This window comes from Patiria miniata, unplaced genomic scaffold (assembly GCF_015706575.1).
Source record: "Patiria miniata isolate m_02_andy unplaced genomic scaffold, ASM1570657v1 HiC_scaffold_7, whole genome shotgun sequence".
Taxonomy (NCBI): domain Eukaryota; kingdom Metazoa; phylum Echinodermata; class Asteroidea; order Valvatida; family Asterinidae; genus Patiria; species Patiria miniata.
This window is the reverse complement of record NW_024037074.1, coordinates 31,717,684-31,789,772: the sequence shown is the minus strand read 5'-3', so window position 1 is coordinate 31,789,772 and position 72,089 is coordinate 31,717,684. Positions and strand designations below refer to the sequence as shown.

Below are 72,089 nucleotides of genomic sequence, written 5' to 3'. Positions count from 1 at the left end.
CTATTTCAAGAGCAAAGTATTTCCAAATCAATCAATGGAGTGTCTACTCATTTTTATGACAGGTGTGGTAAGGGACGGCTGTAAGGGGAGAAGGGAGGCCGTTTTGGACTTTGGAAATACTTTCCTTCTTCGACACATCGACACATTGTCGCATTGTCACATCATCAAAATCGCCAAATATTGTCACACCGTCAAGATCATCATAACACATCGTCCAGCGTCAGAAAAAGAAGAAGAAGAAGAAACGCTCAGAAGAAAAGAAGAATACTTTACATAGACTTTAGGGATCAATCAAGAAAAGTCTGACTATTTCAAGAGCAAAGTATTTCCAAATCAATCAATGGAGTGTCTACTCATTTTTATGACAGGTGTGGTAAGGGACGGCTGTAAGGGGAGAAGGGAGGCCGTTTTGGACTTTGGAAATACTTTCCTTCTTCGACACATCGACACATTGTCGCATTGTCACATCATCAAAATCGCCAAATATTGTCACACCGTCAAGATCATCATCACACATCGTCCAGCGTCAGAAAAAGAAGAAGAAGAAGAAACGTCAGAAGAAAAGAAGAATACTTTACATAGACTTTAGGGATCAATCAAGAAAAGTCTGACTATTTCAAGAGCAAAGTATTTCCAAATCAATCAATGGAGTGTCTACTCATTTTTATGACAGGTGTGGTAAGGGACGGCTGTAAGGGGAGAAGGGAGGCCGTTTTGGACTTTGGAAATACTTTCCTTCTTCGACACATCGACACATTGTCGCATTGTCATCATCAAAATCGCCAAATATTGTCACACCGTCAAGATCATCACACATCGTCCAGCGTCAGAAAAAGAAGAAGAAGAAGAAGAAACGCTCAAAGAAAAGAAGAATACTTTACATAGACTTTAGGGATCAATCAAGAAAAGTCTGACTATTTCAAGAGCAAAGTATTTCCAAATCAATCAATGGAGTGTCTACTCATTTTTATGACAGGTGTGGTAAGGGACGGCTGTAAGGGGAGAAGGGAGGCCGTTTTGGACTTTGGAAATACTTTCCTTCTTCGACACATCGACACATTGTCGCATTGTCACATCATCAAAATCGCCAAATATTGTCACACCGTCAAGATCATCATCACACATCGTCCAGCGTCAGAAAAAGAAGAAGAAGAAGAAACGCTCAGAAGAAAAGAAGAATACTTTACATAGACTTTAGGGATCAATCAAGAAAAGTCTGACTATTTCAAGAGCAAAGTATTTCCAAATCAATCAATGGAGTGTCTACTCATTTTTATGACAGGTGTGGGAAGGGACGGCTGTAAGGGGAGAAGGGAGGCCGTTTTGGACTTTGGAAATACTTTCCTTCTTCGACACATCGACACATTGTCGCATTGTCAGATCATCAAAATCGCCAAATATTGTCACACCGTCAAGATCATCATCACACATCGTCCAGCGTCAGAAAAAGAAGAAGAAGAAGAAACGCTCAGAAGAAAAGAAGAATACTTTACATAGACTTTAGGGATCAATCAAGAAAAGTCTGACTATTTCAAGAGCAAAGTATTTCCAAATCAATCAATGGAGTGTCTACTCATTTTTATGACAGGTGTGGTAAGGGACGGCTGTAAGGGGAGAAGGGAGGCCGTTTTGGACTTTGGAAATACTTTCCTTCTTCGACACATCGACACATTGTCGCATTGTCACATCATCAAAATCGCCAAATATTGTCACACCGTCAAGATCATCATCACACATCGTCCAGCGTCAGAAAAAGAAGAAGAAGAAGAAACGTCAGAAGAAAAGAAGAATACTTTACATAGACTTTAGGGATCAATCAAGAAAAGTCTGACTATTTCAAGAGCAAAGTATTTCCAAATCAATCAATGGAGTGTCTACTCATTTTTATGACAGGTGTGGTAAGGGACGGCTGTAAGGGGAGAAGGGAGGCCGTTTTGGACTTTGGAAATACTTTCCTTCTTCGACACATCGACACATTGTCGCATTGTCACATCATCAAAATCGCCAAATATTGTCACACCGTCAAGATCATCATCACACATCGTCCAGCGTCAGAAAAAGAAGAAGAAGAAGAAACGCTCAGAAGAAAAGAAGAATACTTTACATAGACTTTAGGGATCAATCAAGAAAAGTCTGACTATTTCAAGAGCAAAGTATTTCCAAATCAATCAATGGAGTGTCTACTCATTTTTATGACAGGTGTGGGAAGGGACGGCTGTAAGGGGAGAAGGGAGGCCGTTTTGGACTTTGGAAATACTTTCCTTCTTCGACACATCGACACATTGTCGCATTGTCACATCATCAAAATCGCCAAATATTGTCACACCGTCAAGATCATCATCACACATCGTCCAGCGTCAGAAAAAGAAGAAGAAGAAGAAACGCTCAGAAGAAAAGAAGAATACTTTACATAGACTTTAGGGATCAATCAAGAAAAGTCTGACTATTTCAAGAGCAAAGTATTTCCAAATCAATCAATGGAGTGTCTACTCATTTTTATGACAGGTGTGGTAAGGGACGGCTGTAAGGGGAGAAGGGAGGCCGTTTTGGACTTTGGAAATACTTTCCTTCTTCGACACATCGACACATTGTCGCATTGTCACATCATCAAAATCGCCAAATATTGTCACACCGTCAAGATCATCATCACACATCGTCCAGCGTCAGAAAAAGAAGAAGAAGAAGAAACGCTCAGAAGAAAAGAAGAATACTTTACATAGACTTTAGGGATCAATCAAGAAAAGTCTGACTATTTCAAGAGCAAAGTATTTCCAAATCAATCAATGGAGTGTCTACTCATTTTTATGACAGGTGTGGTAAGGGACGGCTGTAAGGGGAGAAGGGAGGCCGTTTTGGACTTTGGAAATACTTTCCTTCTTCGACACATCGACACATTGTCGCATTGTCACATCATCAAAATCGCCAAATATTGTCACACCGTCAAGATCATCATCACACATCGTCCAGCGTCAGAAAAAGAAGAAGAAGAAGAAGAAACGCTCAGAAGAAAAGAAGAATACTTTACATAGACTTTAGGGATCAATCAAGAAAAGTCTGACTATTTCAAGAGCAAAGTATTTCCAAATCAATCAATGGAGTGTCTACTCATTTTTATGACAGGTGTGGTAAGGGACGGCTGTAAGGGGAGAAGGGAGGCCGTTTTGGACTTTGGAAATACTTTCCTTCTTCGACACATCGACACATTGTCGCATTGTCATCATCAAAATCGCCAAATATTGTCACACCGTCAAGATCATCACACATCGTCCAGCGTCAGAAAAAGAAGAAGAAGAAGAAACGCTCAGAAGAAAAGAAGAATACTTTACATAGACTTTAGGGATCAATCAAGAAAAGTCTGACTATTTCAAGAGCAAAGTATTTCCAAATCAATCAATGGAGTGTCTACTCATTTTTATGACAGGTGTGGTAAGGGACGGCTGTAAGGGGAGAAGGGAGGCCGTTTTGGACTTTGGAAATACTTTCCTTCTTCGACACATCGACACATTGTCGCATTGTCACATCATCAAAATCGCCAAATATTGTCACACCGTCAAGATCATCATCACACATCGTCCAGCGTCAGAAAAAGAAGAAGAAGAAGAAACGCTGAGAAGAAAAGAAGAATACTTTACATAGACTTTAGGGATCAATCAAGACAAGTCTGACTATTGCAAGAGCAAAGTATTTCCAAATCAATCAATGGAGTGTCTACTCATTTTTATGACAAGTGTGGGAAGGGACGGCTGTAAGGGGAGAAGGGAGGCCGTTTTGGACTTTGGAAATACTTTCCTTCTTCGACACATCGACACATTGTCGCATTGTCAGATCATCAAAATCGCCAAATATTGTCACACCGTCAAGATCATCATCACACATCGTCCAGCGTCAGAAAAAGAAAAAGAAGAAGAAACGCTCAGAAGAAAAGAAGAATACTTTACATAGACTTTAGGGATCAATCAAGAAAAGTCTGACTATTTCAAGAGCAAAGTATTTCCAAATCAATCAATGGAGTGTCTACTCATTTTTATGACAGGTGTGGTAAGGGACGGCTGTAAGGGGAGAAGGGAGGCCGTTTTGGACTTTGGAAATACTTTCCTTCTTCGACACATCGACACATTGTCGCATTGTCACATCATCAAAATCGCCAAATATTGTCACACCGTCAAGATCATCATCACACATCGTCCAGCGTCAGAAAAAGAAGAAGAAGAAGAAACGTCAGAAGAAAAGAAGAATACTTTACATAGACTTTAGGGATCAATCAAGAAAAGTCTGACTATTTCAAGAGCAAAGTATTTCCAAATCAATCAATGGAGTGTCTACTCATTTTTATGACAGGTGTGGTAAGGGACGGCTGTAAGGGGAGAAGGGAGGCCGTTTTGGACTTTGGAAATACTTTCCTTCTTCGACACATCGACACATTGTCGCATTGTCACATCATCAAAATCGCCAAATATTGTCACACCGTCAAGATCATCATCACACATCGTCCAGCGTCAGAAAAAGAAGAAGAAGAAGAAACGTCAGAAGAAAAGAAGAATACTTTACATAGACTTTAGGGATCAATCAAGAAAAGTCTGACTATTTCAAGAGCAAAGTATTTCCAAATCAATCAATGGAGTGTCTACTCATTTTTATGACAGGTGTGGTAAGGGACGGCTGTAAGGGGAGAAGGGAGGCCGTTTTGGACTTTGGAAATACTTTCCTTCTTCGACACATCGACACATTGTCGCATTGTCAGATCATCAAAATCGCCAAATATTGTCACACCGTCAAGATCATCATCACACATCGTCCAGCGTCAGAAGAAGAAGAAGAAGAAACGCTCAGAAGAAAAGAAGAATACTTTACATAGACTTTAGGGATCAATCAAGAAAAGTCTGACTATTTCAAGAGCAAAGTATTTCCAAATCAATCAATGGAGTGTCTACTCATTTTTATGACAGGTGTGGTAAGGGACGGCTGTAAGGGGAGAAGGGAGGCCGTTTTGGACTTTGGAAATACTTTCCTTCTTCGACACATCGACACATTGTCGCATTGTCACATCATCAAAATCGCCAAATATTGTCACACCGTCAAGATCATCATCACACATCGTCCAGCGTCAGAAAAAGAAGAAGAAGAAGAAGAAACGCTCAGAAGAAAAGAAGAATACTTTACATAGACTTTAGGGATCAATCAAGAAAAGTCTGACTATTTCAAGAGCAAAGTATTTCCAAATCAATCAATGGAGTGTCTACTCATTTTTATGACAGGTGTGGTAAGGGACGGCTGTAAGGGGAGAAGGGAGGCCGTTTTGGACTTTGGAAATACTTTCCTTCTTCGACACATCGACACATTGTCGCATTGTCATCATCAAAATCGCCAAATATTGTCACACCGTCAAGATCATCACACATCGTCCAGCGTCAGAAAAAGAAGAAGAAGAAGAAACGTCAGCAGAAAAGAAGAATACTTTACATAGACTTTAGGGATCAATCAAGAAAAGTCTGACTATTTCAAGAGCAAAGTATTTCCAAATCAATCAATGGAGTGTCTACTCATTTTTATGACAGGTGTGGTAAGGGACGGCTGTAAGGGGAGAAGGGAGGCCGTTTTGGACTTTGGAAATACTTTCCTTCTTCGACACATCGACACATTGTCGCATTGTCACATCATCAAAATCGCCAAATATTGTCACACCGTCAAGATCATCATCACACATCGTCCAGCGTCAGAAAAAAGAAGAAGAAACGCTCAGAAGAAAAGAAGAATACTTTACATAGACTTTAGGGATCAATCAAGAAAAGTCTGACTATTTCAAGAGCAAAGTATTTCCAAATCAATCAATGGAGTGTCTACTCATTTTTATGACAGGTGTGGTAAGGGACGGCTGTAAGGGGAGAAGGGAGGCCGTTTTGGACTTTGGAAATACTTTCCTTCTTCGACACATCGACACATTGTCGCATTGTCACATCATCAAAATCGCCAAATATTGTCACACCGTCAAGATCATCATCACACATCGTCCAGCGTCAGAAAAAGAAGAAGAAACGCTCAGAAGAAAAGAAGAATACTTTACATAGACTTTAGGGATCAATCAAGAAAAGTCTGACTATTTCAAGAGCAAAGTATTTCCAAATCAATCAATGGAGTGTCTACTCATTTTTATGACAGGTGTGGTAAGGGACGGCTGTAAGGGGAGAAGGGAGGCCGTTTTGGACTTTGGAAATACTTTCCTTCTTCGACACATCGACACATTGTCGCATTGTCACATCATCAAAATCGCCAAATATTGTCACACCGTCAAGATCATCATCACACATCGTCCAGCGTCAGAAAAAGAAGAAGAAGAAACGTCAGCAGAAAAGAAGAATACTTTACATAGACTTTAGGGATCAATCAAGAAAAGTCTGACTATTTCAAGAGCAAAGTATTTCCAAATCAATCAATGGAGTGTCTACTCATTTTTATGACAGGTGTGGTAAGGGACGGCTGTAAGGGGAGAAGGGAGGCCGTTTTGGACTTTGGAAATACTTTCCTTCTTCGACACATCGACACATTGTCGCATTGTCACATCATCAAAATCGCCAAATATTGTCACACCGTCAAGATCATCATCACACATCGTCCAGCGTCAGAAAAAGAAGAAGAAGAAGAAGAAGAAACGCTCAGAAGAAAAGAAGAATACTTTACATAGACTCTAGGGATCAATCAAGAAAAGTCTGACTATTTCAAGAGCAAAGTATTTCCAAATCAATCAATGGAGTGTCTACTCATTTTTATGACAGGTGTGGTAAGGGACGGCTGTAAGGGGAGAAGGGAGGCCGTTTTGGACTTTGGAAATACTTTCCTTCTTCGACACATCGACACATTGTCGCATTGTCACATCATCAAAATCGCCAAATATTGTCACACCGTCAAGATCATCATCACACATCGTCCAGCGTCAGAAAAAGAAGAAGAAGAAGAAACGTCAGCAGAAAAGAAGAATACTTTACATAGACTTTAGGGATCAATCAAGAAAAGTCTGACTATTGCAAGAGCAAAGTATTTCCAAATCAATCAATGGAGTGTCTACTCATTTTTATGACAGGTGTGGTAAGGGACGGCTGTAAGGGGAGAAGGGAGGCCGTTTTGGACTTTGGAAATACTTTCCTTCTTCGACACATCGACACATTGTCGCATTGTCACATCATCAAAATCGCCAAATATTGTCACACCGTCAAGATCATCATCACACATCGTCCAGCGTCAGAAAAAGAAGAGGAAGAAGAAACGCTCAGAAGAAAAGAAGAATACTTTACATAGACTTTAGGGATCAATCAAGAAAAGTCTGACTATTTCAAGAGCAAAGTATTTCCAAATCAATCAATGGAGTGTCTACTCATTTTTATGACAGGTGTGGTAAGGGACGGCTGTAAGGGGAGAAGGGAGGCCGTTTTGGACTTTGGAAATACTTTCCTTCTTCGACACATCGACACATTGTCGCATTGTCACATCATCAAAATCGCCAATATTGTCACACCGTCAAGATCATCATCACACATCGTCCAGCGTCAGAAAAAGAAGAAGAAGAAGAAGAAACGTCAGAAGAAAGGAAGAATACTTTACATAGACTTTAGGGATCAATCAAGAAAAGTCTGACTATTTCAAGAGCAAAGTATTTCCAAATCAATCAATGGAGTGTCTACTCATTTTTATGACAGGTGTGGTAAGGGACGGCTGTAAGGGGAGAAGGGAGGCCGTTTTGGACTTTGGAAATACTTTCCTTCTTCGACACATCGACACATTGTCGCATTGTCACATCATCAAAATCGCCAAATATTGTCACACCGTCAAGATCATCATCACACATCGTCCAGCGTCAGAAAAAGAAGAAGAAGAAAAACGCTCAGAAGAAAAGAAGAATACTTTACATAGACTTTAGGGATCAATCAAGAAAAGTCTGACTATTTCAAGAGCAAAGTATTTCCAAATCAATCAATGGAGTGTCTACTCATTTTTATGACAGGTGTGGTAAGGGACGGCTGTAAGGGAGAAGGGAGGCCGTTTTGGACTTTGGAAATACTTTCCTTCTTCGACACATCGACACATTGTCGCATTGTCACATCATCAAAATCGCCAAATATTGTCACACCGTCAAGATCATCATCACACATCGTCCAGCGTCAGAAAAAGAAGAAGAAGAAGAAACGCTCAGAAGAAAAGAAGAATACTTTACATAGACTTTAGGGATCAATCAAGAAAAGTCTGACTATTTCAAGAGCAAAGTATTTCCAAATCAATCAATGGAGTGTCTACTCATTTTTATGACAGGTGTGGTAAGGGACGGCTGTAAGGGGAGAAGGGAGGCCGTTTTGGACTTTGGAAATACTTTCCTTCTTCGACACATCGACACATTGTCGCATTGTCACATCATCAAAATCGCCAAATATTGTCACACCGTCAAGATCATCATCACACATCGTCCAGCGTCAGAAAAAGAAGAAGAAGAAGAAACGCTCAGAAGAAAAGAAGAATACTTTACATAGACTTTAGGGATCAATCAAGAAAAGTCTGACTATTTCAAGAGCAAAGTATTTCCAAATCAATCAATGGAGTGTCTACTCATTTTTATGACAGGTGTGGTAAGGGACGGCTGTAAGGGGAGAAGGGAGGCCGTTTTGGACTTTGGAAATACTTTCCTTCTTCGACACATCGACACATTGTCGCATTGTCACATCATCAAAATCGCTAAATATTGTCACACCGTCAAGATCATCATCACACATCGTCCAGCGTCAGAAAAAGAAGAAGAAGAAGAAACGTCAGTAGAAAAGAAGAATACTTTACATAGACTTTAGGGATCAATCAAGAAAAGTTTGACTATTTCAAGAGCAAAGTATTTCCAAATCAATCAATGGAGTGTCTACTCATTTTTATGATAGGTGTGGTAAGGGACGGCTGTAAGGGGAGAAGGGAGGCCGTTTTGGACTTTGGAAATACTTTCCTTCTTCGACACATCGACACATTGTCGCATTGTCACATCATCGAAATCGCCAAATATTGTCACACCGTCAAGATCATCATCACACATCGTCCAGCGTCAGAAAAAGAAGAAGAAGAAAAAACGCTCAGAAGAAAAGAAGAATACTTTACATAGACTTTAGGGATCAATCAAGAAAAGTCTGACTATTTCAAGAGCAAAGTATTTCCAAATCAATCAATGGAGTGTCTACTCATTTTTATGACAGGTGTGGTAAGGGACGGCTGTAAGGAAAGATGGGAGGCCGTTTTGGACTTTGGAAATACTTTCCTTCTTCGACACATCGACACATTGTCGCATTGTCACATCATCAAAATCGCCAAATATTGTCACACCGTCAAGATCATCATCACACATCGTTCAGCGTCAGAAAAAGAAGAAGAAGAAGAAACGCTCGGAAGAAAAGAAGAATACTTTACATAGACTTTAGGGATCAATCAAGAAAAGTCTGACTATTTCAAGAGCAAAGTATTTCCAAATCAATCAATGGAGTGTCTACTCATTTTTATGACAGGTGTGGTAAGGGACGGTTGTAAGGGGAGAAGGGAGGCCGTTTTGGACTTTGGAAATACTTTCCTTCTTCGACACATCGACACATTGTCGCATTGTCACATCATCAAAATCGCCAAATATTGTCACACCGTCAAGATCATCATCACACATCGTCCAGCGTCAGAAAAAGAAGAAGAAGAAGAAACGCTCAGAAGAAAAGAAGAATACTTTACATAGACTTTAGGGATCAATCAAAAAAGTCTGACTATTTCAAGAGCAAAGTATTTCCAAATCAATCAATGGAGTGTCTACTCATTTTTATGACAGGTGTGGTAAGGGACGGCTGTAAGGGGAGAAGGGAGGCCGTTTTGGACTTTGGAAATACTTTCCTTCTTCGACACATCGACACATTGTCGCATTGTTACATCATCAAAATCGCCAAATATTGTCACACCGTCAAGATCATCATCACACATCGTCCAGCGTCAGAAAAAGAAGAAGAAGAAGAAGAAACGTCAGTAGAAAAGAAGAATACTTTACATAGACTTTAGGGATCAATCAAGAAAAGTTTGACTATTTCAAGAGCAAAGTATTTCCAAATCAATCAATGGAGTGTCTACTCATTTTTATGACAGGTGTGGTAAGGGACGGCTGTAAGGGGAGAAGGGAGGCCGTTTTGGACTTTGGAAATACTTTCCTTCTTCGACACATCGACACATTGTCGCATTGTCACATCATCAAAATCGCCAAATATTGTCACACCGTCAAGATCATCATCACACATCGTCCAGCGTCAGAAAAAGAAGAAGAGAAGAAACGCTCAGAAGAAAAGAAGAATACTTTACATAGACTTTAGGGATCAATCAGGAAAAGTCTGACTATTTCAAGAGCAAAGTATTTCCAAATCAATCAATGGAGTGTCTACTCATTTTATGACAGGTGTGGTAAGGGACGGCTGTAAGGAAAGATGGGAGGCCGTTTTGGACTTTGGAAATACTTTCCTTCTTCGACACATCGACACATTGTCGCATTGTCACATCATCAAAATCGCCAAATATAGTCACACCGTCAAGATCATCATCACACATCGTTCAGCGTCAGAAAAAGAAGAAGAAGAAGAAACGCTCGGAAGAAAAGAAGAATACTTTACATAGACTTTAGGGATCAATCAAGAAAAGTCTGACTATTTCAAGAGCAAAGTATTTCCAAATCAATCAATGGAGTGTCTACTCATTTTTATGACAGGTGTGGTAAGGGACGGTTGTAAGGGGAGAAGGGAGGCCGTTTTGGACTTTGGAAATACTTTCTTTCTTCGACACATCGACACATTGTCGCATTGTCACATCATCAAAATCGCCAAATATTGTCACACCGTCAAGATCATCATCACACATCGTCCAGCGTCAGAAAAAGAAGAAGAAGAAGAAACGCTCAGAAGAAAAGAAGAATACTTTACATAGACTTTAGGGATCAATCAAGAAAAGTCTGACTATTTCAAGAGCAAAGTATTTCCAAATCAATCAATGGAGTGTCTACTCATTTTTATGACAGGTGTGGTAAGGGACGGCTGTAAGGGGAGAAGGGAGGCCGTTTTGGACTTTGGAAATACTTTCCTTCTTCGACACATCGACACATTGTCGCATTGTCACATCATCAAAATCGCCAAATATTGTCACACCGTCAAGATCATCATCACACATCGTCCAGCGTCAGAAAAAGAAGAAGAAGAAGAAACGCTCAGAAGAAAAGAAGAATACTTTACATAGACTTTAGGGATCAATCAAAAAAAGTCTGACAATTGCAAAGCAAAGTTAACAGATATCCAGACATTCTACCCAAAGATCGATTCATCGTGTCTGTCCGCCCTAGGAAGCTGTACTACTTTGGACATATGGCGAGGGAAAGTGCTGGGAAGTTAAGAGCAACAATCCTAGAAGGCAAAGTGGAGGGCAAAAGATCAAGATGTCGATCCAAAGCAGCCTATGAATCAAGATCGAAGAAAAAGAAGACTACTTTACATAGACTTTAGGGATCAACCAAGAAAAGTCTGACTATTTCAAAAGCAAAGTATTTTCAAATCAATCAATTGATTGTCTACTAATTTCTTTTACTGGTGTGGTAAGGAACGGCTGTAATGGGAGATGGGAGGTCGTTTTGCACTTTGGAAATCTTCACTGAATCCTGTTGTTCACTGAATTTTAATTCGTTACTGTTGAAACAAATGAGAATAGATATTTTCTCCCTGTGTAACTTTTTTTCTCTATATCCTTTCCATCTACGGCACATCGACACATATATCGTTGTCATCATCAAAATCGCCAAGCATGGTCATTGTCAAATCGTCAAACATCATCGTCACATTGTCACGTCTTCACGCCTTGCATCGTCGCAATGTGTAATCGTCACATCGTCAAACATCGATCATCGACACATCGTGATGTCGTCTCATCATAACTTCGTCCCATTGTCAAACATCATAATCGCCAAAGATCATCGCATCGTCACATCTTCGAAAATCGTCTTCACATCGAATGCCTGATCAACCAGCATTTCTATATTATCTGAAGGTGTGGTAAGGGACGGCAGTAAGGGGAGATGGGAGGTAGAAGATAGAAGACGGCGTTGAGGGGCGTTGCCTTACTGGAAAGCGGCTGACCTAACTTGGAAGCGGTGGACCTAACTGGGAAGCAGCGGACCTATATGGGAAGCAGCGGACCTATATGGGAAGCGGTGGACCTAAGTGGGAAGCAGTGGACCTAAATGGGAAGCGGTGGACCTAAGTTGGAAGCGGCGCACCTAACTGGGAAGCCACGGACCTTATTGGGACGCGATAAAACTAACTGGAAAGCGCAAACCTAATTGGGAAATGGCTGGCAGAAATGTGAAGCTGCGGACCAGGTGAGAACTAGAAGATGAAAAAATAAATAGAAAAGGTTAACCGAAGAACAAATAAGAAGAGAAACAACACAGATGACGAGGACCAACGCGTAAGAAGAAAAAGAAGAAAAAATAATAAGAAGAAAAGTAAAGTTGACGTAAACTTTAGGGATCAGTTGAGTCTCTAGTAGTTTTTCTTTTCACCGGTGTGGTAAGGGACGGCTGTAGGGGGAGAAGGGAGGCCGTTCTCTTATTGTTTTTATTGCAAAGCTAACAAAAGAAAGTAAGAAAAAGAACTGAGTAGCAGAAAAAGTTAGAACTAAACCCAGGACAAAATGTGAGAAAAAGATCAGGTATTACACAACGTGAGAGGAAATTCAAAAAGACATACGTTAAAAGTATAAGTTACATAAAGTAGTTTGAAAGGTAATAAGAAGAAGAAATTCGAAGAAGTTTAATACCCCCCGGACTTCCCTCATAATATGAAATTACTAGGGAGGTTTAGATGCGCTGCATGACGTGAACGCGAACGCTAGCGTGAGATAGATTTTTCGCGCTTTTATTTTTACTGCCCCCAAAAATATTTCCTACCCCCATCCCCCGGCGCCGCCACTGATTACGCATCGGTAAGATCAACCTGTAAAGAGAGGAGTGATCGGTCATCGTTGAACGAGGTAAGAATAAATTAATGTTGCATACCCTGTGTTCTAACGAATGTTTAATTTGTATGTTTGGTTTTAACGAAGAAAAAAAACATACTTAGGCCTAATTATTTTGTTCCAATTTGTAACGGCTGCTACCCTGTAAAAAGGGCTGTCATTTCGCGAATAAACAAGAATGATTGGCTGGCAAACAACAGGGCCTATGCTAATCGGCTCCTCTCGCGGGGTGGTTTTTTATATTTGCGAAATTGATATAGCGCCCTCAAGTGGTAAACCTTAGCAACATGGCGGCGCGCAGTGGTCTTGCAGGTGATCGCTCGAAACGTTACGAAAAAATAGAATTTCTCGGTGAAGGACAGGTACTTAGCCATTTTCGTTTGCATGTGTATTGAGAAATTTACAGGAGTGTGTTTCATTAAAAAAATGTTTTCAAGAAATATCGAAAACTTAAATTTTAAGGTAATGTCCGGAAATTGGGCACATCATCATCATGTCATGATCTAGCCCGACTGCGTCTGGCCGTACAGTACTATCGCAAGCTCTGTAGTACGGCCAGACGCCCGATGCTTCCACAGAGACAGAATTTTGTTGGCCGCCGATGTAGCGAGTTTGCTACATCTTTCGATCGCAATTATCTTTTCATCCAGGACACAAATTTCCAAAGTTAAGGTTCGTAGTCGTAGAGCAACTCATACCTTTTCGAAAAAACGTTGTTTGGTCTCAATATTTTCATCCATCTGGCCACAAGACGAAGTTCAGTCATCAGATTCCACAAATATCGTCCCCCATGCGATCCCCCATGCGATTTCAAAATGGCGGCCGTGCTGTAATGTATGCAATATGCAGGCGCGCCCGCGCAAACTCATGAATATGCATAAACAGTCTGTGACGTATGATCTCGTGTTTTTGGACGTACGGCCCCGCCACACGCACGTCCAAAACACGAGGTCATACGTCACAGACTGTTTATGCATATTCATGAGTTTGCGCGGGCGCGCCTGCATATCGCATACATTACAGCGCGGCCGCCATTTTGAAATCGCATGGGGGATCGCATGGGGGACGATATTTGTGGAATCTGATGACTGAAATTCATCTTGTGGCCAGATGGATGAAAATATTGAGACCAAACAACGTTTTTTCGAAAAGGTATGAGTTGCTCTACGACTACGAACCTTAACTGTGGAAATTTGTGTCCTTGATGAAAAGATAATCGCGATCGAAAGATGTAGCAAAATCGCTACATCGGCTACCAACAAAATTCAGTCTCTGTGGAAGCATCGGGCGTCTGGCCGTACTACAGAGCTTGCGATAGTACTGTACGGCCAGACGCAGTCGGGCTAGTCATGATCTAGCTTGAGTAACTCCAGCTGACATGCTCATATTCATTCACATGTAGCGCTGCAGCGCTGGAGGAATAACCTGTTCGTTAGAATGTGGTAGCAAGAGACCCTAAAAAAATGGCCTCTCAAAAATTGTTCATTTTCACCTCTAATATCCCAACCCAGAGTTCATTTACATACCTCATACATTCAGCAGTCATTTACGAAGCCTAATGATCGACTTGAAACGGACCCCAAAAAAAAATGTGAAAAATCTTGATGATTTCGGTGGCTTGTCCGTAAAAAAACGCCAGTTCCAACGGCTGTCGTCCATTTTAATTTGCTAATTATGTAAATGTATGCATCACGTGATGACATCGAAAAAATCTGCGCGCGCGATGTATGTGGGTACCACACCGCTTTCAGGCGCCACAAGTGAGTTCAATTTTCGTCTGGTGCGTTGTCTTGGAGAGCATTCTCGTTGTCTTGCTTTCCGCGACAATGCACCAGACGAAAATTGAACTCACTTGCGGCGCCTGAAAGCGGTGTGGTACCCACATACATCGCGCGCGCAGATTTTTTTCGATGTCATCACGTGATGCATACATTTACATAATTAGCAAATTAAAATGGACGACAGCCGTTGGAACTGGCGTTTTTTTAATGACAAGCCACCGAAATCGTCAAGATTTTTCACATTTTTTGTGTGTGGTCTGTTTCAAGTCGATCATTAGGCTTCGTAAATGACTGCTGAATGTATGAGGTATGTAAATGAACTCTGGGTTGGGATATTAGAGGTGAAAATGAACAATTTTTGAGAGGCCATTTTTTTAGGGTCTCTTGCTACCACATTCTAACGAACAGGTTATTCCTCCAGCGCTACATGTGAATGAATATGAGCATGTCAGCTGGAGTTACTCAAGCTAGTCATGATCATGATCAGCAGAGAAAAACAAAAAATGAGAAAAAGTCTGAGGTTTTTCAAGAGTAAAGCAAAAACGTACAAGTTAGGAGTAACCTTAATAAAGCTCATGATCAATACCTATCCATTATTTTGGATGATTGAGGATCTTCAGTTCAGAAGAACCCAAACATGCCAAAGAAGTTTTGAAAATATGTAAAATCCAAATGTACGGACACTGCTGGTGTTCACCCAAAGAACGCCAGCGAGACAGTGTCTGACATCTTAATTGAAAATTAATCTGAAAGCCAACATCTTAATTCATTTTTTAAGTTGGTCTTTGCGCAGGAGGACACGCCAACTTAGCACAACCCTTCCCAATCCTCAACAGATCTTCCCTGAATGAGCCACTTGAAAAAACATCTGAAGGTATCCAGAAGCTTCTTCATGAATTAAATCCATCAAAGGTGACAGGTCCAGATAATCTACCTAACAGAATTCTCAGAGAATGCAATATGAACTGGCAGTGGCACCATTTCTGACAGCTTCAATCATAATCTCGGCCAATTCCCAGATGATTCATTACTGCCAATGTTTGTTACTCCGGTGTTTAAGACGGGCAGCAAGAACGACCCAAGTAATTATCTCCCCATTTCATGTGTGTTCTGTGCAATGTTTTGGAACACGTCGTCCAGCGTCGTATCATGTTTTACCTTGAACTTCACCAGATACTAACCAACTGCCAACACTGTTTTAGGAAAAATAGAGGCTGTGATACCCAGTTACTCATCACAGTGGATGATTATTTAAAACAATTACACCAGTCGATTGACAAAATTGTTCTGTCCTAAGGCCAGCAGGTATGGCTTGGAGGTGACTTTAGCCTACCCGGCATTAACTGGAGTACTGTGTCATCCATACCAGGAGGTTACAAACCAGGTCTATCACAGGAACTCATCAACATCATCAATGACAAAGAATTTGAACACATGATAATTTCACCTACCAGATTAGACAACATATTGGACTTAGAGCATGAAAGTTTGTTTTATTGGACTTGTTTCTCACCACACATTCTACCCTTGTAGAGAAGACAACAGTGGTGTCTGGCATGAGCGACCATGATACCGTTTATAGTAGTCAACACCAAACCCCGCAAGAACAAACAAAATCAAGGAGAGTTTACTTCTGTAGGACAGCTGATGCTGACAGTTTGAAAGAAGCAGTTACAAAACTTGCAAGTCACATTGTTGGCAATTATGACAACCGTGATTACCCAGCAGACTGACTTCAAAGTGGGCTTGACTGAAGCCATGAATAAGTTCATACCTTCAGGAAGGGTAAACAATCACCATGGATAAACCAGGACATCAAGCGACCGCACAAATGAAAACAACAAGCTTACAACCAGTATAAGAAGACAAAAAGCCTAGAGGACAAAGAGAGATTTCAAACCCTCAGGAAGGAAGTCTCAAAGATGATGAGGAGACAACACAGAAGTTACGTGAAACGATCCTGTGCATCAACATCCAAGAGCTTCTGGAACTTTGTCAAGAGCGTAAAGCAAGACACTGTCGGTATCTGCTCTCTCAGGGGAGACCTGATTTCCGGAAGCACAGAAAAAGCGGGAGTCCTAAATGACCAATTTAGGAAAGTCTTCATCCAGGAGGATATAGACAATATGCCGCCAATGGATAATAATTCTTTTCCATCTATGCCGGAACTCGTCATAAACACACAGGAAGTAGGGAAACAACTTTCCAAACTACTACCCAACAATGACCTACATGTACATGTGCATGCCCACATACTGAAGGAGTACATGTACGCATCTGTACGCATCTGAAATCGCTCCAGTCCTCACCTGCATATTTCAGAGATGGTTAGACTTGGGTATTGTGCCGGAAGATTGGAGAAGAGCTAACATCAGCCCTATCGTCAAAAAAGGAGATTGAATAGCATCCAACTACCAGTCAGTATCGCTGATGTCAATATGCAGCACGGTCCTGAAACGTATTCTGCACTCCAACATATCAGATCATCTTGACCAGTACAACATACTGTGGGAGGAACTGCACAAATTCCGCTGCAAACACTCCTGTGAATCTCAACTCAGACAACACACGATCTGACTCTTGCTCTCGACAACAGAAAACAGACAGACACAGTAATAACGGATTCCGTGATTCAACATTTACAATTGGATTTCGAGCTCCCTATCAGTATGCACACAGAGAGCAGTACTGGAAGGAGAAAGCTCTAGATCTGCCGATGCTATATCTGGGGTATAAATACCCCAAGGCACTGTTCTAGGACCACTTTTGTGTCTCCTATACTGTTAACAATATTCCATCTTGCGTGTCTTTAGAAACCAGACTCTTTGCAGACGATGGCTTACTGTATCGTGAAAGAAACTCACCATCAGATGCTGCCTCGCTTCAAAGTGACCTTGATGCTCTAGCTGTAAGTGGGAAAGTGAGCGGGAAATGAAATTCAACACAGATAAATGCTTCATCATGCACATGACAACCAAGAAAAGCCAGCTCTTCATAAGTATAATATCAATGGGAAGCCTCTCATCCAACAACATCCAACCATCCATACCTAGGACTCATCTGCAGCAGTGATTGCAGCTGGTCATCACACATAAACAAAATCACAACTAGTGCCAAACAGACAACTGGTATCGTCTGGCGGAACTTCAAATCATGCAGCGAAGAAGTAAAATCTCACCTTTACTAGTCTTTGGTTCCTATGCCTGGTCTGTGGGAGGCATTGTACCTCTGAGTTTGGTCTACAAAGCCATATGAGAATTCACGTACCTGGACACGAAGCTTTTGTTCCATTTGAGAATTGTGAAGACGTCATTGTCGATTCGACAGACTACCTCTACTTCGAGTTATAACATGTATATCTGAATAATTATATCATATTTTATTTCCACATTGGGCCATTTTTCATTTCTTAAAATGTATTTTCCTTTTTTCATTTTATTTAACTCATGCATATGACAGAGTTTAAAATCACTCAGCAAGATACTTTTTTTTCAAAATAATTCCATGGTATACATGTTGTTGCTTTAGATTTTTTTTTTTTAAATTGTGATTTGTTTTCTCTCATCCCAGTTTGCAACTGTTTACAAAGCCAGAGATGTTGAAGATGACAACAGAATTGTGGCCGTTAAAAAGGTATGTGGGTGTGCGAAACCCAGCATTGTATTTTGTAATTTTTTTTTTAATCTAATAGGCTTATCTGATAGAACAATAATAAAAAATAATAACAGGTTCTTACAAATGCTTTTTAAACAAGATCAAAGCAGCCCTTTGTAATTTTGTCTTATTTTTGTTGTGCATTGTTCAGCGCATTGGGACTTTATGTAAAATGCGCTTTATAAGCACTGTTTATTATTATTATTATTATTATTACGTTACTTATTACTTCTAGATATTTAGTTCTGATAATAACTAGTAGTCCTGCTTATCAACTTTCGCCAAGTAGTTTATTTTATTTATTCTTATCAGAACTATATATCTTCTGAGCGACAGTACATGTAGTTACCACATGGTGTTACCGCAAACCGAAACTATACTTATACTCCACCATGCAAAACCTACAATCTTAAGTCACGTTATATATTTTGACTGTTGAGATTGTCATGTTGAATTTACCAGCCAGAGAAAGCAGGAAATGCACTCAAAAGTTTGCTGGAAACTAATTCCATGTCAATGTCAAATTTTATTTCCCACTTATTTCATTGACAGATAAAGCTTGGTCATCGAAGTGAGGCAAAGGATGGGGTTAATCGCACTGCGCTCAGGGAAATCAAACTACTGCAGGAGTTGAAACACGAGAACATCATTGGGGTAGAGTGCATGCAAACCTTTACTATTATTTACAAAGTTTATTATAGGTATTTATAAAGCGCACATATCCACCAGGACTGGTGCTCAAGGCGCTACATCATTATTACCCTTCCTCATCGGGTCAATAAAACATACCAAATACCATCTCAGCTCCCTGGGGAGTGTACGGCTCCATGCTGCCATTTTGGCGCAAAGCAGCTACAGTCAATCACAATAACCACCTCTGCCCTCGCAGGTACCCAATTTACTCCTGGGTGGAGAGAAGCAATGAGTGACAAAGTGCCTTGCCCAAGGGCACATGCACCATAACCCCAGGCTGGCCTCGATTGTTTAAGCTTTCATTTTAAAAACGACTTTAGCATCTTTTCTACTTTGGTCAATGTTATTTGCACATTTTATGTTGTTTTGTCATTTTTTTTCTTCAGTTACTGGATGTTTTTGGACACAAGTCTAACATAAGTTTGGTGTTTGATTTTATGGACACGGATTTAGAGGTAAAGACAGTTTATTCAGTAATGTGGTTTTGTAGCCATAGGCTGTGTAGACATGTCCTTCTTCTATGAAAAGCTGTACATGTATATAAATGTAGTGTTTTTCAATTTAATGAAAAAAAATAACTAATAAAGCAGGCAGGATTCAAACCTGTAACCTTAAAGGGTTCATGACATGAATTGTATTTGGTAACACATTTTGTGCAACTTTCTACTCCTCTTAAATGTATGAAAACTATTTTGACATGGCTTTTTGGTAATGTGAAAAGTGCACTTCTTTAAACATTTAGCATCTCGTGGGCTTTTCCCAACAAATGAAATTGCTGTTTCTGTGATCTCATTTCAGTTTTTTTGTTGTTGAAATTGTGGACCCTAAATTCACTTGTTGAAAACATTTGTGAGAAAACTTTGCTCATTGGCCTACTTTCATGTAACGAAAACAACAATGAATCACCAATGAAAGAAAATTTACTACATGCTGTAACAGCAAAATATCAAACATTCTGGCAAATGTTGGTCCTGAAATAGCTGTAACATTGAGTTTTTTTGCCTGAAATGACATCACACTTTTGCTCATGAATATAGAAATTGGCATTAGCATAAAAACCCAAAGACATTGAAGTGCCCTTAAAAATGGCAACGTTGAAATTGAACTTAGGTTAAATTGGACACTAAGGTGCACTTACAAGGACTGCATAATTAACAAACTTACATTGCATGAACCCTTTAAAACATTGTTTTGGAGGATGTAGAGTTATAATGACAACATATTTTCAGGTTTTTATTTCCCGTAACTTGAGAAAATTCAGTTTTGTGTGGACTTTGTGCCAGTAAAAGCAAATGTAAAAGAATCTATACAGCACTGTATGTTATTGCCAAATATTATTGGTCTGAAAAACAAACTGTACATTGTATACAATATGAATGACAAATTACAAAGGTAACTTGGAACAAATGACATTATTTTTGTATGATATCTTAAGTGTTGTGGTTTAAAAAAAAAAAAGATAAACGTGAAATTGTGTTCGCACATCATCATTGTTTCAATGATTGCAGGTCATAATAAAGGACAACAGTTTAGTCTTGAAACCAGGGGATGTTAAAGCCTACATGATCATGACTCTCAAAGGCCTGGAATATCTGCACACCCACTGGATACTGCACAGAGTAAGTTGCACCTCACTAACCCTAACTCCCTAGCATGATTTACTAGGAACCATACCCATACTTGCAAATTCCAAAACCATATGGGAAATTGCACATGCATACTTTTGGCTTTGATTCTGGAGGTGTGCCAACCTAATTCAATTCAATTCAATATAACATTTATTTATATCCAACCATGAACAAAATATAATTCATATGTACATTAACGGAAAATAAATGTAAATGTTGTAGTGGAAAAACAAATAAGTAAAATTGTAAATGACAAAGCAATTAATTAAAAATGTAAAAGACTCAGTTTAGGGGTACTGTACCCATCCTGGTAGATTCCAACAAACCATGCCGTCGGGGTTTGATTTGTTGAGTTCTGTTAGGGTTAAGGATTGTTCCTAGCCAAAAGGGCCTAGAAGGTTAGTGTTTTAATGGCAATTCCCATATTAGTCTGTAGACCATTCCGAGCATGTCAACACTGTACACTCACAGAGGCCCCCTTCAATGGTGAAAGCATTGTGCCAGCTATTGTGCACAGCTATTGTGCACAGCTATTGCCCCATGATGGATTATCTGAGCTATGCGTAGCACAATGCCGTTGCCATTGAAGTTTGGGGGGGGGGGGGGGTTTCAACTGATAATGTAGTAACCAACGGATAATGTATCACCAACCGATAATGTCACACAAATTGACCGATACTGTATCACTAACCGATAATGTAACACAAATTGACCGATAGTGTAGTAAATGTTACTACACTATCGGTCAATATTTGTTACATTATCGGTTAAGACCGATAATGTAACAACAATCGTCTGATAGTGTAGTACATTTTTACTACTCTATCGGTCAATTTCTGTTACATTATTGGTTAGTGATACAGTATCGGTCAATTTGTGTGACATTATCGGTTGGTGATACATTATCCGTTGGTTACTACATTATCAATTGTAACAGGGGGCATGGGGGGGGGGGGTCCTCCGTGATGGAAATGATAAATGTGCCCCAAGTGGAGGGCTTCTGAGTCAGCATTTGAAACTTGGTTTCCAAAACATCGAACAAGTTCTCCAAATATCCATTGTCTGAACTGTTGAAGTTTCTGGTGATTTTCACTCATACAATTATTTCAATACCAAAATTGAATAGTCCTTTCTCTGTTTTTCGTTCAGGACATGAAACCCAACAACTTACTAATAGATACCAATGGAGTTCTCAAGATAGGAGATTTTGGTCTTGCGAAGTTCTATGGCAGCCCTAACAGAGTTTACACACATCAAGTTGTCACAAGGTTGGTATTTCTTATTATTCATTTATATTTTATTTATGATTTTTTTGGTAGAATTTTGCCTCCTTTACACCTTTCACTCAGACCACTTTTCCATTTACTACTTGGCCTAAAAACTTCATTTTTGAAATAGACAAGATATATCGGCCAGATTTTAAAATTTTAAAATTGAGTCAAACACTGCAAATATTGACTCTTGAGAGTCATTTGCAAAAGATTTGTACGAAAATTCTCACCGTAACTTTGTGCAATACCCCACCATGAAGCAATATTCGCTACAACGAAAGACTGTGTACAGCGGCCACATTCAAGTTCAAAACACTGTTTGTACAAAACCAATTGGAACCACTGACGTGCATACACGTCCACCACCGGAGACTCAGGGAAAGCTTGACGATTTAACCCGTCACCTGCCGCTGCGAATATACATTGCCAGATCATGTTAACATGTCCTCCTGCATTAACTGGTTAATAAAAAGTTTTTGAAAGTCTCTATTTTCAGATCTGTTTCACTCTAAATTTTCAAAGAATTGATGACTTTTTAAATCACGATAGATGGTTGGCAAACGTGTTACCAGAATACAACAATAAACTTGGTCAAAAGGACTTCCTTCCCATTTGGTGACCATTGCTCAGTATCATTAAAGCTTATTGGGCTGGGTCATTTTCTTTGTAATAATATTAGCAGAATTAGAAATAATTTTCATATTAAACCTACATTGTAGATTGATATGGTTTATCATCTTAAGATTTTCAGAAAAAAATTTTGATTATCAAAATGGTAGAGAAGATATGTGAAAGAACACAATCTCTATTTCTTGTTTATTAGAATGAGGGTTTAGTTCCATTGAAAAACCAAAAAAATTTGCAAATCTAAACGAAGTACTTATAAAAAACATCTCTACAGTAAGCAGACGTCTGCACTAGTAAACAGGAGGTCATGGGTTGAGTCCCACCGGAGTAGTTTGTGAATTTTTTTCTCACAATCACTCTGGACAACACTGAGTATAAAGTGTTTCTAAAAATACGTTGGTGAAGGGGAAAACCCAATAATATAAATAATCTAGGTGATGGGTTTTCCCTTGCTTAAAAACTCCATAATTTTTTTTACAAATGTTTGAAATATAGGTGGTACAGATGTCCGGAGTTGTTATTCGGAGCCCGTATCTACGGTGTAGGGGTAGACATGTGGGCCTTAGGTTGCATACTGGCTGAGCTGCTGCTGAGGCTACCCTTCCTACCAGGAGAGTCCGATCTGGATCAACTGACCAGAATATTCCAAACACTGGGCACAGTAACTGAAGAACAGTGGCCTGTGAGTTGAAAATTAGGGATTCAATCCAATTCAATTAATTCACATTTATTTCTATTTCACATTTCGTAAAATACAGCTAAATATAGATTAACAATTGGTGTATACTCAAAACAAGTGCACATGTATATTAAATATTCACTTGAAATTAACAAAGTTGAAAATGGAGGCATGTCCCGGTAAGCGGTTGCTTGAGCTGGGGATGCCATACAAAACAAAACAAAAGGACGGACAGCAACAGACAAAAACATTCGGACAAACTAAACATTAATACTCGCCAACCATTTTGTCTTATTTTAATGTTTTTGACAAACACACAAATGAATTCAATATGTCTGTGCCCTACCCCTGGATCCTTTGGTAATTATTCAATATTTGTGGGTAAAGGTAAAAGGGGATGAACCTGTGTTCACAGAAACTGAGTGCCCATCTTTTTTTCAAAGCGATTGGGCCAGACTCCTCCGTGTAATGCTGCTGTGGGGGGATCGCCACACCTCCTACACAGCGAGTCTGTTACCTTCCCAGCATTGAATAATGCTAGTAACCATTTTACACCTGGGTTGAGAGGAGTAATTGAGGTAAAGCACCTTACTCAAGGGCGGGGCTTGAACTCACAATCTCACAAGCATGAATCCTGACCACACATGCCCTATTTGTGGGAGTGAGGAATTGCAAATGCTCTAGTAATGTAATGCATCTCTATACACTTAACTGTAGCAAAATAAAACCTCTATAAGGCCACAAAAAAAAGTCTCCGGTTTCTGGTATGGAGCTTGCCCAAAAAGTGGTGCGGTGACGCGGCTTTTTTTTTTTTTTTTACCTGATTTTTTTGCTTCAAATGTCGGCTGATGACTGCAAATGGTGCCCGACTAAACTTAGTGCAAATATATGGGAGTCCAGAGAGGCCACAGGAGCTTATTCTCGACCATAACCCAATCTAAAAACACGTTAAAATTGTGCAGCAGCAGGATTCCAGTCAAACCAGTGAGTTTGGCGGTTTTGAGACATCATCTTTCATTGAAAAAAAAACTTTTTCATTTTGCCGACGCGCATGGCTACGGCGATGCGCGTGCATACCAGAAACGGGAGACTTTTTTTTTTTTGGCCTAAGTTTAGACAAATTTTTCTCTTCCCCATGCCCATTTCAGCTCACTACATTTTGCTTACATTTTTGCTTTCAGGGAATGACACTTTTGCCTGATTACATAGAATTCAAGAAGTTCCCTGGAACAATGCTCAGCGACATCTTCACCGCTGCCACAGACGATCTTCTTGAACTCATAGCAGCTCTGCTGTGCATAAACCCTATGAAGAGATATACTGCCACTCAGGTAGTATTAACGTGATGCATGATAGCATTTACAAAGGATGAATTGTACAGTGTGATGTACATTCAGACATTGGAGAAATTTTGCATCCGAACCGATACCTGTATGCATACGTTTAGATATCTGTAACTGTTATTGACCATTTCATTATTTCGTATCATGTACACCTCTGCATAGTTACCAATAGAAGCAGTAATCCAAAATGGCAGCCTCCGATGAAAGCCTCTTGTTTGCTACAAATCTTGCTTTGAAGTTGAGACAAAACGATGTGCAGCAATTCATCCTATTTTAATCGAATAAAACATGATTAAATAACTTATCGGAAAAGAGGATGAAAAACGAAAATTTACAAACCGTTTTACGCTGATACCTAGGGCGCTATATATTTATGCCGTGTACACGCGTAGCAGATAGCGAGTTGCATATGACGTCACAAGACTACACAAACTGATGATCCGTTTGCTTGCAAAACATCTCTCAAACATCTCGGTTTAACCTTTGAACTCCTTTAACAATACTCAAGGACTCCCGCAACAATGAAGAAAGAGAGATGAAGCTGGATGTTGGGGGGGGGGGGGGCCTCTGAAAATTTGAAAAAGTTTAGTCTGTCAACAGAAACATTCGGAGTGTTCCATATCTTCATTTGATATGCTGAAGCCAAAATCCGAAGGATTGAGATTGAGTAGGCATTACAGAAGTGTCAATAAGATATAAGCTTCTGAAAATGGGCCAAAATCAATGATGCGTCTCGTGTACATGCGCAATTGGGGTGGGGGGGGGGGGGGAGGGTAGTGTCGGGGCCAATCTTCAAGGGATCATTTTGCAGAAATGACCAAGAGTTAAGACCTGCAAGTTGAAATTTCTTCTTTTTGCTGATAGAGATATGATGTACTTGAATGAACCCATCCATTTAAGTCCTGCCCTATTCTGTTCTGACCAGTCACAGCTGTGATTAATGTCTGACCAAAGTGCACAAGTGTATTATGCGCGCGTAAGTGCAGTCTGGCTTTCAAGAGGCCCACGTGTTGTTGCCAACGTGCGTAGTGGGCAGGGCAGATTTGATCGGCCTATTGTCGCAAAATTTGAGATAATAATAATCAATAGGGTGCTTATGTAGCACTTTATATCAAAGGCATCAAAGTGCTTCATCATTATTACCCCTGTTTGTCAGGCCTTGAGACAAGTTTTTGCAGTAGCTCGAGATCAGCGCATTCTGGCCTCTACCTTCACAGGTACCCATTTATACTCCTGGGTGGAGAGAGGCAATTATAGTAATTGTCTTGCCCAAGAACACAAGCACCATGTTCCCCATCAGGGTTCGAACCCACGTACCACGGCACATGAGTCAAACACCGTAACCATTTGGTGAGCAACCAACCCATTTATTGAGTTGGCACGGAATGACCCGTTTAATATTTCTGATTTTTTTCAGGCATTGAAGATGGAGTATTTCAGCAAAAAGCCTGGCCCAACGGTAGGCCGTGAGTTACCGATGCCCGGGGTACCAGCCGCTGTCCTGAAAGAACAGCAACACACGAGGGCAGCAACCAAGAGGAAACAACCGGATGATTCGGGTAAAAGCTTCGTGTTTTATTTGATCAGTAGACACAATTCAGGCAGTCCAATCCAGGTTTTCCAAAATAAATATTTATTTGTTAAAGGTTGCGGATGCCCAAAACAAACAAAAAATTAATTGAAAAATTGTGAGGAGAGAAAAATTTAATTTGTTGAAGAACACGGTCAGCATGTCTTGAATTTGGACTGTAAATATTTACCGTGAACAATATTTGTGCAATTTGATTAAAAACAACATTTTTCTCACTTGTAGTTTGTTTTTCATTCCTCAGGTCGCTTAGCAAAGAAGCTGGTCTTCTAGTTTTTGTCAATCATATTCCCACCCGACTTGCTTGGTGAGTTCAGAATAACACATTGCCTCCGAAATTTTAAAACCAAGGAGGATCATTTGCATTTTGCAAAAGGACCTGTCGATTCAATAACAGAAACCTTGCTCAAAGTGGAGAAAGAACTGGTATCAAATACCCTGTGAAATTATTCCGCCTGAAATTGTGTTGTTTTAAGAAAACTAACATTGAAGGTGGCATCAAAATAGGGTGCCGGCAGGCACACCTATAATTACTTGCATTAGCAACGGAATCCAGTTCCAAGAATTGTGCATACATTCCTCATAGTGTACAGTAGCCACCAAACTGAAACTTCAACATATATGCACACTACTTAGGATTTTGAGCAATTTGCTACATCAAATGAAAAAGTACACAAAAGCAAATGATCCTACGTACCTATAAGCATGCTAATATTTTAATGACAAAACAGAAATCTGTCATTTAGTTGAACTCCAGTATGATTACTACCAGGAAATTATGTTGTAACACCGAACGGAAAACATAACTGTACTTCTAGGATCAAGGTATGTTGTCGCTGATGTTCTTTTGGGATAGTCTTCAGATGTGTTTTCCTCATTCTGCTGTTCAGTGCTTGCTTTTATGAGCAGTTGAACCTGATGTTTTCACTGATTTGACCCTATCCGCTTCACTCAAATCAAGCAATTTACCGTAATCTCTTCATAATGTAGATACTACAGTTAATTTAAAATATATTTTTGAAGGGGTGGCGAACTCTTACACTTTGTTCACTAGGTAACAATATTACATATATTTATTTTCAGCCAATACATTTGGCTGAAGTACTTCTCAATTATAACTCTGGTAGTTTTCTTCAATATGGAAAAAAAAATGCAAAATGTCACAGGGTTGGGATTTGCATATATCACATTCAACTGTTTGTCACAATCAAAATGCTTTGCAAATACAAAATTACCATCATCATTATGAAAACATTCACAAAAGTCAGACTTGAATTCGTAAGCAAGACTTTTGGTGTTGTAACATTTGTTACGCTATCTTAACAGAGGAGCTGATGTTTAGGCCATACGCCAAACAGAATGTAAACTGGTCACAAACAAATTCTGGCTCTTCATTGTAGCATCATCATCATCATGGCATAAAAGTCCATACTTCATGAGGTGATCATAGGCCATCATGTCACTCAGTGAAATGCCGCTATAACGAATACTGCTATAATGAACGTTTGGCTATAACGAACATCCCCTTGGGTTCCCAAAATAGTAAATTCTCTTGTAATGCACAATCACTATAATGAACGACCACTATAACAATTTTTTTTTGATGGACCCCACCATGTTCATTATAGCAGCGTTTTCACTGTTTTCCAATATATTGCAGTGTCATCTGTGTAAATGTAGTCATAGACCATTTGCATTGCCATTGTACCCTGAGCATGATGGGACCTAATTCTATTAGGTCCCACCCCCTGAGAATGAGCCTGTGACCACAAAGATGGCGGTATACGTGAAGAGGTCTGTGGACACAACTCCATACTGAGCCTGCACAAGCCCTCACTTCCATATGGTTGCAGACCAGTAAATAGACCTCAGTGATAATTACGCCCACGTCCCGAAGTTACATGTGTAAAAAACACTCGCAACTTTTAAAGGTGTTTGTGACACCCATCAAAGTAAAGGTTATTTCATCATCTTTTATTTCCTGTTCAAATTTTTGGGCTTAACCATTGACTTTTGGGAGAAAATTCCGTCCAAAGATGATCACCCCGAAAAGTTGTCCTGTAGCCCATCGCCATTTTGAAAAATGATGCCTACGCTCCATTGCAAAATAGAGCAATTGTAAGGCCCAATTTCACAGAAATACAAGCTCGCAGTCCTGTTCAAGGCTTTCCACCCTTCTTTTTTACAAACCCTCAAGTTCATGGCCCTCAAAATGCTCTATTACTGGAGAATTGGAAGGCATGCAAATCGTGATTTGGCTGGCGTAGACATTTCGGGCCTTTTTATATTACTGGCCTGCACCCTGTGGACACGACTCCCTACTAAGCCTGCACAAGCACTCACTTCCATATAAATGCAATAGCGCCCTCACAGGTTCAAAACTGGGCAGCATGCAGTAAAACAAGTCATCCAGTGTGCTAACTTGGCGATACAATGTGTATGTATGTGACAAGCGCAATCACAAGACAAACGTTAATATAGTGATTGAATTGTGTGTGACAAAAAATTATAGCTTCCAACCAACATATTTTGGCTAGCCATTACCATGGTAACAGAACGGCAGACAATCATTATACCTGACCAGTGACATTCGTAATCACAATTCAGTTTCACCATAATTAATGAGCAGTTTTTTTGGCAACACAGGAGGGTGGCCATGTTGATAATAATGTTATTTTGACAGTAATGTTAACCCAAATGGCTGAAACTGTACTACATTATACATGGTTTAAAACTCTACATAAACATAAAAGAAATTGAGAAATAAATATGAAATAAAACTAACAATGATCTATCCTGTTTTGATTTTGTAGTTAAAGACATTTTGTCTCATTTTATGGTTGATTATTCCAATTTCCTGAATGTCAAATCAGAATCATTCTCTACCATAGACATCTCCAGTATTGCTTCATTTCCTGTTATCATGTTGGTCTTGGGTATTGTTTTGTGCAGAGCTCTAGGAGATGAAGTTGTGCAAAACTTCTGTATTAGTCTCTTGTTTTTGGACATTTCACTTGTAGCATGTTTCCCTTATTCTTTTGCTAGTTCTCTAGTTTTCTTTCCGTTCCTACTTGGACTAAGCATTATATGTTGTGATAATTGAAGCTAGTTAAAGAGGTTGTGGAATGCTCGAAGACATTTCCGTCATTTTTTTGGTATATGTAGCCTAAGGTGTGATGAAATAAAAACGACTATTGTTTCTGTCATGAAATGAGCACAAAGGGTACTTTTGAGAGCTATTTTTCAGGTCCTGTTTCGACCCGAACGTGCAATTTGTATAAAAGTCGTCGTTGCGGGCAACAAACAAAACACAGTAAATCGTGACGTAATAAACAGGACTCGTATATGCTACTCTGCATCGGGAGTCCTGTTTATTACGTCACAATTTACTGTGTTTTGTTTGCTGCCCGCAACGATGACTTATACACAAATTGCACGTTCGGGTCGAAACAGGCATGACAGGACTTGAAAAGCAGCTCTCAAAGGTACCTTTTGTACTCATTTTATGACAGAAACAATAGTCGTTTTTATTTCATCACACATTAGGCTACATATACCCGAAAAATGACGGAAATGACTTTGAGCATTCCACAACCTCTTTAAAAGATTTGAAAACCAAAGAAAAGATGCTTAGTTAGTTTGTCAACTGATCTGGACTCTCTCTGTTCACTGGAATTCTTTTCATGCACTTAGTGTGTACAATTGGCCAAATTTAGCCATCATTGGTATGGGGGGGGGTTGGCCTAGTGATTAGGGTTCGTGACTCATGATCAGAGGGTCAGGGGTTTGAGTCCAGCTGTCGGTCATATGTTGTGTCCTTAGGCAAGCTACTGAACCCCACTTGCCTCTCTCCAACCTGCGATTGACTAACATCCCATCCAGGGGGAGTAGAGATATTCTCAGTCGTTTCATGATACTGAAACTGGATATAAACGCCAGCCTGATGGGCCACATTGGCTCGTGACAGACTTTAGTTACTTTTTATTTGGTGTTGGGGGTAATCCTATACGATAGCACTGCCCGGCTCACAAGTGGCAGTCAGTCTGGTTGTCAGTCAGTGAGTGAGATGGGCACAAAGAGGACACTAGGCTGGCCCTCTGGGACCAGCGAAATTATGTGATAATATCCATGGCATATAAAAATGTAATTTTGAATGGTAAACCTTTTGAAATATCTGGTGACTTTTATTTGTTTATCCCAAGTGTCATGGACTAATTCATTTTTCTTCATAAGTTTTGTTTCTATTGACTTCTCAGTACTCGGGCTTCACACTCAGAGCTTTAAGCTGCTTCTGTTTGTTGTTGACCTTTTGGGGAAATGAGGCAGGAAATCTGTAAAACTGTGTCGTGACTAACCGCTTGAACTTGTATATTTTAAAACTCATGTTCCAGAAATGTAGTCTCACTCTGTGCTCTGAAGTATTTTTCAGTCAACAACCAGAATGTACACAGGGTAGTAGGTTTTTATTGAATTGTATCGATGCGCACATATATATCGTCAGCAAATACTTTCTGGTTACTCTTAACCCTAACCGCCTGGGCCCTTTTGGCCCTAGGCCCTTTTGATTTTGGAGGATTGAGGAAGGTCAGGTTAAAGTGCAAAATATGGAATCGTAGAAATGAGTACCATCCATGGACAATAAACGACTTTATTTATTCTTTTTAAAAGATAAAGAGCATAACCAATACTTGATTTTGATAACGTCTGCCAGACTTCCGCAGCCTCAACTGACCCGGCCAATTGTGGAGGGATCTTCCAATTAAATGACAAAATTGATTTTGGACAAATAGGTTGTCAGAACACTTCCCTTAAAAATAGCACATAAAGCGTAATACTGCCCAAGACAGGCTCACTTTCCAAGCTCAGATGTTAGTTTTTAAGCCTGTAAATGCTATCACCTGTTTCACGTAGGCCAGTGATGAGACCCTTTTAAACAACATCAATTAATCCCCGAGCTGTAATGAGGATTGACTTTAAACCCACGGACTCAGGGAACAGCAAGTTGTGGGAGGCACCCAGTCAATGGACCATTGGAGAAATCTTCAATTTCCTTTTTTGTAGGAGATACGTCCTGCCATTACAGTTTACTGGCACAAGTCATTGACTAATCTCTTCTTAAATGACAGTCTATCAACAGCAGGATAATCATGCACACAGTTGCACTTTGACGGCAGGGCTTGTTGAACTTTTGATGACTTGGAGAAGTGAGCTTGCATTTTTTTGGGTGTAACCTTCAGCAGTTGGCGTTAATAGTATTAGTTGGCAAGGAATGGAAACATTTTGGGCCCAAAAGTCATAGGCTAAAGTTGCTATTTAAAGCACAGCAGAAAGGAGAGCGCAGAGGGGGAAGTAAGAGAGGGAGGGGAGTTTTTCTTTCTGTACCTCTACCCCAGACCTTAAAAAACCCAAACAAACAAACATGTGTACAAGCAACCAATTAAAAAAGACATTTATGTTTACGTCTGTTGTCACTTTGCTGGTTACTTCAGCAATTTTCTAATATCTTTCACAAATTGTATTTGTGAAATTTCCCAGAGTTTCCCAAAAGTTTCACTGAATTTTTCCCCAAGTCTCTTCTGTTGCCAGAAACCACATCTCAAATAATATCTTACTTTAATTATTTTTTCATGCAAGCCATATTTTTTACAGGTGTTGACTGCTTGGAGTTTGATAGACTGACTAGATTCTCAAGGTGTTTCAATTTTTTTTTAATGTCTCAAATACATATATCATGTGAAATGCTCTCAGCCAAGCAAGAAACAGAATCAGTGGGCGATTCATTATAAATATATTTGCTTGAACTGCCAATTTGGTTGCTCATTGAACAGACTCCAAATCTTTCATATGTTTGTGGTCGCCCGTTTTCATCCTCCAAAAATACAGTTTTGTCAAACTGGTGTTTGGAGGTCTTTCCCCTTATCCTACCATCGGAAACCTCCAACATGTCGCTATGTTTCGATTTGGCAGACACAGCCGGAGGGCAGGCTTTCTGTTGTGAATAGTTTGGTCTGGCGCCCAATCTCGTCAAGGATTTCCAAATAAACATCAGTGCAATCACTTTTGGTATCGGCCCTGCCAATCTGCCCCCAGTCCGGAGAGCTAACATTCAGTACACATGTTAACATTCCTGACTTATCTAAATTATGGTGCTCGTTTGATACAGCACCACATTCACAATATACCCTTGAGGTTAGTACATCTATGGGTGGTCAGTTATGTATTTATCATATTCATCATCAAATGTTCAGCGTATTTTTTTTGTCTCTCACACATGGGTCGTTGTCAACAACTCTCAATAATAAAAGGAAATAACATACTGGCTTGACATTGCAAAATGGGTTACTTACAGTTTGAGTAGGATACAAGGATTCCTTATTAAAAAATGTTCTGATTAAAAATTTGCAGAAAACCCTGCAACAAAATATTGTAGTATTGGACCTATTTGAGAATGTGTTAAGGGCTGCAAACCAAGTCTGCATACTGGCCTTGGTAGGGTTGGGGGGGGGGGGGGGGAAGGGGGAGGGGCGAAGTCGAACCCGGGATACAGAAATGGAAGAAAGAAACACTGCTCAGATCATATGCAACCTGGCTCCTGTGTACATGTATATTAACAGATGCTTAATTCACAACTTGGCATTGCTAGAAGGGGGGGGGGGGAGGAGAATTGTGGGGTGTGAAACCCCTCCCTCCCCCCGTTTTTTAGTCGGCATGATCGATGTCTTGTCAGCAAAATTGTGTGTCAGCAAATGTGCCGCAATGAAGAGTGCCATGTATTAACCAATAGTATCCAAGTTCGTTCGTTTGGAATAGCGTCCCCAATAGACGGACGGTGTCCAGTGCCCCCCCCCCCCCCCAACTGTTTTTGTTTTCAGTCACCGGGTGACTGGAAAAAATTTCCTGGCTACCATCCAGGATTAAGGGTCTGTCAGCAAATGTGTTTTCAATCCCCCTATTTAAATCGGTCTTGCGATGCCCCTAATTCATGACAAAGACCAAATATTTTGCAGTTAAATAACTACAAATGCCCTTGGAATCAAACTTTTACCCTAATGTCCTTGAATATTAGTTCATGCAGCAAGATGTACAGACTCTTTAAAAGGTACATGAAAAATTACCAGAGTTATGAACTATTTACAGCAAAGAAGTGTCAACACGTTGACAATAAGATACTCGTGTTCACTGCTGAATTAAATTATAATGACAACTAAAATGGATAATGTGTAAGGTAATTACAAAATGTGTACATTTTCACACATTAGTTCCTCTCATGATTGGATGTGTGTATGATGAGGATGAATGTAATTAGTGTTGTAATTTGCTAAATTGCTTCGTGATGCTGAAAATGATTTTTTATACAAATGGATAAAAGAATTGCAAGCCGTCAGTGTGCTGAAACAGCAGTACATGTAGGGGTTAAGTTATCGTCCACCTTCTTGAAAAATAAACTTCATAGAAAATGTACTAAGGATACTAAACTGCTCAGTGTTCATGTACATTTTGATATTATGTTTTTCTTTACCACAAGTAAAATGAATGATATGAAGTGAAGATATAGCTTTGTACAGTGATCAGCTGCTAAACCTTATCATCTTTGGAAAATGTATTCAAAGGGAGGACATACTTTTCTGTCTAGATGTAAAAAATTTGGCAGTTCCACGGTGTCGGGCATACATTTTGGACAATTCCACAGTGTGCATAGTAAAACCTAAAATCATAAAGTGGATTTAATTATGGTAAAATGTATCAGTAAGGTACACATGTACAATGATTTAAAACAAGAAATTATTCATCCAACTTTTTTGCAGTAGTAAAAAACGGCTTGAATCATAGTGTCGGATGTACTCATACAAACTGATTTTTTTTGTGTACTTAATTAATAAATTTTTCAGTTAAATTTGAACTGTTGAACTTTTGACTATTTTTAGAAATAAAAAAATTCTTCAATAAAATACAAATAATAAGCTTCCAAATGAAATACATTGTACGTGTTTCATTTGTGGCATTTGGAATTTTTGAAGTTGTTTCATTGGGGTTTATAATTCCTTAGAATTGCCCAACTTCAAATTTGCTTTTACGTAGATTAAAGCTTAGGTTTGTTTTGTACAATGATGATTAAAGTGCAGAATTTTTGTTTCAATGCATTGGATCATAGATTGTCCCATGCCCTTGGAGTGTGCCCCCTGTGCCCCCTAAATCTAGGGTCAAGACCCAACCTTGGTCATTTTATTTTATCTTGCTTTTATTGTCTGAGTGTTCTTCGTGATTCCTGTGAGTGGGAATTTTGCATTGCGTGGTCGGCACGCTAATACAAACAGACAGTTTTCACCTGATCACAGCGCAACTTCTAATTGGCTCGGCGTGAGTTTAAGAACGGATAAACATCCCCGACAAAATGGAAGTGACATTGAACCCAATGCCCCCCAAAGTTCAAAGATTCATACCTAGACTGTTGAGGGTTCAAGAGTTCTGCTGCCAGAGAATTTGAATTCCTTGCAGGCTGAAAAGTTAGAAAGTCAATGTCAACCCTGTCATTTGTCGATTGCATGGTTAAGCTATTGGGGTACTTCTAAAGACAACATGTACATGTCTGTTGGATCTGTCAAAAAAAAATCCTGATTTAAGGATTTTTTTGGTCAGGATTTTTTGGGGGGGTCAGGATTTTTTTTTTGGTCAGGATTTTTCCTGATTTCAGAATTGTTTTTGGTCAAGATTTTTTTCTGATTTCAGGATTTCTTTGTCAGGATATTTTGTGATTTCAGGATTTTTGGTGTTTTTTTTTATGATTTCAGCATTTTTTGTCAGGATTTTTCCTGATTTCATTGGGTTTTTGGTCAGGATTTTGCCTGATTTTATGATATTTTGCCAGGATTTTTTTTAAAGAATCGCTTTGGAAAACTGGAATTCCCGAGGTTTTTCTGTAGAGGTATTTTACTAGGTATTTTACAGAGAACTTAAGAATTGGGTATTTTAAAGGCAGATTTATGGCAAATACAAATATTTCATAGATTCTACATTGCTCTGGTGCCGTTGGTGGCCCTCAAACCATCTGGGCATATATGGTTTTTAATTTTCCCCAAATCTCACCCCTGGCATGTCAGCATTTTTTTCCTGATTTTAGGATTTTTTTGGTCATGATTTTTCCTGTTTCATGATTTCTTTGTCAGGATTTTTTCCTGATTTGAGGAAGTTTTTTTGGTAAGGATCTTTCTGGATTTCAGGATATTTGTCAGGATTTTTTTCATATTTCAGGATTTGTGAAGAATTCATTTTGAAAACTGGAATTCTTGATGTTTTACTGCAGAGGTGTTTTGTACCTATTAGTTTATAGAGAGCTAAGAATTTGGTATTTTAAAGGGAACTTTACTTCAAATGCAAGTTTACGTATTCCATAGATGCTATCTTGCTCTGGTGCCCTCACTGGCCCTCAAACCCCTGGGCATATGGATTTTTTTATTTTCCCCCAATATCACCCCTATTATATTTCCCTAAATGCAACTTATAAGTTAGTTTCTTCCTTTTATTCTTCTTTAATTTCCTTTTTTTATTAATATTGCAGATCATCAAGCACTGTCACAACCACACTATGCAATGTTTTATTGGATACACTACATGTACCCTTTTTAATTTCAGCCTGTGTTATGATTTTGGAAACTTACCGATGATCGTGATTATTTGTTTTATCTGGCAACACGCCAGTGCTAGTGCCACTCCCTACATACATGTAGACGTTTACGTGTTATGTCTACACATTGTGGGGCACACTTGCAAGTTTTAACATTAATTGTTGAAGAGGCATTGGGACAACCAATTTTTTGGTTAAATAAAAATTCAGTCCCTTTAAAAATTACAAAATCACAAATTACAGTTTGTTCCAGGCACTTTAGCAAATTCTGGAAGTTTCACAAACAAAATCTATGTCTATGTCTGTCTAGGAACATAAAGGGCTCATTTCGGTTTTTTTTTTAGTTTGTGCTTTTTTGTGGATGTGTAGTCATGTCAAATTTGAGAGTAGCAAAAAGCTGAAATTTTTTTTTTAAATTGTGTACAAACTATATGTGATTTGGGATAGAACAAAAAGAAGAAGAAAGAAATCAGAACAAAAACAAAGGCTTTTCAGCAAAGTTTGCTGTAAAGCCAATAAGTGGATTTGTAAATATCTGGTTGTCATGATATATGCATGCCTGTTTGCCATTATACAATTAAACATAACATTTGATCTATTTTGTTTGCAGAAGTTTCTTTGAAATTCTTTTTGAAAGGAACTGATGCCTTTGGGTGTTTTCATTTTAGGCTAATTAAGAATGAGTACATCATACATGTGAGCAGAAGTATATCCAGTTTGTTGGGGTTGGGGAGGGGGAAACGGGCAAGTAATTGTTGTGGCCCCTGGTATTTTGCTGTTAGTAAAAATAGCAAAACCTAGTAAAAAGCGGAGGAGAGTATTATGACTAGTAGGCCTAGTGGCTCATGCTGTCATGTGCTGTACTTTCAATTCTTAAAAAGAGGCACAATGTCAAAACCCCCCCTTGATACACCAAAATGTGCCAAAGTACAGAAGGTACAGTAAAACTGCACAACTTCCCAAAGACAAGGATAATTAATCGCAGCCAAATATTAATTTGCCATTTCCCCCTCCTCTTATTTTTGTTTTGGATGTGATCCTGCGATCGCGCTGACTGACATAAACCACGATGATCATGGCATTGGCTTATTTACGGCTCGGCGGATCAGAATTAACTGCCGGGTACTTTATTTCCGAAATTGAATTAACATGTCTTCCTGGCTGCAAAGGTGAATGTTCTCTCCTGAGTTGTCTTAAGAGGCCACGGAGGATCGACGGTTCTGCACTCGAAACTTGGAGGTCATAAATATTGAATGAAAAACATCCATGTTCGCTGCAGAGACTTTTGGAATGGAGCCAAGATTTCTCACTGTGTGTGATGTCTCACATTCTGTTTACAGCTGGGTTGTCAAAGTTACCAAGTCGGTGTAAACAATTGCAGTCAATCATTGTGACACATGGGTTGTGCATTTCATATCCACCTGTTTGATGATGAGGTCATATTTTAATTGAAAACTGAAATTCGTTCCACTTACGCAAATGTTAGCATTACAAATTTGCTTGGCCCCTGCAAATGTGCCAACCCAAAGTGGAACAAAATGTCAGGAAAAACTCTTGTCTCAGTGGCGTCATCATTGAAATTTGCTACTTGTGGAAAGTACTTGCACTTGTACTCGTAAACTGCAGTACATTTTTTGGTACTTGTACTCAGTGAAAAAAATTGCCTTGTTCTGGTACTTGTCCTCATTCCCATATCAAAGTACTGGAGTACTCTTACTCATTCTCATGGCAAAGTACATGGAAATGTACTCCACTACACCACTTGCTTAATCCTCACTGTACACTTGCTTTCAAATACTCACCTTGGCTCAAAACTTTGAAACAGGATACCCTTGTAACGTCAATGAATGGGCTGAGCCCGGCACATTGTGTAGACCACATGCATGAAAAGACAACCAGTGAATAGCCATTCTGAATCAATTGACTAGAAGCTTGTGCACTCTGGGACCAGCTTTACTAGGCTTGCATTGTCTTGTTAGATTGATTATTACACGTTGAATTTCATCCTTGAGTACCGAACTCTGACGTCAGCTGTCTTTGTTCTGGTTCACACACTAGTTCATGGACCTTATTCACGAGGTAGCCATTTTTGTCGTGTTCCCTGAATGTATTTCATAAATTGTTAACTGTTGAATGGGATGGCGCCAGACTATTGATGCAGCCTTATTTTACTCTCATTTTTTTTTTTAAATCTGGCTTAAAACATTAGGGAATGTTTAATTACAAATTTTAAATCATTTATTTCAGCAGACTTGAATTATTTAGTAATGTACTTTCATTTGTCTTCACAAGTTCCAAACTTACCTTACTTTCAATTCAACATGGCTGACTCGTGAATAAGGCCCATGTGCTGTTGTCTTCACACACTATTAAGCTATGCGCCTGAACAAGGGTGTCAATCGCTCTCAAAAGTTTGGGGGGGGGGGGATATCACAACTAATGCGAGCACAAAGCGCAAAGCCCTAACGACGTGGGGTTCGGGGCCCGGAAAATGTTGGATTCTAGATACTCTTTGGTACGATCTGAGGCAATTTCTGAAGACTTTATCCAATTCCTTTGAGCAAAAAAGTAATCATATTTTAATTTTTTTTGAGTTTGGAGTGGTTGAATCACCGATGGACGGTGAACAAGAATACGCTGCACACTTTGGTACTCTATTAAACCTAGGTGTCTTTTTTTGGGGGGGGGGCCTGAATAATTCCAAACATGCTCTTGTAATTCCAGTCATACAAAAAAAATTGATATTTATTTAGAACCTTAGTTTAGCAGCAGAAGTTTGATTTAAAACATACATGTAACTGGATAGTGAAGCACACAGCTCTAGGCTAGACTATAACTCCAGCGGCCTGGTATTGGCAAACAAAATCTACTTCTTTATTCTAAACGGAAGTGTGTTTGATCAGTGCTTAACAAGGCTAGTCACTTGTCACCTGTGCACGGTAAGTGGTATAATAGGCCCAGCATGGGACTGCACGATTCTCCGCATTCAAGCATATACACCAATCAAATACCACTTCGCAAATTATGAGCCCCAACATGCTTGCTTTCAAAAATATGTCGAAATGGAGACATTTTTTTTTTTTTTGACAGGGTATTCATAAAGTTATGCTTTGTTACATTGTAAAAATTGCATACACTTTGCTTTCAATGATTGTAGCAACACAAGTTGCATGCAAGTTTAAAGTGAAAGTGTGAGAATTAACTCTCTAAGGGCTAAATTGTATTTTTTGTCTTATTGATATTAGACTTTTTTTTTACATTTCTGAAAGAAGAATTTTTTAGAAAAAAAGGACTTTGTTGGGATGTGGGATAAAGAAAAAACTTATAGAAAAGGGTGAGACGATTTTGGGAACGTTTTGAAGTAAAACTAAGAGATCTTTTGCGTTTTATTACGAAAAACAATCAAGGAAAGTCACTCTCTTGCAAACTTTTTGGGACTCTGTTGAGGGGGGAAACCCCAACATAAAACTGGTCGATGAAGTTTGGTCACTGAAAAATGGCTAGTAATATTTGTTTTCCTAAAAGTAAAAAGAAGGTTTTGCTCTCAACGCCAAAACTTCAATTACGTACTCTCTGATGAGAGTGTGTGAATTGTGGAGGTTTATGTACATGTGGCATACACTTGTTCATTGAAATATACTTTAAAAAGACAGTTTTTATATAATTCACAGGTGTGGAAAGCCTGTACATTGTTAACGTGGCCTGTCAATTAACATGGCTAGCCAGTATTTCCCTTTTTGTACAGTGACCCCTGTAATATCGAGACCACTTCCAGAACCAGATCTGTAAGGGGGTCACTTAGGTTCAACCCCCACTCTCCCCCTCCAATGTTCCCTCATCGAACTCGAAAATCCTTTTTTTTTTAGGGGGGGGGGGGACACTAGTACAAGGCAATCGTACCTTCCTCCTTTGATTGTTAAATTACCCCCCCCCCCTTTCCCCCTCCCCCCACCCCAAAAAAGTCAAATTATGTGATAAGGCCAGAGCTAGCTTTATATTTGCAGAGTTTGGCCCCATCCGAATTACAATGGCTTGAAATTACACACGTTTCAATGGGAAGTGGCTGAGCCAGCGGAAGCTGCTTCTCATTGACACATTTGTATTTTCAAGCTGTAGCCAAGTAGTTCGGATGCGGCCTTTAATATTGCCATTTAGTTGAAGTCAAAATGAATCTGGTTTGACAATATGCAGTCATGTGACTTGAAGTCCTTGCATTTTTGACCTGCATATCATTACCATGACGATCGAGTCAAAGTTTGTTAATAATTCTGCCAAGTTTTAAGACTAATGGTGGTTAAAGTTACATGTAGTTGATGATATGAAACAAATGACTACGTAAAACTGTCAAATTATTTTGAAATTGCTCACTTGGTTGTAAGTACCTAAAGGTACAGTATATCTTGTTATGTTAATTCATTAACAATTAATGCATAAGAGGTCTACCCATGCATATTCCTGTTGAACAAAAGCACAAACCTCAAAGATGGCTGCAGTGCAAATTATCTATACATGACTTGGTTCACGAGATTACCACACTGCTAGAAATGGTGTTCTTAAAACTAGGGGAAAAAAAAATTCAAGAAAAATTTCTTGTCTCACTCCCTAGAAAACTAGGGGGAAAAAATAGTTTTTCAAGAAAAATTTCTTGTCTCGCTCCCTAGAAAACTTTTCTAGGAAGTGAGACAAGAAAATGTTTCTTGAAACAAAAGTTATTTTAAGAAATGTAAGAAAATCATTTTTAGCAGTGCACTCGTCCGTGACAGCATACATGGATGCGATATATTTTGTATTCCATGCCTGTCCAGTGTACACTGACCACTTGATTGCCCTTGACTACTGACTTTAACATCACTGATTTACAAGCCCAAAACCTTCGTTGGGAGTTACCGAAAGATGAGCTCGACAGATATATCTTCCTTTGGTTCATCGTTTCTTTAGTTTAATGGCTTTATTTACCAAGGGTAACCTTGTTTGACACCTGAAAAGTTTCCAAAAGGTGGGATGTTTTGACAGGATAGAGAAAATTAAAGGGACTGTGTAAAGGACCGATCCCCACTGCCCACTGGGCAAATCAACACGTGCTCCTCTCCAATGCCACACTGCATTTTCCTGCCGCGCGCATCATACGTGCGTGCACGCATGTCGGACTTTAGTGCACGCACGTCGGACATAAATCACGGCTGTGATTGGTCAGAACACCATGGGGCGGTGCTTACTGTATCGGTCCATTGGTGAACAAGTACCCCCTCAACGGTAATAAAGGGAGAGTCGGGGATACCACTTGGAGAGACATTTCAAACACATTTCCGACATCAATACGTTGAAGACATCACATGTGAAGACATCACATGTTTATGCAGAAATAAGTCGTGCATATTTTGTGTGATATGCTCTCAAACCAGTGCAGAGGTAGTTGTTCAAATCGGTCAACACTGAAGGACCCGCTTTGCTACTTTTTGAAAACAGGCCTTTTGTTTAATAATGCCGTGACTCATGCTTGCATGACTAGTTTGTCTAAAATTGTTATAAATGTTAAACATCAATGGAAACTTTTGGGTCAGTTGTTCAGCTATGGCATAGATAACACACATGCACATTTCCGCATAGCATGGTGCAGGCCGGGTGGAGTAAAAGTCTGGTCACTGATAACTAATTTGTAGCGTAAGCTATGTGATTGATCAGGGAACTACTCGATATTGTTTGTACTACCAAATTTCATTGAGGCCTACATCAAGTGCAATTATTGTTAAGGCTGTAAACTTTGGTTTTTTAACTTTTATTCCCCTCCCCCACCCTTTTTTGTGTGGTCACGACCCCTAAATACTATTGCCAATAAGGATCTTCTAACACTTAGAGACAACAATTTTGATCCGTTTTGTCAGTGAATTGTCCTGTGATGCCGAATTTATGGCTTTAAAAAAACTTGATGGAGGAAATGGGCTGGCCTATCCATCAGATTTTGGCCAGACTATCGTCCTGTCAGACATTCTTTTTATCCCTTCAATCCCCCCGCCCATCCTCTCTCCTAATTTGGTTCCTGAATGGGTCTTTAGCATGAGAAGATTCTTGAGACAAGCTTCAGCTAGTCTACGGAACAGTTGCTCTGTGATGTTGGCCAAGATTTGGCGATTGATTATGCAAAACAAGACTGAGTCTTGACATCCAGATTGTGACCATTCAGCGGGGGCCTTCTATCGGGTCTTTGTTATTGTATTACAAAAACATGGCAGCCAAATTGACCAATCAACAGCTGAGTCCATATTTGTGATCGAAATGACGTCACAGTTGAGACTTATTTTACAAGTCTTAGGGCCTAAGTAATAACAGTCTTCACAAGATATCATCTTTGATACATAGAACCATAAAACGTAGATATTTTGGCCTGAAGTACGCTGACTCTAGAAATTGCCCTGTAATTACAAAAACATGGCAGCCAAATTGACAAATCAACAGCTTAGTCCACATTTCTGATCGAAATGACGTCACAGTTTCTAAAGTCGACTACGATTGGCTGGTGCGCGGGGATCGCATAAAATGTGCATGCTAGGATATCAGACGTTCATTTGTATGGCTCTGCACACGTAAATGTCTGATTGTCAGACTAAGCTTCAGGCTAAAAAAAGATGAAACAAAATATTGTAAATAAAATTAAAATGAGACTTATTTTACAAGTCTTAGGGCCTAAGTAATACCAGTCTTCACAAGATATCATCTTTGATGCATAGAACCTTAGATATAGATATTTTGGCCTGAAGTACGCTGACTCTAGAAATTGCCCTGTAATGTGTTTACGGCGCCATGAAATTAAGCCCAGCTCTCTTTTTGGGGTGTGCGCTTTTTTTGACAGAGTGCATTGCTTGGTAGAGGACATAGATTTTTATATTCTTTTTTTATTACGCTGGAAGCCGGAGACTTTAACACATTGAAGCTGTTGTATTTGTTGGGCGGGGTTTGGTGACATGAATGTTAGGTAATTTGAAGTGACTTGCCTCATCCTCCTTCTGCCTTGCAGGATGGATTGGGGGGGGGGGGGGATGGGGGTCAAGTTGTTGGGAGCACCCACTTACATGTCTCTTTAGACTACAGTTTGACAAAACGTGGATTCTTAATCCTGCGTTTTGGGGAAACTTCCAAACCCTCAAAAGTCATTCATTTTTGCCAGGGGTATTGTGAACGAGGTGTGGGGGGAGGAGGTGTGACATGCCCCTAATAATTGACTCAGGTGACACTTAGAGGCTCATTTGGCAAATGAACCACTATGTAATGAAGGGCTCTTCCCACTGGCCTTGCTATAGAAGGGGTATGGGTGGTGTCACACAGCCCTCTCCCCAGTTGACCATTTTCTGTCATCCAGCCGGCAAAGCCTTAATTGTTTCTGTCAGCGTACGTGCCACAACAAATAGCACCACCTAGTGTCCCATAGTGTCCAAGATTCTGCTGTGAACAGTACCTCCTACACTCAGATGGTGACCAGGCCCCCCCCCCCCCCCCCCCTTCTAACAATCTTTTGATTTGCGACAGCTGGATGACGGGGGAAAAAACCTGGCTAAGTTGCATTGTGCTGTAAACGAGTTCACAAAGATGTCTTTTATTTTACAGGATTATGAACTTTGCACGCAAATAACTATTCTATTTGTCTTTGTGAGGGTTGTCAATTTTGTGTTTGTGAAATGTGTTTTATGGAGTCCATCCATAGGGTAGAAATATTGGCCATGTTCAGACACCGTGTTAGCTACAACGGTAAAAGTTAAAACTACCGAGCGTCCAGACATCGTTTTCAGTGTAGCAAGTTCAACTCGAAGTACATTGTAGTTTATCTCAGTTTCTAAGGTTACGTAGAACATCCGCCTCAGCAAAAACCGCGTGCTAAAAAGAGCCTTCACTCTTCCATTTTTACAGTTCGCTACACGTGGTCTAAGCCCCTCACCGTGTGATGTGTGTTAATGTTGCCATGCCGTGTTTGACATTGTAGCCTCGGCCGGTCATGTAGCATGGCACGCCGGTAAACATGACGACAGTCACTTGTCCACCGCGGCGATTTCCCCATTTTTTGGGAGTATCGTTCATCGGCCTTACATATGCACCATTTGTGTTTACATTTTCGGGGCTATTTGCTTTACCTTTCGTGGTGCAAAACAACATAAAAAAAAATGTTCTGAAAAGTTGTTCGTAAACCAGTGTTCGAAACAAGACGTCATTGAACAGATTTCACTCAAGGTTAACTGCATCAACTTGCCCGCACAACATGTCAGTCACGTGTAAATACACGTGATATTAATGTTGCAATATTGACCAATCAACACCAAGGTTTTCCTGGTAGTTGAATATATTAGTGTATTATGATAATTATGCTCCGGTTGTTAGCTTGGCATCTACACGTTTGTCATCACATCGTGAGTCAAGTGCGAGTGAGCACGATGTGAAACTCGGACCATGTGGTCAGAAAACTTGCAGAAATTGGACTTGAAATTGGATTTTTTTAACGGTAGGAGAATTAGGACATTGTTTGCTTAATAGAAAAGCACGCCACGGAGAAGGCGTTATGTAACTACGGGTCACTGCGCTGGCTAAAACGGGAAGCGTTTTAGCTAAAACCGTTCAGACATCGTACTAGGAGATAAACTCGTTCTGGTTATTCGCTAAACCCTCCCTCCGAGGGGGTTTAAGTTGCCGTTTTATCTTCGAGTTCAACTCGATTCGGTCTAAATAAAAAAGCATTCAGACATCGTTTTAGCAAGAAAGTTACACTGAATCGAGTTCAACCGGTGTTTTAAGGGAATTTAAAACGGTGTCTGAATGACCCCATTCTCAGTCGTTTCATGCTACTACTGAAACCAAAAACAAACGCCTGCCGGGCCACATTGGCCTGTGACAAACCTTTTTTTTTTACGTGACTGGCTCTCTACTATAAATAGGAATGGGTACTGTCCTAGGTATTTATGAATAGTGTCTAATATGTTTCCCTTCCAAATGCTTGTTTACCTTAACCAAAATGTCAAAACTTTGTCTTTGATTGGTAAGAATCACGTATGTATGCACTCCTGACACAAAGTACATTCACTTGGACTGAGGTTGTTTCCCCAGTCCTGCTAATCACGATATCCGATGGCCGTAGTGCTGTGGAAAGTGCGCTGACAAGTTTACCGTCCAAAACCTGTCGGTTTTTATTCCCAGCATCCTTAGCAGCATGTCCAACAACGTGTTGTGGCTTCATTGAAGGAAGAGGGATCATTGGGCATTGCAGTTGGTGGTCTGTGCTTCATTTCCTCTCCTCCAGAAAGGGAAAGGTACAGCTGTCTTAAAGGGATTTAGAGTTTAGACTTTTTTGTAATCACATGTAATAGATGAAGGTATTAGTAACCAATCTAGTGAGGTTAGGTGAGCATAGCCCCTTTAATGTTTACATCTTTATCAAATTGCAACTTGAACCTATCCAGTGCTACACCCGAGGGGAGGGGTATGTAAGGGTACTAGACAGTGTTGCTTGAGCTGCTTGAGCTAACACTTTTACCATTCAGGTCCTAGTGCATTCAAAGCAAATTCAAAACCATGTTCATGTGTAAAGAGAATAAGAGAGGCAGAGTTTCTTGTAACCCTATTTATTTTTGCTGTTCTTGAAATATCTACCCAATGGTCTATGTCCCATCTCATTTGGACACCCCAGTCCAGAGATGCAGCTAATTAATTAAATGAAATGACTTAAATTCCGAGTTGGGCCACTTGGTATCAAATGAAAGGCATTTACATTCCAAGAAGCTGAAAAAAGTGGCCCAAACAGATTTTGGAGGTCTTTACAAATTTTCCTACAACTTTTAATCAAAAGGTCCAAATCCCACGGAACAAAAAGTGTGTCAAGGGTAAAGAAACACTCTATCATCTCATGGTAATTTTTTTTACAAAAAAATAAACAACCTTGTTTCCTGAGATATAAAATGTTGTTTGATTGCTACATTTATTGAGACACCCTGTATAGGCTAATCCTTCTATCCACCCATGAGTAAGTTGATACGTGTGATGGCAGAGATGGTTCCATGTATTTAGCTGTTATCCGGGAAGCAGGCGACTTGCTCGCTAAGTCGGCGGCACACCCTCTTTGCTGGCAACTCGCCCTCAAGGCGCGGGCAACAGGCATCAGATCTGCCTCCCCTAGCAAAGCCTCGTGTTCTATAACAAGGAGTCAGGTTACTCTGTATTCTTTATAAGTTCAATATACATGTAGTTGATTTTATTGATTCTTTTGCAGACCTATTTTCAGGATTTGCCCCTGATTTTTGTAACTTCCTCATGTGTACCCCCATGTCTGGGAAGTGACACTGCCCTGGCCCATGGTTACTGGGTGTGTTCCACATTTACACATGCTCAATCTGTCAAGGGGCAGCTTTATCAGTCTAGGTCCATCATTTTGCTGTCAAGTGCGGATCGAGATTGGTTACTGCCGGGGGGGGGGGGGGGGGGGGGGGGGGGGGGGCCTTTGTCCAAGGCGGAGGGGGGCAGAAGGGTAAAAATTGCCTTATTTGAGAATAATTTGGGTTACTGTCGGGGGGGGGGGGGGGGTGGGGAGGGAAGGGGGGGGGGAGAAAAAGGGGGGTGCCCCCTCCCCACTCCTGGATCTGCCACTGGCTGTGCTAATCACTATTCTGCTACACACTTGATAGATACCGGTACATGGATAGGCCATAGATACAAAGCAGTGAACAAACTTTTTGGAATGATTTTGAACACTGGTAACTTTTTGACTAGTGGAAATTGGTAGATGCCACCCAAAATAACGGACAAGTGTGAATAATAAGTGCATATTGAATAACATTCTCAACTGTTTAGGACTGTGTGAACAAGTATCCCCCTGTATATTGAAATAAGAAAGAGCTTTGATGCAACAGGACAATTTGCCTCTGAGTGCAAGGTGATACATTGTACGTAGATTGATCAAAATGCATGCAGTCTACAGAGTTCATAGTCTGCGACAAATGTTGTCCTTGTAGCATTACACCTTCCCCACTTTTTTTCATACCTTGTGCAGGTGAATTGATGCTAAAAGTGAATACAACAACTTTGACCCATATTCAACTACCCCCATCACAAAGTGAACCAGATGTTATTGTATGTATATAGGTATCCTCTGATGAATCACTAAAAGCAATGAACATAATTGTTGCTATTTCCTCCCTCCAGAAATGTAAGTTGGATATATCCACCATACTTTCAAGTGAGTAAGCACACCACATTATTCACTGATCTTTAACTATCTTCGTAGGACCTTCAAGTTTGTCCGTTTCTGTCATTCCATTTTTCCGTTTCCACTCTTGTTGCGGAAGGAGAGGGGGATCTGTGGATTACCCCACCTGTGAGCTGGGTGTGAACTCCGGTGACTTTGATTAGCTCTGGCAGTCAGACAGTACCAGGGATCAAGAAGCCATGCTGACTTGCTGTCCTTACTTCCTGAAGAGGCATTGCCGCTGACACTGTTTAGACCCAACCCTTAAGCCCCTCCGAATTATGCGCATTATTCATATGAAGACATTTGGCGATATGCATCAAAAGTATCACTTCCGAACTGTCAAGTTTAAGTACCTGGATGCATGCAATTCATGAGAGGTACCATGGTGATTTAAGACTCGGTGATCTAGTCCAGCAGTGTTGTGATTAGCATACATAGTAGCATGCACTTCTGTCTTTTGATGAAGTTGAAAAAGTGTTGTTTTTAAAAATCACTTCAGCATTTGCAGTGAAAGAGGGCTTTTAAAACTGAGCTACTGATCTGAAAATTGGCATAAATTTTGCTCTTGTTTTTTGCAAATATTTTGCTCTTGATTCTTGCTTTTTAGAGAGACTGCCATGATAAAACAAAATATCATATAAGATGGATGGACCAAACTCATCACATTACTTAAAGGGACATTACGGCCTGAGATCCACCAAAAAATGTATGTTTTGGATTGTTTACTTATCCTATTTCAAAGGTCTACTAGTTGAAAGGAATCTAACCTAATCTAATGTATAACTACTCCCAAGAAAAGAAAAAAAAACCACACAGACATTTTGTGGTATACACATACGTATTTCCAGCCGTGTCAATTCAACGTAGGTACACATTGTGTGTGTGACACGCACAAATATGTTGTTTCTCACATGTCTGCAGAGTGCCATGCTCTGGTGGAACACATGCGGCAGGATTCACAACTAGCACCCATTTGTGAGTCAAAATTATGGCCCCCGAAATTCGTTCTCACAAGAATAACACAAAAACGCTCAATTTTTTAAAGGATGATTGTGTGGACATTTATATCCTACTTTTGAATGCTCTTTCCAATTAACTTCATTTTGATTTAAACATGTGTTGTAGCCCAATTGGGCGCATTCCAAGACGTAATGTCCCTTTAAACTCCATCCAAGAAAGACATTAAGAAAATATTGAAAATAAAAGTAAAAATGACGTTCTTCCCTTTTTACTTGTAGAATCATGGAGAGATGCTTGCTCAAAGTTTTAGTTAACATTGGATCTTTTGTTTGCAGTTTGTGAACCCACATTATGTTCAAGGGAGTTCAGCATGATGGCCAATTGAAGTGTTTAGTTGTTGGTTTCTGAGTGACTGACCATCCTCCAAAAATGACCGGTCACTACTGACAATATCTGGAGATGTTCTATTCAACCCTGTAGTTTGTTTTCAAAAAAAGAATATTGCTTAATTGTGTGTGTTCTTTTACAGCCAGAAAAAAAGCTGGAAAATCTGCACCAAATTGTCTGCAAACTGAACTTCTTTGTCGATGTACTTGTTGATGTTCCAGCTGTCTCTGCTGAGTTTTCCTGAATTGCGCGTCTCAGACATCAGAGAAAACCGCACTGGCTCCACAAACTTTCCCTCAAAGTCCTAAATAAACACTTCTGGTTCGCCAACACAATTAACATTCCATTAACTTGAACTTTCGCTTGTTTCAGACACACATTGTCAAAAGCACTTCAAACAAGCTGACATTTTACTCAACGAAGCTGAAGTGGCTCAGAGTTATTTTTTCTTCATCCCGGTTCTTCTGTTATCCTTTAGAAATTCTCTTAGCAGTTTATCTTTGCCTACAAGTGCTAGCCGGCTTCCGGTACGAATGGAAAGCCTGCAGTGTTTGCTTATGTGCTGTGCCGACAGTGAGATATTGTGGCAATTTAATGCCATGTTCTTCAGATTTTAAATGTTTTTTTCGGGGGAGGATTTGGTGCGGGTTGTCCTCACTCTCATGTTGCGTGCGTTGCCTAAGTCTTTGTTTGTGAAGGGAAGCCAGCCCACTTAACATGTCTCGTTTGCCAACCAACTGAGTATGGTTTTAACCTCTTGCGCAGCAAAGTATATTCGGAGAATCTTCGGTTGTAACCACAACTGATACAACAAAGCGTGTGTGTAGGGATGGGGCGGGGGTAGTGTGTGCCTTTTGTAGGTCACAGAAGAAAAAGAAATGTACATGAAATAGCTTTCTGCAATTTTGAAATTTTACAGAACTGGCAACAGATGATTAGCTATGGCAACTTCAACATTTTGGAATCGATTCTGGTGTTGTGAAAATGATGAAAGCGACCCCATCCACTGGGAAAACATGCTTTACTATGTCACTTAGGATCTAAAACACTGAATTGCTCAATGTGATGTCAGGTGAAATCTCCTCAAATCAGTAACATTGTAAACATTTTCCAAAGTGTCTTGAATCTATTCTTGAGTGGACTAAAATTGGCTTCTTCAAGAAGGTAATTGAAAAAAAGGGGGGACTTATTTATGAATTGCATAAAAGATGCTACTGTATATCTAACATCAGAGTACTTTTATGATTTCCTTCTTCCATCCAAAAAGTAAGTGACAAAATTATTGTTGAAAAGCTTACTTGGTTTCAAGATAGTAATGGCCTTCTTCATGTTTCTCATGAAAATACCTCAGTGTGTTGATTTACTTTTGCTTTGTAACTAAAACATGACGATCTTAACATGGATTATCTGTGCTTAACATAACTGACAAAAATGTCCCAGTTCTAGAGATTTTTCAATAACCTACAAGCACCAGTAGGCCTCATGTTTGTAATTTTTTTTCAGTAAATGTTACTTGCTTAAAAAAAACACTGTATTTGTTGAATAACTCCTTTTGACTTAGCTGTCATTTTGCGATAGCGAGTCACAAATGTTCTGCATCAGATATACAAACAATCTCTGTCTACCTCAAGCCTTCCTTAATGCTTCAAGTGGCCAGTAAATACATTGAAGTGCTGTCCCTCTTCCGCCTAATCTTCCTATCCTCGAGACTCTAGAACTTCCTAAAAGATCGTAAACATGTTATTTTAATATTGCCGCCTGTAGGGTTATGCTGCGCTGAAGGGCCATTCGAAATAAACATTAGGAGTAATTACGGGGATGAGCGGGATAAGAAGTGATGACATTGAAATAATTCAGATAAGATGTAGGAAGTGGATAAAGAACGGGATGAAAGTTTGCAGTGGTGCTCAAGGCGGTGGAAGGTATCAGAATTCTAAGGCTAAGGATCATTATGCGGTAAGATTTGTAAGCTTTGTCAGTTTGTATTCTCTTACAGAGGTGGAGAAGAGTAACTGTCATTCCTCTTGCATTGAAAGTAAGGCAGGCTTTCAAGTATAATTCCTACTTTTCCTACTTTTTTTTTTTTTTACTTTGTAATTCACACATTGAAGGGCATGGGTATGCAGGAGTACTGCAACTGTACTTCCAAGAGCTTAGTTGAGGATAGAGCACAAGTGTTGTGAGTACAGAACATGCCAAACGAGGCTTATGATTCTGTTGACGTGTGTGAGTATCAACAAAAACTACTCCTGAAAGCCTGCAAAAGTCCTACTTTAATCCTGATTTTGTCCTCCAAAAGTCCTATTTTGTGTGTGTGTGTGTGTGAAAACGTTGATCTTAATGTTCTCCTACTTTTTCACCTGGGTCTGCTTGAAAGCCTGACTAGGGTGCGGGGACAAATTATGGAACTTTAAAATATGAAGCTTTGATAGTTAACATATAATTTTGATATCTTTCTTTATCTTGTACAGTAAACTTAAAGGATTTAAAACTTAATAAAATGCAATTATGCTGATGGAGGGTAATGGATGTTATTGACTACACTGTGGTTTATCTTTAAGGGCACTAGCATATAAGGGGAACTGGCACAGCTTAACATAAAACTAACTACTGTCTTTGTGGACGGGATGCAAATTTCAGAGGGGGAAATATAAAAAATGAGCTACATGATCATTATAAATAAACAAATAGTGGCTCTAATGGGTTTTTTTGTTTTCTTGAATGCAATGGAAACATTTTTTTTCCACGTCTTGTATTTTTTTTTTACTCAATTACGTATTTTTTTTAGGAAACTCTGATAATGCTAGCCCAAGGGTTTTGTGCTCAGAACCAAAAAGGGGGTGCCCTTTCCCCGGGCTTGTGAATCTGAATTGTTGGCATTTCTGACCTATCACCACAAAATGGGCATAAACTCTGAATTTTTAAGAATTGAGTGATTTTTAGTCCTGGATTCTGCAGAACGGGAGCTTTCTATATGGCACATCTTTTAGGGGTACTGCCAACTAAATTGAAGTTGTGAAAGTATTGTTTTAATTGGTATTTAAATGGCATTTGATTGTATTACAGATTAAAGATGTTTGATAGAACAAAAACAACTGAAGAAGTTAGATCAGCACTTACAGATTAAGCTTAACCTAGCTGGAAACAAAAGTATCAACCAACCCTTCAAATTTTGGCTTTTTCGTATTGCTGAATGGGGGGGGGGGGGGAGGGGAGGCTAGAAACCATGTGACACTAGTGGGGGAGGGGGCTTTGGCTTGGATACCATGTGACATTAGGGGGATCTGTTGGGGGAGGGGGAGGGGGCTAGATACCATGTGACACTAGGGGGCTGGGGCCTGGATACCATGTGACATTAGGGGGATCTGTTGGGGGAGGGGGCGGGGGCTAGATACCATGTGACACAAGGGGGCTGGGGCCTGGATACCATGTGATATTTGGAGGGGGGGGGGGCGCTGTTCGTGATAATAATGTACATGTAATGCAAAGTTTAGGGCTTACATTATTTAACATAATTACCCCATAACAGTGCACTGAAAGCTTTTGGAATGTTTGTTCTCTGCTTTTCAAAACTTGTTAATAAATTTGGACCTTTGGAATGTTATAAGATAACCTCATAATAGTCATTTTTTTGTTAATCACCACACAAAGCTGTGGGGGGGGGGAGGGTTCCAATGGCCCATCCTCCTTGTCAAACTGGGGGGGGGGGGGGATTACAATGTATCCTCCCCCTCTGCCCCCTATTTTCACACACCCCTTCCGTCCCCTCTTTCCCCCTTTGGCCCCCCCCCCCCCCCCAAGGATTTATGTCCATGTAGTTTACATATTTATTTGTTATCTTCCCTAAGTTCATGTAAAACCCAAGAGTCTGAAACAATACTGCTAAACACATGGTGTACATTCTGAATTATTTTTATTCAAACTATTTAATCATTCAAACATGGCTTACAGCTCTTTAAAGAAGAACATTACAGTAAAAGATCAACTTGCCAAGTTCAAAGGGAAATACATACATATTTCCAAAACTTTGTTAATAAATAACATAACAATTTGATACATACTGAAAGTTGTACTTACACCCAGAAATAAAGTAGTAAGTTATATGGACAGCTACATAGAAAAATAAAAAAGTTTCCAAATTTCCAATTTTTGTTCAGCCCAGAAGGGTCTATTTGACTGACCGACATACTGTCCAACTGACAATTTAAACTAACTGACTCACTGACTGACTAACTATCACCACTGATCCTCCACACAAGGATCAACGACTTCCCCAAATTTCTGGTTAGATGCTTGATACGGCACTTGCGCGTCATGCGTGCGCGTGCACGAGACTAGCTCGGCGCGAGACTGCAGTCTTTCAGTGGTCAAATTTCTGTCAGGATGCCCACTGTTGGCGATCATGGCGCACGTGCATTGTTCTACATGTTCTATGCGTTGTTCTATGCGCAGACGCGGCATATCACGCATGTAGACAATCCGTTCGGTACATTTTGTACACAAGCTCAGATGAGTCGTTTATCCTTGTGTAGAGGATCCGTGCTGTCACTAGTGACTTTCATGGTCTGGGACCAACATTACAAGGCTTGCCTATTCAAGTATGCCCTGTATAGCATCCTATACACCAATTGTACATTTAATAGCTAACCCTAACTCCCTAATTAGTTTTACTAAGCAGAAGAACGTGTCCATCGAAACCCTTCACTTAATCTGCCTCACATAATGCTTTAGGACCAAATCAAATGGTGCTGGTGGATTTTGATGGACTTGGTACAATGGCTTATCTGCCAAAATCCCCCAAATCGGGGGATGGATTTTGATGGAGTTGGTAATGTTAGGGCGTCAACAATGGTTTGTTTCGTGTACTCGCATGAAGGCAATATGTCAAAGCTGTTTTGCCACTTTGAATCAATTACATAACATTTTGTCCACTAGCGTTACTTGTTTTTACGTTTCCGTCCACAAATGTGTGAGAAGTGGTTCGGTTTTTAACTTGGTTGCGGAAGTATGATATAAAAATGTAAAATACTTGTAAGTATATATTAACAGTTAGCCAACAGAAAACTGGTTGTCTTCACCCTTAGTTTTACATAACCTGTCAAACTACTGAGAGAAAAGGACTGTCCAGTCATACAAAAAGAAACCCATTTTAAAATGAAACCCCTGTGAGTCCCATTGAAAATATTAAAGGTGCCTGCAGTATGTACAAAATTTAATGTGGAATCAAACATACCAATCATCAGCATGGTTTAGTTGTTCAGAAAAATTAAAATGATGTACATGTAATCATATGCCAGTACATTTAATCCCCAGGTTTTGTAGTCAATCTCATGTGTATTAAATATGAGTAGTGCATCAATGTCATACCTTTTACACTGTCCAAAATCTCTGCTTTGGACCCAGGTTCAACATGGACATTTCAGGAATCCCTTTCACACAAACAAGAATCCATCACAGCTTCCCCACGGGTACAGTGCTCTTTGATTTGGACCAGGGTTGAGACACCCAGTAGGCCCCCTACAGTTACTGGTACCTGGAAACTTGTGGAATTAATTAAATTGACAGCAGATCTTGTACACTAACAGATTTTAATTATGTTATCTCACTATGCAAAGAAGTGAAGAATCACAAAAATGCCGTCAAAACATTTCAGGATTTTTCTGACATCATTGTTTTTTGCATTAACTTATGTCCCTGTTTGACCAGTTCACCCCTTGTCTTCCAAATATGGCCGCCAATATATGAACGTGTTCAGTACAGCGCACGCTGTATCAAGATTTGACACACTTTTTTCACATGTGATGTTCTAAAAAAAAAAACCTTTCCACCATGATTACGTGATTACAAAAATAAAAAGTAAATTGCGCTGTCAAAAATTGAACCATGACATTTGAAACACTGTACGTATAGCGTACAAATGGTTGACCACGATGTTACAAAAGTGATTGACAGCATTTGATAAAAGATATAAGATGGCAACTTTTACTTTTTAGAATATCAACGCGGTCTTCCCAATATGGCTTCAACTGACTTGACTTGCGGTTCCCTGTGTACTTTTCAGCAGCCACTGTTGACTTATCCAAAACTCCCTTCTTGATAAAACTTGAGGACTCATATACAAGCATATGCTTTAAGTAATTGTTTTCTTAATGTTATACATTTAACAAGCAATATTTTCATTGAAATTTTAACAACAATATATATTTTTTTCTTTAATTTAAAAACTTTGGTATACTGATCTTGGTTCAAGGTACCATCAAAATAATACACATTTTAAGCCAAATTCTTAAGGCAGAAAACTATTATTTACAAGAGAAGATATGATCGATTTAGAAAAAAAAGTGTTTACTCACTGTCTTTCCAAAAATCAATGAATTTTAAGTGTCTTTTTTATGCTGACCAAAGAATGAATCTGCTGATTCATGCTGATGAAGATACTGTTTTGTTCGTCATTGGAAGCGTTTGAGAAGATCACCCGGATCGACTTGAGTTAGCCTTGTGCCTTTTGATTAGCTCTGATGTCATTCTCGAGGCTCACCCAGGTCAGCCACCACAGACCCTGATCAATGAGCAGAGTCAGTGGTGGAAATACGTCACACGCATGCCTTGTTCATTCCAAGAAACGGTCAAATATGGGGGCCGGACAGCGGAAATCTCAAGTGGACCCAAAAATCAACGTTATTTGAAGTCTAAAGGTTATTACTTATTGAGTTCATTACGACTTAAAAGGCTGTGATTCCAGCCCCACTTTTTTTAGTTTTATGTCATCTGCAAATGTAAACATACATTGTGTAAATCCTTTAAGAAAGACAATAAATGTACATCATACAAGCTGGCCTAATATCATCATTTGTTATAGATGACAATATAAAATGCAAAAGGAAAAGATGAAATAAAGAAGAATTTCAAAACAAAGTAAATATATTCATCAATCTTGTATTTACAAAGCTATCTGTTTTCTTCGTAGAAAAAGAAAATAAAAGAAATACTGAACAAATGAAAAAGAAAAGTTTATAAATCTGCAGTGAACTTTTAAACAAAATTATAGCATGTGTAAAAATGCCATGTATCTTTGAATGCAGTTGCAGTGAATGACTGTAAAAGTAAAATCAATCAATTTGAATCAACTTTTTAAAGTGTAATGATATAGTTTACAATTTCTAACAACCACTGGCCCATTATTACAAAATGTGGTTTGACATTTCTAGGCACTCAACTTGAATTGTCCAGTTGACAAAAAAAATAAAATACACAATACTTGTTTATAATCAAATTTTAAAAGTTTTACCAATACGTTAAACACTTTAAGCAATATAAAGACAACATTTATTTGAGAAAGTGTGAAACCTAGACTCCTCAGTCTTGTCCATATGTGGGCAGTGGAGTTGTAATGGGCTTGCTAATGCTTAGCCTGGGATGCAGTCTGGCACCCGACATTGGAACTTCCCTGAAGTCTCCTGGATAAGTAATGAAATAACAAACAAACAAATCTGGATGAATACATGGACAATTTCAGTTTCTGCACAAGATTGTTGGCCCATGTTGCAATTCCCCCCCCCCCCCCCCAATTCAGTATTACTTGAGGTTCCCTCGGCTCTACACTTCACAGCTGTTTGTGCATGTTCTTTTCATATGAATCTGTGAGGGGGAATCAAATTTTTAAAAGGGGCTGCCCTGAGGAGTTTATCAGTTTTAAGCAGTGTTGTAGAATCCATCCACCATCGTGTAAAATACGCCATGGGGGGGGGGGGGGATGCGCCCCTCCTTCATTTTTTTCACAAAGGCCAGAAGAGAAAGTACCCTTTTATTTTTTCACTCTGCCTAAATGGACTGTTTGTTACAATCTCAAAATGGAATAGCATACATATTTTACCACAGCTGTTGAAAACCTTTCAAGAAGCAACCAACCACCAACTTGTCATCTGGTTCCATTACCGCACTTTGGGAGGTGTTTTTATGGTCAGCTTAATTACAAAGCACATCCGACAAAAATTCATACACTGTTGATGATCTGCGTGTTTTTGCTCATGGTTTTTGAGCATCTCAAAGGGAACCGCTTAGAAATCTCAAGAGGAATTTTGCCTCTTTTCCCTGGCGGTGTCATAGGAGCTGGAAGTTTGGTCGCACGTTGTCACATTGTCATGATTAACATCAGACACCTGTTGGGGTGACTTACAATGGCAAACGGGGATTGGAAGCAAAAGTCCTTAATAAAGTATTTTGAAGCAGTGATGCATTTTTTTGGTTTTTAATGAGTGGACCACATATTTGAATTTTGACAATTGCAGTTTGCAGAGAACACCGAAAATTTGTTGTTTTGTAAATTTGTTGCTGTTTTCCTAACTAATTGCTTGTCTAGGGGAAGATGTCAACGTTTTTCATATTGTGCCAGAGTTATCAGAAGTCCAGATTGCTTTTAGTTATTTCAGTAAGCAAATTGTTTGAGCTAATGGGCCTTTTGACTATGTTGCATGATTTACACAATGACCATATGCACAAAAAGGGTGCACTAGGCCTATAACCTGGTTGCAATGTTCGCTTAGAAAACTGAGCCAAAACAAGAAATGTGGTGGAAGAACTTTCTGAAAGTGAAGAGGGGTACTGTGAGCTCCAGTTGGGAGGGGCCTTGGCAAAAATGTAAAAAAAATTTTAGAGTTTTTCCCATGAACCATAAGCAACTCGATGAAGTTTCACTCAGTTAAAAAAGGACAAACAAGTTAAATCTTATTCTGTCAATACACCATTTGCACCAAGTCGAAAACTGTGAAACCTGTTTATTTTCACTTCATTTTTATTTCCACTCGGCTAACATGCAAAAAAGCTGTGTTGATTTTGGCCGTGGAAGCATCAGGGGTTGACAAGTGAATTGAAGGGGTGGTCATGGGTCAATTAAGAGCCATTTGTCCTGGTATTCAGGTCACAGTGAATGGGGAAATGAGAACATATTACTCTATTCAACATGTCGGATTCTTCAAATTGTCGCAGCATTCCAAACCAAGTGGGCCCTTAATCTAATATCAGACTTTCATTCATTGTTGTGTTCCTGACGAACGCCTCAAGCCCTAAACGCACGTCAGATATACTTCATACTGTTAAACATGTTTACTTTGAGCAAACTATTGTAACATAATTGAATGGCAAATCAGTGTGTGATTATTATATTTAGAAATTCCAATAATAGAAAGCACATGGAACATTTTTTGGATGCATACCCAAATAACATTGTGGTTTATGATTAGCATGTATAACATACATACAAAAAAATATTGGACGTGAAAACATGTGACACATGTTGATGTATTTTAGTTTTAGGTTCTGAGTATTTCAGGATTCTTAATGAAAAAAAATTGGTAGGATTTTTTTGTTCTATTAATGTCATTGGTATGTGCACATAGTATTAAAGGGAATATACAACATTTGCAAACATTGGAAAACAAAACTACCAAATTTTTACGAAATAGCTTATTAGGATGTTGGTAAATGAAAGTCTAAAGCATCCTGTAAAATTATGGCACCTGGTGTGAAGTCATTTTCAAGAAAAGTGGTATTTTGTATAAATTTCCAACGGTGGTCGGCCGACCACCGTTGGCAAAACCTAACCATGTTTCAACTACTGCTCCAACTTTACCAATTTTTTTTTCAGTCCAAATTTTGTTTGCTTTTGGTTACATGTTCATGAACGGGTGCAGGCCAGCTAGACTGGTTTCCTTACCTTACAATTTTCCGGCATCTATAAATTGATTCATTTCATCTTTAGTGGAGTCAGGGAACCAGACTACTTGAACGTTTTTTGTTTTTCTTGGTTTTTTCAGCATTTTCGAACACAAAACTTCAAACTTGTCATGTAACATATTTGATCTATTATACTAACCCCTCAAATAGTTCATTTCTGAAAATTACAGCAAAAGCCAATGATGTACATTCCCTTTAAATTTGAGCAGCAAAATGATCATGCTGTTTTTTGCTTGGTGACAATCAAATCAAATTGCCTAGCTGCATTAAAATACAATAAAGCTACCTACATGTCATGTATTCTGTAAAAACTCTAGTCCTTAAATAAAGTACAGCATATTCTTCGGTTCAAGAATTTACGTAATGCTCATTTTTTTTTTTTTTTTTATACATGTATACAAGTCACACTTTGCAAACAGTGGTTGTTGGTAATGCTACCAATCGTGTACTGAGTGAATGCATTTTGCACATTGCCATTCTGAAGTTGACAGCTTTGCTTCCTTACTCAATGGCTTTATTGTCTGCTGAAAATATTAATAGGAAAGGCAAAAATTTGCTGCCACATAAGATAGGCCAACAAACAAGGTTTTCAACATGTTCTCCCTAAATGCAAGACACTACATGTATGTGACATTTCTGTGACCCACAGAGAGCAGTAAATAATTTTTAGAAATATCCGGACGAACGTGCACCTTTAAGAGATTCATTGTGTGGGATTTGATCTCATTTTATCCATCATTCAACAAAAATTTAGGAGACAAAAATCAGTGTGTCCAGAGATGGCACTTTACCTGTTGGTCCATGCTGGCACAGGGCCAGATTGCCTTGGAACACACCTGCCGTCTTATACACTTTGCAAATTGCCGCATGCAACGGAAATCGTCTCGTCCGCATCGTCCACAGTCTGGTTCCAGGGCCACAAACTCACAGGCCATGCAGGACGTGTGCTGGCACTCCCCCTGGCAACCCTTTTTGCGATCCACATTGTCTCTGGAAAAAACAACAGGGCAGAAGAAACATGGAAGATTAAGCCAATCAGTGCTGTTCTGTCTGATACATAGCACAACACATCTGAAACACTGATGTAATTTACTTTTTATCATTTTTCTTTCTCCTAATAATGAATCGTGAATGCAACACAATCCATCTATTAGCTTCCATCCATCTATCCATATCTTAGGTATTCATTCGTCTCTTATTGGAAGAATGGGAAGAGGGTCATTGTGGTACTTTGTCTTAATTGTCTACAGCTGGACAGCAACCCAAAACACCGAAGAACTAGTCATCAGGACGTGCACTACATACTTCTACTTTCAATTGATGCCTTATTCCTAATGAACAGAAACATCTCGAGTTAGCAATAAAACAGCCCCCTCAACTGTTAAACTAACTGCTCAGTGGTAATTCTTTTGTGATCTTCCATGTACATTTTGTATTGGGTTTTGCCCTTCACCGATGTTTTTATAAACACTGAATAGTCAGTAACACTCTAAATGTAATTTAGTATTCATTTGATCAACATTTCCAATATTCGAAACAGGCTGATCAAGTCTTACTAAATTGTGCTAGCCGAAAGTGCATGCGCCAGTTGGCAATTGCACGTACCCGTTAGAAACTGCATGTATGTATGCGTGCCGGTTGAAATTTGCGCCATATGGACACCTAAATTGGCAGCTGATTGGAATTTGACAATGAGCTTAATAAATATTAAGAACAACATGCATTGTTTTCCCCAGGTAGCTTACTAGCTACTATTTGAAAATTTTAAAGATGAAATTTAAATGAAAGATTTTAAAGGTGAAATTTAGAGCTAATGTTTCTCATGGAAGCTCTCAAATCATGTGTGTAAAGTGACTGCCGGCGAAAAACAAGCCAATTGACAAACTATAAAACCTATTTGTATTCATGGATGTTTTTCTTTATTTTTTCTGGACTGAATATTTGATGGAAATGTTCGCATTTTCAGTGTATTTGGCACAACCCCATTGGCAAGGTCTTCAATTGATGCGTCAATACATGCACACTCACTTAATTTCAGTCACATATCCCTCAATTTGCAACCATCCCTGGACATAATTTGTAGTCACTGAAAAACTCGGTCCCTCTTTCCCCTAATGACTAAAGACACAGCGTTCCCCTGTGAACCACAAAACTCCCAAATCCCAAGTTCAAAGCCATGTCCAGCCAGCAGGCAGTACAACACCCTGAAGCATAACCCCTCGGTAAACCCCAATAAACCATCAATTATCCCGGTAATTTTGTCAGACTTCTCCCCACTCGGTTGACAGAATTATAGGAGCCGTGTGTGAGTTTTGCATAAACTGTAGAAGACAGGTGGCCGGGTGACCTCGGAGTTTGAGGACAGATCCCAGCAAGGTGTCTGGTTGGTTGGGGTTTTGCCCCTAGCTAGTTTGCGGGATGTGACATCACATGTCTGTAGAGGTAGCTTAGGGAAGGGGACAAGGGTTTACAAACATGCTACAACTACGCTGGTTATAGTTAGGAACTCAGACTTAATTATTCAACCTGTGAATCAAAAGTAAAAACAGAATCACAAGACAAAAGTATATCTGCATCTGATGCACATTATTATCTTCTGAATTTCAGATTCAAATGGGTGAAAGGAAGCTTATGTGGATAGGGGGATGTAACCTTCCCTAATCTATTGCTCCATTGCTGCATATTTCATAATACTCAATACAGATTCAAAATATCCAGTAGTTGTTTCTGTCAGTAAGATTTGAAACTTTGCACGGCGGTAGTGTAAACTAGTGAGACGATCTCCCGAAGACGATCAGAGCATACTGACCGCAACATCGAGTTCCACAAACAACCGGTTCTTTCAGAACCACACATCTTCTCAAAAGAAATGCTGCATATGGTGTTACCGCAAACTCTCAATAGTTGTTTCTGTCAGGTTTTTTCTTGATTAAACTCCCCAACCCTGCCTTTTCTTTTTATACGCATATTCAATGCTTGAGGAGTAGATGTTGGAATATAAATAATGCAAGTTATTTACACTTGTACATGTATATGTGCAAGTATGAGTATCCAACTAAATGTGTGTGGAATAGACTTGTATTCCAAGCTAGAGCAATGTTTTGAAGAGCATCTTTTGAGGCAATTTGCAAGAATTATTCTTTGCTCTTCGCAAAATTACCCTCTTGTGTCAAAAAACATGTTTTACTTTGATAGATGTATTTCATCATGTCTTCACCAATTGCATTATCGTCACACTTTGTACTTTCTCAAAATAAAAATTAGTGTACTGCTGCTAACATAGGTGACAAAGTGCCATATGCACAATGCTCTCAACATTTGCTTTGTCCAGCCAATATCCGTAGAACACCTGGGTAGCTTTGTGCAGTGAAAACATCTACAGGTGTTGTATCCAGGAAAAGTGTAAGGAACCAAAGTATGTCCACCTTCACCACAGAAACAGATGGTTAGCATAGATGACCCAAGACTCATGAGGACAGAACACCGCAGGGTGTCTGATCCCTGACAAGGGTGTTACATCACTTGGTCTTCAGGATGTGTTGTCGTCCCATACTTTGCTACTGGAAGGGCGATGGGTTAGGCACATGACAGCCCTCGTGTCTTTAAGAAAAGTGCAAGCACTTGAACTTGTGGAATGTGTGTTTCTGGAGCATTTCCTGCCCAGTTGTTAGTATTGCTCATTTCTGTGGTTAACGTTTTTTCCGGAAAGCCAAGTAGACCTTTTCAAAATAATTCAGCACAACTCTGTCCGCTGGGTAAAAGATTTTTTACAGGTGGAACTGGTCAAGAGTTAGCTTATCATAATACTGAACCATTCGTGGTAGTGTGTCCCCTGCCATTCAATATTTCAATTGTGAGGTGGCCTGTCTCGTAAATTTTAGCGGCCACTTAAGCTTTTTTCAATATACTACCTCACAAACACAAGTTGCAATAAAAAGTAAAAAATACAAAAAAGTCATGGTATTTTGTGTAAAGTATGATTTTTTGGGGGTCACTTTTAAACTTGTTTCTGTAAAAAAAAAAGTCACCAGGTTTTACACTGGGCAGCCCGGCCAGCCCCTAACTGGTTTTAACCACATGTTTATAACTGCTCCATCACACTATTATTCCCTTATTAGAAGTATTAAAAACAATTTGTATGTTCTTGTGTAAATATTTGGAAATATGTGGAATTATTTCTTTTGTCCACAATCCTTTGCAGTGTGTCTCATGGGCAAATCCCCACCTCTGCCAAATACAAAAAAAACTCACCCCCTTCCTGACGTGGGCTGCAAGCCCCAACCTCACTCTGTACATGGAAAATACCCCCTGAGTAAAAACCACGATGAGCTAAATATATGTAATTTCCTTTCTTCTCAGAATATTTCACGAAAATGGCTCAACACTATTCCAAGGTAGGCAATCCTTCATTAGAGATTGCTATACGCCTTACCAGAAATTGATTGATTTTTGATGTGACTATTTGGAACTTCTTTCTTAAACGTTTCTCTAACTTCAGTGGATGATTCATCGACATTTATAATCACCAAATCTTATTTGATTGCATCTTGAAGAGCACGAGTCGATGACGCCGTTCAAATTTCATGAATCTTTGAACTCATTAGTTGAAGTGCTTTGTGACGCCAGCCTCATTTTTGCCCCCAATGAGAAACCACTGTAGTGCCTCTTGTTTTTGTCTCGCCTAGAAGTCAAGGATAAATTGTTTCATTAGGGGATTAGAATTAAGGTTATTCATTAATTAATCAAGACGTCTGTGCCTCCATTTCGGGGATACTGACAAGCCTCATTTTCACTGTGATCCCGGTAATGAAACCAATGATTCCTCAAAAGCACCCTAGGCACTGAAGCTCACAAGCCTGAAGAAACTGGAGTCAGGTTGGCGTAGCGGTACTTTCCTCGCCTTTCACTGCTGTGACCCGGTTCAAATCCCACCTGGGTTAAAATGTGGATTGGGTTTTCAGTCCCTACCTGCATCCATGGATTTTCCCCAGAATATCTTCTTTTCCTCCCACCTCTAAAACTGTAATTTCTTCTCATTGTCTTCTCTCTAAGTTGGTGTGATGTTTCCTGTGTGATATTTTACCAACTATAATATACAGATACTGATACAGAAGACAATGGGAGGAAACTTCCAAAGGAATAATGTGGGCAAAGCCCACAGGATCAAGTAGGGACTGAAAACCCAGTCCATTATGTGGACTAGAGAAGGAATCGAACCTTGGCCATAGGAGGTGGATGGCGAGGGAAGAACCACTGCGCCAACCTCACCCCAAATATGGAGATGTGATTTTTATTGACATGGGATATGTCGAAATTATACGACTTCAATCTAGCCCCCCCCCCCTACGTTCAGAGATGGCATGGAAAACTCAGTTGGTAGAGTACTGGATCAGCAATTAGGCAGTTGCTGGTTCCAATCCTGCTCGTGTGACTGTTTTGTTTCGTTCATGCACTCTGTTATTTAAATAATGAACTGGTGATAGTCGCATCACAGAAAAGGCTAGAATTGGAATCTATCCTGAGGGTCAACTATAATATGTCATAATGTCCAACACCCTGTGACTGTTTGAACAGTCACAGAAAATCAGAAATTCAATCCACTTCCCCTCCAATATGGTTACACAGGTTAGTCACTGATAGTCAGATTTATATTTTATGTAGGCACTGTGACAGTCAAATTCAATCAACAGACAAAAGCAAGTAACTTGTAGGTACTGCTGGCTTATCAATCTCCTATGGACAAAGCATCGCTGTATCAAGTTACACTTCCAATCACAGCCAGTCAATCATGCGTTATGTATAGGCAGGGAACATAGCTGTTGAAAACATTCACTTGATTGATTTGGACTGCTGGGTTTGCCAGCTAAAGATAGGGAGGGTTAATTAATGTATCATGCAAGTATATCTGTCAGGTTCCTGCAGTGGACAGTTTTTTTCTTCTGCAGCCCAGTTGTTCAACATCTCTCTGTGTGGGTGGTTTCAGAGAACAAGTTGACTCACATTCTATTATGTGACGATGACTCGCAGGTGCAGTTTACTTCAGAAACTTAAGTTGTTGTTTGTTAATCAATTGCAATTCATGTTTTGGGGTAAACTGCCTGCAACAGCAAGTGATGTGTTGTTTTTTTTCCAGCTGGGAGTGGTTGAAGGGTCAAAATGTTCTTCTTCGTCTTGTGCACGAACTGGCAATCACTTAAAGTTTCCTGGAGAATATTATACTTGAATGCTTGTTATGTGCTTTGCCCACTTTTTGTTCAATATAATAATTATTTTATTTGTGGATATGACAAAGTTATGTGTCGATGGTACATGTATAGGGTTCGATCATATGACGTCAATGTAACACATGACCATCCAGTTTCCCCCGGATCGGCTACCATTGCAGTAGACAAGTATTTGGTTAGCAACCATGTCATGAGATGTAAAGTAAACAGTACATGTATGCCTTATTTTCACGTAAAAGAAACACAACTTCTTATCAAATGGTATAGGCCTAATGGTCACTACCTGCGCCGTGTTTATGGTTGTCATAATCGTGACGACCCAGCACTGGGTGTTGGCTCTGTGTCTTTCTCAGAGTTGTTGCCACCCATCACAGCTGTGAAGGCTTGCATACAACCTTCTGTGCACGGCATTATATGATCTTTGCCTACTACTATGGCGACTCAGACTTTCCTGTTCCCACATAGGCTGGGTCACGTAGGTCAGTGAGAGAGCCCTATTGTACATATACATTGTACAGAACAACACAAAATTCATTTTTGTTTTCAAACACATGCAGGCCACATGTTTCCATCATTTTTAAAATTACAACATTGTGTTGTTTTTGTGATAGAAATATGCCGTCACCACTTAATATTGTTTTTATTGTCGACGCCCTTGCCCATCCCCCATAACCCTCCCCTTAATGGCTTTGTAATAAGCACAATTTATTAGTAACTGAAAACTAAATCAGTTTTTGACTACCTACCGGTAAGTACAATGGAACCACCCTCTCTTGGGGATGTTGCAAAAACCTGTTCATGCGGTATGACCAACTTGCCAAATCACTGCCAACAAGGGGAAAGTATTCCGGGGCTATAAATCAGACAAATTAGTTTCAGATGAGGCCCGATTTTGGAATTTTTGTGAAATTGTGAAACCTGAGGTGCGATGGAATATTTTGGAGGTTGCATTTACTTCCATTTTTTTGTCACAAAGGTACCATACTGAAGGATGTATATTTGCTTTAAAGTTAATGTTGGTAAGAAAAGTGGGAATAAAGGGGAAAAATGCTCTACATGTTAAGGGTTTTTACGGATTGGCAGTTACAGGCACCAAAATATGGAACCTGAAAATTTCAAAGACAACATAATTAATTGTAAACTCCCTAACAATCCCCATCCAGTCAAAATCCAACACCCTGGTTTGTTGGAATCTGTTGGAGTGAGTACTGCACTAGTAAACTGCTTATGCTATACATGGGGTCAGGCATACAACCATAATCAGAGTCCAACATTTTGGGTGCAGAGTTTACCATATGGTGTTGGAATTTGCAGGAGTGAGGATTGTTCCTAGTAAATCACTCAAGGGGGTTAGGGTTAACTTAAAGATATTAATTGTAAATAGAATAAGTGTGAGTGATGTTTACATCAAGGACTTTGGTGCATTTAAGTTTGGATTTTGGTCTGAAACGAGTTTTAACACTCAAACAAAAAAAATGAAATGAAAAAAATGAGAAGAAATTAATATCAAAAATTGAGCACACATTATTCACTAAATCAAATTCATGAGGGGAGTTTCTTTGTGGGTCATTTTATAAATCCAAGGTCCAAATTGTAATATTTTTCCTGTTACCCTTGAACTTCGTACATTTTTTTTGTAATTTGCCATTCAAGTGTCATTTAAAAAAAAAAAAAAAAATTGTGGAAAGGGTTGTTTGCTTTGCATTATCACTCTTGAAGGAAGAATACATTGAGGATTGCATCCAAATTACAAAATATTAGATGTCAGATGTAACAGGGACATGGAAAAAATACACCCCAGATTTATAGAATGACCCAAATTTGATATGCATTTTTAGTATCATTATCCCCAGGAGAAACACATTTCATCTCCAAAATTTCTCACCTTTACCTACATGAAGGAGTCTGTATACATTCTAGTATCCACGTTATTAGTTTTATGTGCTGTGAACTGACATCGCCAGACATGTGAAGAAAGTAAATGAGTTAGCACCTTCTAAAAGTGAAATACTGGGCCAGCGAGATTCCACAGAGTTTTATGTGGATTTTCAGTGTTTGCCCTGTCGGCCATTGCTTCTTATCAAATACATGTATTAACAAGACTTGTAGTATGGTGGTTGTGGTCCCAGAGGGCTGGTCCTGTTGCTCGATTCCTGCCTGGACTAAATGTGGATTGGGTTTTCAGTCCCTACCTGACTCCGTGGGTTTTCCCCAGAATTTTTATCCTACATTTAAAACTGTCAATTCTTCTCAATGTCTCCTCTCTACAAGTTTCTACAGGCACTTTTGAGGAATCCTTGGTTTCATTACCAGAAAGAAGTGAAATAAAAATGAAATAAAACTTGTGACTCGGCCTTGGTGTTGACTAGTGAAGAGAGTCAGGCAGTGCTATCGTATAGGATTACCCTGTAATGCCAACAAATGGTCTTAATCCGTCCCATTTTGTGGACCGGATGCATGAAACAACTTATGAGTAAATAGCCATTCTGAATCAGTTGAATAAAAGTTTGTGTACTCTTTGAGTTTTATTATTCTCTTTACCAATGAACCACCAGGCTAAATCACAAGTGACACTGGTCAGTGGGGAGTCAGTCAATCAGTCAGTCGGTCGGGGAGTCAGTCAGTCAGTGAGATAGGTACAAAGAGGATACTAGGGCTGGCCCTCTGGGACCAGCAAAAATGTAGATATTTAGCCATAGCGAAATAATGATGATGATGAAATTTTGTATCAAAACTTTGCATTTATGAAAGTCCGGAACAAGTGAATGTTGCCCAAGTGCACCTGTTATTCTGAGGTATATCTGATGATTCACACACACCCACGAAGCCGGTTTAAGCCCTGGCTAGCCACGCCAACAAGGGAATACCATGCCATACCTGCAACATTGTCAAATCCATAAATTGTGTGTCATTTTTGCACTTGTTAGCAATAATTTTATGGCTCCATAAATTGCCGAATTATCGATTTTGGATTGGGGAGGTTTATTTCATGATAGAAAAAGGGCCGTTTATTGTGCAATTTAAACCCAATTTGGCATGGCATTCAGGGACGGATATGTTTCATGAACAAAATTGTTGATGGTATGTGTATGTAGTTTACTCAAAAATACCTAGAGCCAAGCGTATAGGCACTTGTTTATGCACCATTTAGTCTAGCTTTTCTTTTCGGCACATGGTGTCACAAAATTTCCCTCTGAATATGCAGCAGATATAATGTTTGCTGCTGTGGCAAATCAACAGAAATAGCACTGCCATGATGCATGAATTTTTACTTAAATGTTTTGATCCAGAGTCCCTTGGGGGGGGGGGGGGGGGGCACTGAAGCCAACTTATCTCCCTCCCTACTCCATCCAAGTGTTTGCCTCCATTTGGCCCCTTTAGCCTCCCCTTGCACGCCGAGGAACAACACCCCAAGTGTCATTATGTTACCTAAGCCCCATCCCCCTCCTCCTGAATTCACTTTTTTGAAATTTCCAGTTGTTCATGATAAGGATACATTTCTCGCTGCTGCCTCCACCCTCCCCCAAGTACTGGATCTGCACGTACTATTAGTGCAAGCTTAAGATGTACACAGTAGTCCTAAGGTTTTTTTTTATCAAACCATGGTCAGGGAAGGGATGGGAAAGTTGCCTGGATTATTTTTCAAATAAAGTATGACAGAACAATTGTTTTGTTTCCTCCATATTTGTGTGAGAGGAGTTTTCCCCTTTAAATAGTGTATTCAAGAATCTAATTGTTGTTCATGAGTTTCCACTGAATCACAAGTGCGCTACACTTGACAAGATTCATCATTATTAGGTGTTGTTAAACTTGCACTTTGCTCAGGATGTGTAAATACTCTGAACGGATTACTTTGCAGCAGGTGGCTACCGGGACTCCCCTGAAGATTAGAAATCCAAAAGCTCTCTCTCTCTCCTTCAAAAGTTCCACTTGATGTCATTAATTGTCAGTTTGACAGTCATGCTAGCCATTTCATCAAGTTGTGAGCATAAATCTCTATCCGTTGCTTGTCAATTTTCTTGGACATGACAATGGCCAAAATCTTCGAAAACACACTGATGTTCTTGTTCTTGTAGCAAGTGCTATAAATGTTACTGAAGGTTACACAGTGTACATGGGACATTGTGATTTTGAAACAAATCTGCATGAACCTATAGCATACAGGTACATCTCTAAGAAAACATAGCCATTACCTTGCGGGTATGAGGGGATATGGCATGTCCAGGTGAAAATCCCAGTTGAAACAGTTTATCTGGAAACTGGTGACTGGTTTTCAACTAGTTTAGCTGCTTCAAAATGAGTTATATAACAGTTCAAAACCAGTTAAACCAGTTCAAATCTGGTCACCAAGTTCCAGTTCAACCAGTTGAAACCAGTCAACTGGAATTGATATGCAGGATGTGAATGTACCCATATATAAAAGTAATGTTTGTAATTTCACCACTTGAGGGGGCAGTTAAAAATACGTACACTTCCTGTCTCCAATGAGTATTCCTAAAATATTTTCTGATTCCATCAGCATTAACAAGATTACAGGTATAGTCACACTGTGTCTTTATTTTTAGCCCAGTAACCAATTCGCTGTGATCCAGGTATTTCCTGTATACATGTAGATCATAATAAGGCCCTCGGTGGGTTTATGCCCCAGACTGACTGAGTCAGACTGAATTTAAAAACGCTGTCGTCAGATGAGAGGAAGGGAGGCCGCATACAGCCTACCTGCATCCTCTGCTAGAAGGGCTGAACCTTGTGTTAGGTTTAATGCCCCCTACAAGCACTTTGACAAGTTGTGCAGTATCATTGTTGTGAGGAGATTTTTGCTGTGTGGGTTTCGGTTTTTTGGGCACAGGAAATGTTGATCAAAAAGTTGGCCCTTAAAAAAAAGCCGGTCCTGCTAAACTTGTGCACTTAATAAAACTTTGAGACTGAGGTATGAAAAACAGGAAGTGTCTTTGAAATCAGAAAGGTATGAAAATCAGAAACGTTTTATTTTTGAAGCAAAAGGTATAAAGCTATTTATCATGATGAGAAGGGGATAGAGGCATGAACATTTGTTTATTATTAAATAGTTTATGTATAATAAGCTGTCTGTGAACCTAGGAAATAGCAAATGGCGATCACTTGGAGAGCATATGTATCCTCATTGAGTGATCCCCGTTTGCTAGCATTGCTGATATTGCTAGCAATGTGACTTTGGCGTGATTCCTGGCTACACGGAATGTACGGGTTTGTGCCTTCTGTGCGGGATATCCTATCAAGGAGTTTGCACAGTATTGTGTAGATGAAGAAGCAGATGACTATAAGCACTCTTGAACAAATACGTTGACAATCTAGGTAACTGCCAACTTAGGGCTGAATAGCTCAGTTGATGGAGCACCAGTATGATGATCCTGAGGTTGCAGGTTTAAACCCCACTCCATTTAATTTCTTTGTTCAATGTCATACTTAAATTATTATTTGGATTACCCACAAAACAAGTCTTTCAACTTGATTCCAAAGCATGTCCCTTGGCAGAAGATTAAAAAGATGTAACCTTTTTTTTAAGAGGTATGAAGAAAACATCAGAATTACATCCCACCGAAAACCCACAAATCAGATAGCGTGGGCAGGATTCGAACCTGGGTCACAGCACCTGAAGGCTAGTAAAGTATTGATTCGCCAACTGATCGCCAGAAAAATTTCCACCTTCCCTATTTCTTCAAGAAAAATTAGGGTCATCTAGTTCAATTGAAGTTTACCTAATTCATAAATCTTGCGTTGCACTGAGTTGATTGTGGCTGACAGATGTGTGCGTGTGGGGGTGGGGGGTGCATTATTGCATAGGGTATAAACCTGGTGAAAGAACATTGTAGAGAGTTAATTTCCAAACTTTGGCATTTTATAAAATCCCATTCCCCATCCTCTTGATCTACCAAAGATTTGAAAAACATTGTAAGTGATGCTACAATCAAAAGTCTTTCTCATAAGTAAGCCATTTCCTACCCCACGCAGTCCAAGTCCCACAAAACCTTAATTTTTTGTTCACATTTTTTTGCAGTCATTGCAATTAAACACAACAGTTTTGATTCATCAGCATATTTCTGTATTTTATTACACCGACTTTTCAGTCATTTTTCAAGAAGAACTTGTCATCCAAGAGCTGCGGGTATAATTTAGAATTGGCAGAACAGAACTGGGCTATAGGTACTCAAGTTTTTATGGGTGCCGTGGTTTTCTACCCCCTTTTGTCTGTCCCACAAGACACACAAAGTTGTAATTCATTCCTTGGAAGCAACATTTAATTTCCGTTCATGCAAATCACTTCCGAGTATAAATCAAAACCCACACACACCTGAGTAAATAGGGATTTGTGTGTGTGTGTGTGCTTTCCCCAGCCCCTGTCTTGGAATGAGAAGTGTTGATTGTACTCTGCATGAGGTAACGCTGTACAATTCCCTGCTGAAGTTCTGGTAGCCAGGAATCTGTCCAGAGTCGAGTCTATGTGGTCCAGTTTGGCGCCATAAATATTTTGTCAATATTGCTTGTAGCAGATGCTTACTGGACAAGTTCAAGTAATATGTTTCAAAGCAAAACTTTTCACTTGGTTTGGTGTTATAAAACAGAGTGTATCTGTGGTAAAAGTCCGATTTTTAAGGCCCCATGTCTGATATCATTGGGAATGCCATGGCTAGCAAAACAGTCATGTAAAGCCCTGGGGGGGGGGGGGGGGGGGGGAGGGGGGAATATATCCCGTTAATTTTTGAGGGGTGAGGCATATGGGATCAACCCAAATTTGTGTGCTGAACAACCCTCTTCCCCCCCCCCCTCCAAAAAAAAATCATGACATCCTCCAAAAGTAAGCAGACCATAAACTAAAAGTATACTATACATGTAAACTAAGAAATATCTGCGAAAAAAATCTAAATAAAGGACAGACATGCACCCAACCTACCAGTTGATGAGCACCCACCCCCCCCCCCCCTTGCCAAAAAACCCCACCTCCTCCCTTCCAATTTGTTGACATAAATCTGCATCCTTGGTTCAGCACGTAAGTTAAACATGATTGAGCACAAGTGAGATTGCCGTAATTTGAAACAGTACATGAACATGGTTAAAGAGGATGACGATGGTTTATTTCACAAGTGCAGTGTCTCTAACGGAGCTACTTTCAGGTGTATCTGATTGAGGAGTTACCCTCAATTTAATGTGTTGTTCCTTGTGTGAAAATCCCAAGTGAGTGACGAACTCTATATTTCTGAATGCACTTTTTTAATTTCTAAAGTCTTCAGTTAAGTTCGGATTCTTCTGTTCCTGAGTTGAGCGGCCTCACAGTCAAGACCTTCCTCTGAGTGCTAAACTAGAAATGTGGAAAAGGTTGTGAGCAAAAGTGTTTTTGTGTCTTTTGCACTGTTTTTAGCTTTAAGTGATGATGGCTGCCTGGGGGCAGATTCGGTTGTTTTCAACACTGTGAAATTAAACACTACATCAATTGGTGTCTGGGTTCCTTCCTTTGCTTGCCCGCCTCTTGCAATATGAATATTAGAAATTACCACGTGGGACTGGCTGTCCCGTAAAATGCAACAACCAAACATGTCATAAACGATTTGGGCAGGGCATTCCGCAGCCTAGTTGTTGGAAATTAGTCGGACCTCTGATTTGATGGGGAGG

At 39.6% G+C, this 72,089-nt stretch overlaps 1 protein-coding gene across 1 annotated transcript; it reads left to right on the top strand.

Annotated features, from left to right (window-relative positions):
* Positions 1–13,289: 13,289 nt before the first annotated feature.
* On the top strand, positions 13,290–26,599 carry LOC119746161 (cyclin-dependent kinase 7-like). The gene is made up of 10 exons (XM_038222971.1): positions 13,290–13,397; positions 18,387–18,449; positions 19,023–19,124; positions 19,550–19,618; positions 20,672–20,782; positions 21,941–22,059; positions 23,185–23,371; positions 24,550–24,699; positions 26,129–26,270; positions 26,544–26,599. The coding sequence occupies exons 1-10, from the start codon at positions 13,323–13,325 to the stop codon at positions 26,570–26,572; spliced, it is 1,047 nt and encodes a 348-aa protein (XP_038078899.1). The 5' UTR covers positions 13,290–13,322; the 3' UTR covers positions 26,573–26,599.
* The last annotated feature ends 45,490 nt before the right edge of the window (positions 26,600–72,089 follow it).

Coding starts and splice junctions, on each gene's coding strand:
- LOC119746161 (XM_038222971.1), top strand. CDS start 13,323: ATGGCGGCGCGCAGTGGTCTTGCAGGTGATCGCTCGAAACGTTACGAA. Junction 19,125..19,549: donor AACACGAGAACATCATTGGG/GTAGAGTGCATG, acceptor TTTTTTCTTCAG/TTACTGGATGTTTTTGGACA. Junction 23,372..24,549: donor TAACTGAAGAACAGTGGCCT/GTGAGTTGAAAA, acceptor TTTTGCTTTCAG/GGAATGACACTTTTGCCTGA.